This window comes from Osmerus mordax, chromosome 20, assembly GCF_038355195.1.
Source record: "Osmerus mordax isolate fOsmMor3 chromosome 20, fOsmMor3.pri, whole genome shotgun sequence".
In the NCBI taxonomy this organism is placed as follows: domain Eukaryota; kingdom Metazoa; phylum Chordata; class Actinopteri; order Osmeriformes; family Osmeridae; genus Osmerus; species Osmerus mordax.
The window spans coordinates 5,888,483-5,947,160 of record NC_090069.1 but is presented as its reverse complement, the minus strand read 5'-3'; the positions used below and the strand labels follow the sequence as shown (position 1 = coordinate 5,947,160).

Sequence of the window (58,678 nt, the reverse complement as noted above, 5' to 3'; positions counted from 1 at the left end):
GATGTCGCCATTTTTGTTACCTCAGTCCCACTGTTTAAAACGTACGATCATGTTTATCATCAGGTGACACTTTCACAGTGGTTCATCTGATGAGCGGGATGTTTGTACAGTTACACTTGTCGAAAAGAGACCAAAGCTGTGTATTAACAATCAGCTGAGTGGTACAGAGAGAGGGAGGAGACTATGGCATGTGTGTGTGCATGCATGTGTCCAGACGTGTGTGTTTTTAGAGGCAGACGTGTGTGCAATAGGATGAATGACGGGCGTCCCTGATTGACTGACTGACTGGCTGGTTGGTGTTCGCTAGTACAGTGTGTGTTTGTCAGTGCCATGCAGATATACTGTATGGCCCCCTCGGTGACAGCAAAGGGTCATTGCTGGACTTGGCTTTGAAAATTGCTACCCCAGCCTCTCTCTTTCTCTCTGTCTCTCTCTCTTTCTCTCTGTCTCTCTCTCTTTCTCTGGCTAGCGGCTGCTGAGCCCACAGAACCATTGGTGAGAAACACTCTGGGGTGCTGTGTGTTGGCACACCATAAACCATGGCCTCTCCCCTGTGTACTCGACAGTGTATGAAAACACACACACACACACACACACACACACACACACACACACACACACTGAAACTGTGCTGTGGGGACTTGGAGTGTTGCATGAAAAGGTGAAGTGTGGCCATGCATTTGTTCTTTTTTTTTTTTTTTTCATCACACATCAAACATGGTCAAATTGTACCTTATGCTTTTGTTCTTAATAGTCTTACAGAGCAGTCTTCTCACAAAGGCTCCCTACCTTTTGCGACGGCACCACCGTGACATAAAAAATTGGTAATCAGCGTGGAACAAAACTCATCAGTATTGACTCCTCTCTCCTCCCTCCCCACTTTCATTAAGCCCTAGTCTGTCTTGGTGCCATTACAGTGCTGTGGACAGAGCTCATGATGGTAAAGCAGGGAGAGAAGGTTAATTGATGAGACCACCATCCCCCCCTCATCCCCCTTAGCACACACAAAGCACCAAGACACACATGCACACACACAAGCACACATACTGTACACGCGCCATTTATGTAGATGGGAGTCACAATAGATGATACTGATTCATTGGTGGTAGATGTGAAAATGAAAGTGTAGGCTTAAGAGTTAAACCCAGTACCCACCAAGGCAGTGGAAGTAAATCAAATCCTTGAGTGTCAGCCAGCCCATATAGTCACAATGATGGTTAATGTATTCGCAAGATCTCTGGCTCCCTGGATATGATGAGTATAGATTAGATTACATTAGAGATGAGAGAACAGAAGGTGCATGCAGATTGGCTGTTCCGCTTCAATTATGAAGAAGCATGTGTCTCAAGCAATAAGATATCACTTACTTACATGGCCGTAACCAATGGCAATCTTGTTTTCTATTGTTGTGGAAAGACACAGTGCTGAGTGTCCGTGTCATGCTTATATACAGAGAAAGGAGGGTCTGCAAGGCAAACATTATAACACAACAACAGTTCTCCTTGAATTTGTTATTTCTTTAAATAGTATGCTACAATGGAACAATATACAGTAATTCCAGAGTGCAATGTTTACCAGAGAAGCTATTTCCAAGATTGTGTTTTGTTTGTTTCAGTGAATTTGATTTGTCTGGCACCATTTCACTTCTGTTTGAGGAAATGTATGAAGTTTGTATTGATAAACTTGGCTTTGCTATTGATTAAACATCAGTCCAGTACTGGACATTCCTTGGTCCATTATACTACTGAGGTGCCCCCTCCCTTTTCCAGTCGTAAAGCAGAAATATAGACATACTGACTTGGGCAATAATTACGTTTCCCTAATGACCTATACTAAACGACTTTAGAGACCCACCCCATTGTGGATGATTAGAAATATATAGTATCTTCTATTGAAATACGATCCAATAATATCATTTTGAATTTCGGTCTTTAAAATATACATTTAGCAAATGAAAGTATGAGAAATACAGGATTATAACCAAAACTAAAGGGAAACCAATGTGGCATAAGCATTTGTGAGTTTTTGGAGCTTATAAGCTAAATAATAACAAGTAGAAAATCCCACACTGGACAGTGAGAGAGAGAGACGCTACCAAAGAATAGATTGAATGAAGGGGGGATGGGAGAGACTGAATAATTGATTATTGTAGACCTGTTCACCTCACTCTGAACAATGAATGACATTTAGATTACTGGGGTTCCCTTCTGTCTTAACTGCCAATACCCCTCATTCTCTCTCACACACACACAAATGTGCACATGGTCCCCACTGAACTCATCTCATGCTCAGTAAGAACAATCCGAATGCTCCATCCCATTTCTATTTAACTAACAACTGATATGCGATACACAACACCACATTGTACGAAATATCATTTATACTGGATGAAACGTCTTGTCATAGTCTTTGTGCATAGGATTTACTAAACACACGTAACATTAAATCCATTATCATACACAATCATTCCCTTTGTATATTACTAGGCCCTCTGACTGGTATATGGTGATTTTCACCCAAAAAATATCATAAATGGTTTAGACTAAAATTAGAAGGGTAGAGACCACTTTGCAGTCAGCTGATTGACATTTATGTTTTAAATGTCATTAGCTCCCTGATTACTCGTAGTTATAATGTCATGTGTGACTAAAGGTTGTGTTATAGAGTTAAAAAGGTCAATATAGGTTAAAGGCAATCACTGAGCATTGATTCAGTTGTATAATATCATGCATATGTGTAAAGATGGTCACTATTTAAATAGCACATTTGTTGTTCACTCCATCCTGTCCATGTTAAGGGATGGAATCAGAATGGGAAGGAAACGGTCGTAAGGATAAATAAGAACACAGTACGAAACACTACGAGGGCTTCAGTGGAAGCATTAGTTGTTGGGCACCGTTTGTTGATTGTGAAAGCTCTTTGATGTATATTTACTTTTCTTGGACCAGCCTTTTGGTTCCATGGACAATTGTTCAACAGCAGCGATATCAATAATAATAATAATATACTAATAGATATACGTAATGGAATAAAAAATGATAATACTAAGTAATTGGAAGGTACTGCTTCTGTGGATCTGTCTACAAACCCGAAGCCATTTCCTTTATGTTTATGTTGCGAGAGCATTGCATGTCTATGGATATATGCATTCGTTCACTCTGAAAGTCCCCTTAAAGTTTTGTGAAAAAAAGGTCTGTACATATCAAAGTTGGCACTTTGAAATGTAAAGTAATTCTCCATTCACCTGTGACAGAAAATAAAGGTTAATGTAATGTATTGAAATTCTGAGCCAGAAAAAAGGAGACAGGAGTTCAATCTCTGATTAGGCCTTCAAATGTGGAAGACATTTCGTCAATACACAATTTTCCCCTTTTCGTCGAGAGCTTTGGATGAGTGGACTTTACCGTACGTGCGCCTATGAATAGAAAGTCTCCTATTGATATGTGAGACACGCAAAAAAATTCATGTTGGCTTCTTTTTCAGCTTTTCAGATGGTGGAAAAAAGGTAAATGAAAAATTAAAAGCCTATTGCTGGCTATTAGAAAGATTGCATATTGCACCGTTGACATTTTGAAAACGTATAACTGATTCACAGCCTATCACTTTGAGGGATCGACAAAAACCATCAGTTAGCCTGACAATTTTGACACAGGATTTTGAAATATTCCCCACTAATCTCTCTGATTTATGGAGGCATATCCAGGTCCATTGAGAGCAATCTGAGATTTATCACCTCCTTGCAGGAATTATTAATGATGCTCAATTTGTCGAACCTGATGATAGTGCATTCGTGAACATGTGGCAAAGTCAGCGAGTGCTGCTAGAGAACGGTATATGTGTGTGCATGGGTATGTGTGTATGCTGTTTACTTCAAATTGTGATTTACATTTCTACCCTCCTTTCAAGTCTTCAAACTGACTTCAATGTGAGGGCATTGCAACCTTCCAAACCAAGAACCAAAACATTTGGGACATGTTTCAACGTATGTAAGGTTAGCAGAAACATTGTGTGGCTCTCATTGCTTCTACGTTCACTTCTTGTGCCAAAACAAATGACCAAAAAACTGTAGGACATGATTGTAGAATTCAAAAAGTCCCTCATACAGTAGCATGTTTCTAATTAATCTTTCCCAAGGTGACAGATGTTACATTCAGTATTATCAGAGGTGTCTTGAGTGCAACTTGCCTGGTCAGACATTACAGCGCTAATAAATGAGATTCAGAGCCAGCACACCACACACACAAACATACTGTATAGACAAACACCCACACACACTCTCTACTTTCCCTATCATGCCAAGCATCTTAACTTCAGTCTACACTAGGTTTGCCCAAGGACACTTGCGGATGTTGTAGTTGACAACTCTCCGGGATCTGACGGGATCACATGGCAAAGTAAAAGTCTCATCTGTTTTTTCCCCTGGGTCAGAGCACCCAAAAGCCCCGAGGACGTATTAGGGACCGGGGACACTGCTGCCTCTGCATCAACGTGACCTAAGGCAGACCCGAGGTTTGTGACAGGTCACACTCCAATCCACCCATTTCCCCTTCAACTCCCTCTGCTTCCAGGGATGACTCACTGGAGTATTTACGCGATGCGAAAGATCTTCGGCAAACTGTTTACTTCTGGGCCTAGACGGACGTGAACAAGGATGGCACTTTGCCAGTTTGCGGCACTGTCTCTTTGGGACCCAACATTGTTTTGACGCCGCAACAGAGATGTGCTTCCGCCAAGGCCGATGCCATTTTCTGCCAAAGGCAAAGTTGGTGGTTCTGGGGGGAGGGGCATTTCTAAAATGTGGTTTGGAGTTTGTAATTGGAGAAGCTACTTGCCTTGTCTACTTCTTGACTTCTCAAATAAGCTTCTTCAAGATGCCTTGTGGAATTCCTGAGACTATGGTGATCCCAGAAAATTCTACCTCTCACTCTTTGTGAGAGCACACTCTACTTCCCTGCATCCTCCTATTTTTTCATCTTTCCATCCCTTTGTGGAACCCACGTGAGAACAAATGTGTTGACAGTACAACAAACAATAGTCACTGTGGCTAGCACAAAATGTTAAGTATTTTTCACTTATTATTTCGATGAACACTGTAGGTATTTTACAGTACAGGAACAATGTGTGTCAGCCATTTCAATAATCAAATGCAAATTTGTCTGCAACTGGTGTGGCTTCAAGCATCAAATACCAAAATATACCTTATCTGAGTCCCTATTTCTTTGAGGGCAATGTGAATTTGAAACCCAGCCTAGTCTTCTTGCCTTTTATTCAAGAGTTTGCTCCACTCTGACCGCCGACAGAAAAATCAATACAAACGCCACCGGCGAATAGCAGGGCTGGGGCAAATTGAGAAGTGACATCTCCAAGATGAGGGGGCTTTGAGAGGGCGAAGGCCTGGCTGATTTCTCTAGAGAGAGACAGAAGGGGAGAGGCAGGGAGTGAGAGAGAGAGAGAGACAAACCAAGATAGAGAGACAGAAGGAGATAGAGAGAGGAGAATGGAATAGTCAGGAGAAAGAGAGCCTGAAAGACGTGTCAGTATTCTAAGGTTGAGCTTCTGGAGATGGAAGCAGGGAAGATAGGCCTCCACCTCACATCACCCACAGTCCTCTTTTTCTGTCCGTCTTCAGCTTTTGATGATAGGATGAAGGAAGAATGAAAAGCCCAGTGAGGTAATTTGACGACTTCACCGAACAGAACTCGGACAAAGATGAAGTGTGAGGAGAACAAAGACAAGCGGTTTGTAGTGGACGCTGAAACGTTGTCACGCTCGCTCAGGCATTTCACCAGCTCTGACAAGCTGGAGAAAAGAGACGTAAACAAAATGCGTCATATTTTCTGTTTCTGGGGAAATGTAGTTCCAGAGATCATTTAATAAACTAATTTCTTCAGTGATAGAAACCAAATGAAGGCATTCAAATATCAAACAAGTTGTAAATATCCTCTTTTGGGAGTCAGGCTAGGTGTGCACCCTCAAATGGAACCCATCAGAACCCACATACCGTAAAAATAAGAAAGCCATCTGTCCACTATTCCACTGTCCCATGCTTTCATCCCCTTAACAACACTTGCCCCCCCCCCCCCACACACACACACCTCTTCCTCTCTTTCTCCAAGTCCAGCTATAACAGACCAATGGAACTGAATGGCTCTTAACTGACTATCCATGACATAAAAACCAGAGGCCCGTGTAGCCCATTGACCCTAATGGTCCCAAGCTCTCAGAGGGAAGCGTTTTTCATGTGATGCCATCGCTGCCCAGCCGTCAATGGGAAAATGTGTTCGGAATCGGCGGAAGGTCTCCCCCGTGGGGATTGCAGTCTGCGTGCCTGATTAGGCCGCCGGACAGGCCTTGCTGAGCTGTTGGCTCGATTTCCAGGTTTGTCTGATTGCTCGTGACCTCCCTGGGCAAAATGAGGTCTAGAGGCCCCCAGTCCCCACTCAGGGGCAAACAGACATACTCCCATTTTACCTCTCAACTTCTAATCTTCTCTATTCCACTCTTGCTTTCTATCTCTCTGTTTAGTTTAATAAGGGTTTTCATGGCCAAAAAGAGTAAATAAAACATTTCATCTGGTCTGATACATTTTATGAATTAGTTGAGTAGTTGGGTTTCAATGTTACATTAAGCTATATCCCTAAATAAATCATCTATGTTTGAGGTAGTTCACAGAGAATATTTAAGTGTCCTAACTATATCAATCTTTACAATTTCCTGGGTAGCATACTTTGGCATCCATATATGACTTACCACACATGCAATTAAGACAACCAAAGTTAAGTATAAGCAGGAGCAATCTATACAAGGTTATCAAATTACGATAGCAATGCTAACTGGAGCTGCTATTAGCATGACTGATTTGCACAGTCTATTCAAGTGACAATGTCCACATAGGAAAATGGATCCAAATTCAGCTCAGGAGGCCTGAGAGGAAGCAGACCAGGAAGCAGACATTGGGTCATGTGTGTCCTCTGGGACAGTCAAAAATTCAATGCTAACACACAGATACACAAATACTAACAGGGGCACATACATGCACACTTGCATTCATACACACACACACACATACACACTAAATTTAAAAAGTGGAATCGATATCGTACCCAAAACATTTGATAGCCTGCAGGTATATTAGGTATTATAATTAAGTTGTGGTACATTTGTAAACTGATGCACCCTGTGTACAGTATTACCCTAGATTAATGTGTTAATATAAAATAATGTCCCTATCAATGCATACATCACTGCGAGCAATAGGATACATTCTTAACAATCATTAAAAAAAAAGTTTTTTAAGCATTACATTTGGGGCAGGTAATTTTGGAGGAACAAATATGACCTCAGCGAGGCAGAGAAATCCAAAGTATGGTACCCCAATACGAGATGTCTCTGGCCAAGTTTCCCAGATTCGTTAAGAAGCTCTTAACGCTAAGAGCTTCTTAGGAGCGCTCTAAGAGCGTTCTCCTGGCCTCTGTCTGTCTGGCTTATGTTGCTGTTTGTGCTGGTCTGAATCACAGGGACTGGGAGTGGGCAGGAGGGGAGGCTGTGCTGGTAAGTAGCTGCTCCTAGCAGGCAGGGGGCTACGCTCCCTGACACACAAGGTCATAGGAACACGGTTGGTGGGACTGAGCCTAATGCTGGATGAAGTGCCAGAGTTTCTGTTAGGCCTTTGAGAGTTTGCAGCACATGCAAGCCCAAGATGGTGTGTGTGTGTGTGTGGTGGAGGGGATGTACTAAACTAGTCTACTAGACTGATCTTAGTCCTATTCTGCGTGGAAAAAATGCGAACTGTGGACGAGTGTGTATGCTGATATCAAAATACTGGCAAATTATTAGTAGGGAGAGTAGAAAGAAAGGGAGAGAAAGAATGAGAGAGAGAGGGAGAGAGAGGGGAAGGGAGAGAGAGAGATAGAGGAGGAAGAGACATTTGACTGATGATTATCTTTGCTCTGACTGTTGCATAGGTCTAGTGTCATCACAATCTATCAGAGGCTGATTCATATTAGAGGCCTTGATAGTGTCAAGTTGTGTTTGTGAGTGTATGTTTGTGTGTGAATGTGTGTATGTATTTGTGTGTCTTTATTTACGTGTGTATTCACGTTATTTCTCGTCAAAATGAGTGTGCCAGTGTGGATGTGTTTGTATGTATTGTATAAGTCTGTATGAGTGTGTGTACATATGTGAGTGTGTGGATTCTTGAGTCTGCATTCTGCACAATAGGGGTTTCTCCCCTTGGAGGTGAGAGTTGGTTATGGAGAGTGAGGTATACACACACAGAGGGAAAACAGATGATTGTTACACTGCCAAATTAGACACTAAGTAATTGCTCGCAGATGGCAGAGACAAACGGCAGCTGTTAATATGGAGCAAAACATGAAATATGAAACAACACAACAGTGAGGAAATCTGCAGTAGGGAAGACTTTCCTATCTTCTTCCCAATACATAACTCCTCAATCTGGTTGCTCTTCCAAATGTGTTTGTTTGTGTTATTACTCACTTCGGCTTGCCCTTTCATAGATCATCAAGAAGTAAAAGACCGGAAGACAAAGTTTATGAATTATTCATGTTCATTAATGTTATGTTTACGAGTTTTAAAGTAGATTTTGTACTTGGGTCTACTCCATTTTCACTATGCCACTGAAACTTTGGATACAAGCTGAAAGACACACCTGTTGACGGTGATCGAATTTTTTAAATCTAAATTAATAACCTTGTATACATTTGTAATAAATGTAGTAAAGAAGTGACTTGTATTGTATGTTTATTTCACCTTCATATGGTATACTGTATGGACTCATTCTGCTTTCCAAAGATATGAACCTCACACATCTTCATGTTTCAAACTCCTAAGGTAATTTTCCATTTGTAAAAAAAAAACTTCATGATTAGATCTTGTTATAAGACACTATGGATTTAAATTAGAAGTGCATTCATTACAGAAATATTAGAATGAAGCTGTGGTATATGACATATATGAAATAATTCCATCACTAAGCCTATAACAATGAGTAGTATTGAAAGCCATTAATCAAACCTGATACAAAATAACGCATGTTCTGTATTTTGTGTTCAACTTCTTAATCAAGGAACCAGTCCGTTTTATCTCCTTTTAATTGGTTACTGCTCAGATGTTTCGATTACTGGTAAAAAAAATCTTTAATGATGCATGTGGAACACTTTTAATTTTGTGAAAAAGATATTGCGTTAATGAACCTTGAACATGACTAATTAGCCTGTTTTCACACCGGTTTTCCATTCACTATGCCTCATTTCCATTGTCTTTATTGTAGAAAATGTTGTTTATTTTAATAATGCTACACTTTTTGTTTTTCATTTGCTATTTACAGATGGTCTAGTTAAAATTTGAATTAGAAAAAGGGCTTAGGTGGTGGTGGCTGTGTATGGTCTCACACAATGAGCAGAGTCCCAATGAAATGTATAACAAGCACAAATTCTCTGCTCCTCCCTTCCCCCCAACCCCCACTCTCCTTTCAAACCATTGAATCCTGCCAAAAACAACAATAGCTACAGGAGAGGTAGCTACATGATGAAGTTCCCTTCATATTCCTGGCTAGCTTCCTAGCATAGCTGAACGGCATGAGTTTTTATTGTAAAGCTGGCAGTTGGTGAGGGCATTGCATTGTGTGATCAGAGCTAGGTAGTTTATTGTTGTGTCCTGGCCGTGGTGCCATCCTTTGCTTTGTAATATACCATAGACCTGCTGTTTATTGGGTTCTGTGGTTCCACTAATTGTTCCACTATTTTAATAACCCATATATTAGTGAAAGTGAGGGGAAAGAGAAACTGAAGAACAAATGGAGAATGGGGTCTCTGAATGTTTTGAGTGCCATGAGTGCATGAGTACCAGCAAAATTCCCTGCTCACAACACAGCATGGTGCAATGAATATATTGATCAACCCCATCAGATTGCATGTGTATTTCTCTGGCAATTAATCTCAAGGATGTTTCCTTTTGGCAGCAAGATTTTACGTTGCTGTTGCTTGTTTACAGCTGGGGGAAAAGTATTGTGTTTCAATCAAGTGAATATCTTTGACTGTGCTATCAAAGCAGGAAGGTTTCAATCCACCCTCTCCATAGATCACCTTTCAACCCTCCCCACACCCACTCATTTAGTTTATTGTGTTTCTGGAGAAAAACATTTATAAATTGTCTCAAATTACATTTGACTCGCTCTTTCTTGGTGCTGTATGGGTGCCACCACTCAACTCTGATTATTCAAAGATCTCAATGAGGACCGTAATAGCTTTCAACTATTGCCAGCAGGCTCCAACCACAATTAGTGCTATTAATTTAATCTTGTCACCTGCCACCCACAGTCAGTGTGCTGCTGGCTTTGTTCCAAGGTTCCTCTGGGTTAGTTAGCAACCAAACATTTTTACAGTACTTGTATACCCATGATACTGGAAATGCCTGAGCACTGTTTGGTAGTAACTGTCAATAGGGGACTACGACATGATGTCAGGAGTTTTTCCATAAATATGCTGACAATGACTGAACGGCTCTGAGCAGGTCACTTGAAGGTTTGTGACAGAACATTAGCCTGCCAGTTTGCATCTGTCTCATGGCTGTCTTCTCGGGTCGTTCTATCCAATCAAAACAGAACATTTGTTTGAGGTGGAATTATATATTTTGCATTTGATGAGCACACCTTGGGATGTGGGCTTAGAGACTAAACCTAGTAGAGGATTTCCTAGGTAATCCACAGTCCAATCTACATATTGGTAATGCAAGTACAGTGTGTCACAGACAGATGAAGATAAGAGATCATCTTTTCCTTTGTATCTTGGGGAGACAAGACAAGTCTATATGCTTCCGTCCAGAAAAAGGCAACTTACTCAAAGCATTAAAGCAAAAGTTTATTTTTGTGTTTAAACTACACATAAACTACCACAGAGGACTCTTCTTGTTAAAAAAAATCCTCCACTTAGTGTGGTTAGAAATTAACACAAAACATATTTATTACATTAGGACCACAGCCACAAATATTCTTCTTATGACTATCAGTTTTCAAAATGGCATACAATACAAAAAATTAGAAGTGAAAAAAGAAAAATGTAGTTGTACTGTACCCTGTCAAACAAGGTCTGAAATATACAGGTCTGGAGACTGAAACCTTTAGATTTGTAATTCATATTAACAAGAAGTAAGGGGGAGGCTGGGAAATTGGTAACATTCAAAATGTTCTTCGGTATTTACAACAGTTTTACTGTTAAGTTGCGATATCATGGTCCGTTAGGTCATAACAGCCACCACTCCAGAGACCAACAGACAAAAGTATTTAAAAGCTAGTTCTGGATTTCAGAAACCTTTCGACCAAGATGAGCTACTCAAAAGTAGAGTGGTAAAATAATATAGCGTTTATGTTATGGGAAGCTTCTTCTTTCCACAACGGGACATACTTTTGGACCTTAGATGGTTCTGTTACCTGATATGTTGTTTCGAAGGCAGGTGCTGCAGTGTCCATTCAGTAGAATTTGGCCTTCAAGGAAAAATTAACCCTTGCCCCCACCAATTACTACTGCCATACTTTAGTTAGGCTATACTGTTTTGTAAAGTTACAATAATTTTCAACAATATCAGAATACACAAGAGATTACGTGAATGAACACAAGAGCTAATTACAAGAAATCTTCAAACTAAATTTGAAAAAGTAAGACTTGAAGTTATGGTAGTGATAAAGTTAAAGAGGTAGTATGCAAGTATTCTACGTGACAAATGTGATGTAGTCAATGTCTAAGGGGTTTGAAGTAGGTCATTCAATTCTTTTAGTTTGATCAGCCATTGGGCAAAATAGTATTTAAAATACTTTCATTTTGCAAAGATGATTCTTACCATCAGCAAACTGGAACCAATGAAATCATCTCAGAAGTGCTCCACAATAAAGCCCAAACCACTTCCTGGATCTAATTTATTACCTGGCCTATTTCAACATACAAACAAATCCTGGATGTAAAATAACTTTCACTGGATCTTCTCAATCGTATTACCATGATGAGGGCTATCTTAAGATACAGTAGCCTTTCACTTCATTGTAGAAATGTGAATGATTCATGACAGCATTTGATGTTCCGTAACCCCCATCCAACATGATTGATTATATCCATCCAAACATTGAAGAGAGCAGTGTTGGCAAGAGACTTCTGACTTAGAAGATTAAAAGTAGTATATGTTAAGAGCATGAAAGCTGCCATCAAACTGTCTAATGCCATTCAGTGAAAGCTGTCAGATCCTGCAACTGTTTATCAGTATTGCTGCAAGTCCACTAGAGGAGAGTTAAGTCCATCCAAAAAGGGTTGAGGCATTCTGTGACCCCAATCAGCACAGAGTTGGATATTTCACACCTATCCCAATAGATGTACAATACACGTAAATCTTAATCCATTGGGTCAGAAAAGTCTTCAGTCTTTGCTGGGAAGTGAAGAAATGATGATGAATGAGCAGGTCTGGAGGGCTGAGAAAAGTCTTGCTTTTCAGAGTCTACTTGGGATCAATATTAGCTTCTCTCATATGTCCCTTTCATAAGCCAATTCCCTGTTCTAAAAAACCAACATTTAGTTAGTTGATCCAGTCTTGTACTGTATATGTATATTCATACTCACAAAAAAGCTGTATCCAATCATGGTATTCTTGGTGGTGGAGAATATTTGAGGACCAAGAAACCAAAAATCCAAAATGGCCAACACGGAGAAGAAAAGGGGAGGAGTTATACCGAATAGAGGTGCCAGTTGGTTTGTTTTGCCTTCTGGTTCAGTTCCATTGGTCTAAAGCTTGGGATTGTGATGCGGTCTTGTGTAGCGTTGGTGAGGTCAGTTTGAGGTATCAGAGTGTACACTTCCCGGCCCTTCTGTTGGGGATATCACTGATGAAGGAGTAGGCGCATCATGCCAACCTCCATTACCCTAGAGACATAGACAAAGAAAAGTCTAATTGAAATTTTGAATCAAGGTTACATTACAGTCAACTAAAATGAAATGTTATTTGTAAATTCCTTTTTTACAGGCAATATAATAGAGGGCTTTGTGAGGCCCATAGAACAGCACCTACATTAAACCAACTTAAAACCCCCAAGGAAGAGAAGGAAAAATGGAAGAAACCTTTGGTGGAGCAATTCAGTGAGGTCTCCCCTCCTACATAGTAGCATGTAGTAAAACTGCCCACTGCCTCGGTTTTTGTTTGTCAATTACACGTGAAAACAAAGCTCTTTGTGCCTTTACGACAGTCCATTTCAATATGATGCATGTTTAGTATTGCCAGGCAACCTTTCTGTTCTCCCTTGGCAGTTAAAGCGCGTAGCATGCCTGGGATAACAAACGAACACGGAAGGGAGATCCGATATCTCATTCCCATTGAGTCTCTTCTTTCTATCTCTCTCTTTCTTGCTAGAGGGGGTGAACCCCATTACATTTAAAGTGACATGAGCAGCCCAAGTCTCTCTTCTTCTCTTCCTCTCTCACTGACAAATTTGCCCTGCATCCTGGTCGTGGAAGGCGAGTGGCAAAATCAATGTCTGATCAGATTTTTGTAGAGGCTTGTCGCTGCATATTCTAGTGTCAGTCAAGAAAACAGGACAGAGGCCGCGGGAAACCACTTCACGGAGAGAACAGTGAGCGGAAGTGATGGAGGGAGGGTTTTCCTCTGTAGCGAGGCTGAAAGGGTCTTGTTTTGGACTACATTTAGGTTGTCACCACTTGAGAAACAAACTGAATTCAGAAACATAAACATTTTTACAATAGGTTAAAAAATGTTTGTCCTAACTGATTTTTACTATTACATTTGATTTGTGTATAACAAGAATACAATTATTTTTATTTTTTTACTATACTCGGACAGCTATGTACATCTCATGGCTAATCTGTACAAACATTTTAGCTTGTTTAATTATAGTTCAATTACTTTCATCAAATATCATGTAGTGGAAAACTGCAGTCAGCTTTTGTGAAGTCTTCACTGGTAGGTTTCCAACAGTAATGCAATAACTATGTTATTAGGTTTAATTAGGTGTTAGTGTGCATCCTGTCAGTGTGTGTGTGTCATTTGACATAATATTCACTTCTGTTCCTCTCAGTTCCATGCCGATGGACTGATCCATGACCTAAATACAGTGGGCAGTGGTGAGGGCAAAAGGGGGATAAAGTGCAAAACGTTGTATTTTGAAGCTGCTGGAAGTTGGCACATTGCTTCTAATGCCTAAGGCAAGAGAGGGTGCTCTGCAAAACCAAAATGACACCTTGCTGAATGAGCGCTCCTAATGAAAAACCTTTTTCTGTCATGTCTAGCTGTTTATAAGTGTCACTTTTCACCGCGGTGGATGGTAATACCAATTCAAGCGAATGGAGAGATGCTCTTATTGAGTGGCGAAATCAGGACTTGTCATATTACCAATTTTTTTACATAATGGAATTGTATGGAATTGGAAATTAATAATTATCCTTTTATGTCAATTCTTTTATACTTTTTGAATTGAAAATAATGCTAGATTTTACATGCTATTTAGTCTTAAAGTATCCATGTAAACACGAACCAGAAAACAAATAACAACAATAAATCCTTAATTCGTAGGGAATACTCTAGTCTCCATTTTATCCTGAGGGATTAGAGTAATGGACAACAAACTCTACAGACTCCTTTTCTTTTCCTGCTGAACAGAACTAAATTCATTGACTGAAATTCGAATATTTTTCCACGTTGGTATTGAGGGAGAACCGTCAGAATGCCCTTACCCCAACCCCACCCCACCCTCTCTCTATCTCCCTCACTCTCTTTTCCTCGTCGCAGCTCATACTCAGCCAATAAATTAATCTTCACCACGGTAGCTTCGGATTGTCTGCAGTATTATAAAGAAGCGTCTTATCAGACCTCATCAGCAAAGACGATAGTCACATCTGTACATGGCTGCGAGGCAATTCCAGTTTCATATTTCATTACTGTGATAAGAAGATGGACTGCAAATGCGCTCTCAGAAGCATTTCAAAGTAGTTAAATGAAAACATAGATATGCCACACACCCCCCAAAAAAAAGAAACTCCCTCCCTAGCCACCTCCACCCCTTTTCCTTTCATATGGCTTTCGCTACGGGGGTATTATGAAATGCATTTCATAAATAGAATGAAGCGTGCACACTTTTTCTTATTTAAATGGCTACGGAGGATTCGTATGGGTCGGGACGGGTGTATGTGTGTGTATGTGTGTGTAGTGCGTGGATGTGCATTAATATGAAGACATACATTTATCTAGGCCTTTTTTTAGAGTCTGCCATCACGCGGCATGTCCTTAATCTCGGCTGTCGTATATTTGCTCGGCGGTTTGATCACACTGCCGTCTTGCTGAAAGGGGTTCAGAAGCCCTGGTGAACAGAGATTACCCCAAGACTTATTTTACAGTCTTACCTCCACCCCCACCCCTCAAATAACTGCATTATGTGATTCTGTCTGTGTACTGGGTGTGTGCATGCTTGCAGGTGTGTGCATGTGTGCTTCCCGATGTGTGTGTGTGTGTATGTGTGTTTGCGTATGTGTATGAGTAGAACTATGCTGGGAGAAAAGCATGCAACTGTGGAAACATCATTTGAATCCGACAACTGTGTAACCAGGTCAAATGGTTATAGAGAGAAATGAAAATGGTTTTTCAAACTCATCATTGCCATCATTGGCACTGTAATCATTGTCATCATCATCGTTTTCGGAGTCATTATCACGACGATCGGGGGCCAAGTCATTCATCGTCATGGTTACCACGAGGGCGTGCTTACGTTTAGTCCGTGTGGGCTGTACAGGGGATGTCGAAGACCATCACTGTATCCTACTGTCTGACTGATAGCATGGCGTATGGTATCCCCCTGTGGAGAGAGACAGACAGAGAGAGAGAGAGAGAGAGAGAGAGAGAGAGATAGAGAGAACAGATTGGGTGCAAGGAAAATGAGGGAGCGGGAAGAGAGGATGTGAAAATGGGAGGTACAGAAACAGAAGTAGAATCAAGGAGGTAGGGGACAACAGAGAGGAAGGAAAGAGAAAGACAGAGAGGAAGGAGGAGAAAGAGAAACTGTGTCAATGTCACGCCATATTCCACTCCATCATTTTCATCATTTTGAACTCCATCATATTGAGCGAGACAAAAGACAATAACAATCGCCATAACAAAAAGACACAGTGGGACAACATGTACAAAGGGAATATGACCTTGTCGTGTCTGTGGAGAGAGACCTGATAATGGATGTTTTGTTAAATGAAATGAGCAAAGCACATGGTGTTCTGGCCCCTGTAGTTAGAAAACATGGTACTATCAAGAAAAGCTATCCTTCTGTTGATATCTTGACAATGTATATAAGTAGGTAAGGAACATTGAATAACTGACACAAATAAAGAAATCAAAATACACATTTAAGATCTAATGACAAACTGACTTGTAACACTTTCCACCACACAGAACTAATAGAGGACAATAGAAGAACTGAAGGAGTAAGATACTAGCACTAACATATTAGCATGTTAGTAATGCTTAAAACAGTCGTTCAATTTTGACACCAAGAAGACCACAACAAACAAAGGAAAGCAAAACATACAGAGCTAAGTAAGGAGATTCCACTAGTGCTACCAAAGTACCACTATAGTCGAATTAATGCAGAGCTGTGTAAAGTAAAATGATGACACAGACGATGGCATCAAATAAGTGAAACGAGACAACTGAGACAACACAGAGGTGTAAACTGAGACACGGATACCGGATCCGAATGTCAACTCTTAAAAAAAGGGATGGAGGTCAGTTACATAAAGCTTTGACCCAAGTGGGAATCCCATCCCAAGAGCTCAAGTCAGAGCCAAATGTGATAAATACGAAGATGACCTCTTATCTACAGTATGACTACACTAAAATTCAGTAAGGCCACATAGATGACATGCTATACTGTGTATTAAACAGTTACAATGGGGGGGGGGGGTGTAGAATGTGTAAGGTATTAATAAGTAATTAATTGATATTACTAACATACACATTCTACACGGTACAGTTCTAAGATTCTTACAAAGGTTAGACACCATTTTTAGAATCATACAGGTCTCAGTAAAGGTCTAAAGCCTTTACTGTGACCTTTGCCCCCTAACCTAACTTCCTGGCCTGGCTGTTGGCTCCTACCTGTGACTGCAAATTGGCTCCGACTTGAGCCCCCTGGTAAGAGGCCCCATTCAGACTCTGCATGCTCATGAACATGTCCCCAGAGTTTGGGAGGCTAAAAGAGGCAGAGGAACCTGGAGAGGAAGAGATGGAAGCAGCTGAATAGAGTGTCATGCTGAGAGGAAAACACACACACACACACATGCAAGTATGAACAGTGTCTTAGGACCCCTTAGTAAAAAGTTTGAAGACTTTGCTTCATGTCCTTACCTTACCAATAGAATTGAAAAACAAATATAGGCCTATTTTGTAATATATACATATATTGGGGGTGTAACGGTACTGCAAATTCACGGTGCAGACATCACAGTTTGGTGCATGCAGTCAGATGAAGAATACATCTTCACAGACGTTTCTACCGGATGGAAACGGATTATGAGGTTGATCAGATGAAATGAGACAATGCACAATTTTCCCTCATCTGTCCGTACTTTAGTGCTGGGTTTGAGAAATGCTCGCAGCAAGCTAGCTGGATATAAAGCTAAAACATATGGTCCCCCATTAAATATTTGAAGCTTGTTAGCTATCTCTTTTCTCACTGTAGGCTACAAACAGCTTTTAAACAGCCTGGTCCTGAAACATAGTGCTGTTGTATCGGACCACCTGGACAGCGACGTTTGTCGTTCGTTGTCAAGAGATTGAATGTAAGCTTGTTGATTCATTAACACGTATATCAAATTCACTGCATCTCTACTGAAACTAAAGTGCTCACTTTATATTGTCTTTCTGCTCGTTAGCTAGCCAGCATTTCATCCACAATGAAATACCATTGAAACAAGTTCATTCAACTACTGTGTCAGAGTTATCATTTAACAATGCTCAATTTGGCCATTATCTGCTCTGGAATAGTGATACGTAAATTAGCTAAGTGAAAGTAGGCTATGTAAAACAAAATGCAAAACAGGGGCACTCAACAGGGGCAATATCTCCATATCTCCAATAAGTCCCAAATGGAAAATGTTAGCTGTTTTCAATGTCGTTTAGACAATAATTTTGTGAAAAGATTGATATAAAATGAGAGATTGACTGTGGAATTGAAGTAATATGAAAGGAAACCTAGCATTTGGGATTTTATGCCTTTTCCTGTTGTACTGAACTCGAACCATGACCCCAAAATCACGGTACTTACCGAACTGTAACATGTGTACCGTTACACCCCTAATATATGTTGATGAATAAAAAATACATTTCAGACACTCTCTGCCATCCATCCATCCATCCATCCAAAGAAGACTGAGAGAAAAGGGGTACAGTAGACCAGGAGAAAAATATGCCAAGAATGAGAGATTCTAATAAAATACATGAAACAACAGAACAAGAAACAAACGACCGTCTTGATGAAATAAACAGAAGACTCTTCAATGGAGACGGGGTCAGGCTTTTACTGTGGCATGGGTATGGGGGATAAACCAATGGGAGGACTGCTTTTGACATGAGTGTGATTTCACAACATTTAGGAGTGTTACTAAAATAGTAGTACCAGTGAACATGTTGGATAAAAGGGAGTTTTTGCTCTCGGCAGTGTCCAGCTGAAACTCCTCATCTTTCATCTGGAATCCTGGGTAGGAGAGAAGGGAGCCACTTCAGAACCATGGTCTCTGAATCATCCCCATTGAGTGCTAGAGTTTCATTGTGGCCATGTAATCCAACAGCTGAAGTATTCAATACGTTTTTGATAACTGACATCCCAAATCCTTTTAAAGACTTAAAATTGCTTCCTTGGATAAGGATAAGGCTAAGAGCTACCTACATTTTGGATGAATACACTAGTTTTCATCACGCTAGACAAACATAGCAGAATTAACCACATGACCAAAAGCACGTCGGTTGTTTTTGGAATCAAACTTCTACCTCAGTTGTCTCTCATACCCATCATTGCACTGTACACAGAGTACATACTGTATACCCCACTCTATACAGATACAAAGAGCCAACATTGATGATTCCAATCCCAAAGTACACAAGTGGTAGGTTCCTACCAGAGTTGGGCGTGGTGGGCGAGTTGGCCTGGCTGTTCTGGACAGCAGCCGCTACGGCATGGGCAGCAGTAACAGCGGTCTTGGCAGCATACAGGTTTGCCTCCTCCTGGAACTTTCCAATGTTCTTCTTGTACCGGATCCTCTTGTTGCCAAACCAATTGGATACCTGAGGATACAGGGAAAGAAGAGATTGAGTATCTCGACATCATTTTATACACTATTTTTTATTTAGATTTTGCCACATTGGGGTCCGCCCCCATATCTGGAAAGTCATCAGAATTCCTGTGGACAGAGTCATATGATGGACACAGCCAATTGGTTGATGTAATTTCCAAATTTAAAAACATTAGAAACACCAACATTGTCAAAAAAATTGCAAAAATTGGCACAAATAAAGAAATTACATTAAAATCAAGTAATTAAAGATCATTCATTCAAAATAATTTCTACTTTTCAAGTAACACATTTCAACTAAGAGCTTATCATTTCCATGAAGTAAAATCCCCTTGATGTCTGTGAGGAATCTGTTTCTTATATTTTATCTTATATGTGATCTCAAACTTATGAATTGTAAAGTGTCAAAATATGGTCAGCCATGCTCTACCCAAAAGGATGGCGGTGTGTGGGTGTGTGCTTGTGTGTTTCAGTACATAAAGTGTGAGTGTGTGTGTGTGCATGTGGGGTAGCAACTGTCTCTAAAGGTCTTTCCTTTTATAAGGTCACAGGACACTAAACCTGGGTGACTGAAGTCTATAAACCTACTGAATACAAAGGAAAACAAGCTCAAATTAAAGCATTTATAGAACAGCTGTACCAGAATTTGTGTTGTTTTATAACTACAGAAAGTGAGGATGATGTTGTACATTTTTTATTTGAATTGTCAATTTAAGTGCCGGTTAGCTTTTAGCAACATTAGCAAAAAATGCGTTGCCATAATCAAATTACACTATAACTTTCTATCATTGACAAAATCTGTATATACAGTAGAACTTATCGAAGACATTGGCGAGAAAAGTACCAGTTACAAAGGGATTCAAAAATACATGCAATTGTTTGTTTTCAAATGCATGTATACTAGTGGTGTTCATGAAAGAAATGAATGCGGGTCATGCACGTTAGACACATAAAGATCAAAGAAGGGTAGACAATAATGTCACATGATAGCTCAAAGGTCATTGACCACTATGAGTGTGTGTGCATCTGAGTTTATGCATGTGTGTGTGTGTGTGAGTTTTCGTGTATGTGTGCAGTGACATTTAAATAAAATTGGCGCTATTTTATTTTCTAAAACGCCCCCCTTTCCAGTCACAACATTTTTGGGTCATGGGAAGTCTAGCAGAGCAGTAGAAAATATTTTTACATGTGATTGCCATAACCCATAACCACTGCATAATGTGGAAAGACTTTAGTTGCTTTGTGGTAAACAACTCAGTGTTTATATTCCATTTGTGGAACTGGTGTTCTAGCGGGGGCTCGGTGAGTAGAATGTTGTGTAACAGAATCTGATCCTGATTCAGAAACAGAGACAATTTCCTGTACTTCCTGCAGAGCACAGAGAGGAGACACAAAGAGAGAAAAGAGATACCAGAAGCAGACCAGATAAGGGAATAAGAGAGAGAGAGGAGCAAAGAGAGAAAAAGACCAAAGAGAGAGACGACTGAAAAATACCGGAGATGTATTGCAACAGAATGGGACCTGACAACTGCAGATTCTCTCCCAAACTCACCAGAGAGAAACCAAACAGTTGCACTTAATAATTCACTAACATCTCCTCTCCTCCCCCTCCCCACCTTCCTCATCCCAAGCCAATAGAGTCATCTTGTCATCTCCAAAGCCATCGTTGGATTGATGTTCACCCCAGTATCTTCACGCAAACTAATGAAGAACCCCTACCTTGGAGGCCCAGACTAAGGAAATTCCACCTTAATTGTACTTGAAAAATTGTTGTGACACTGGGACAACTAATACTGTTCAAGCTAACCTTGATTATATCAAACATTGACACAGATGACTACTACAGTGTGTGTGTGTGTGTGTGTGAGTGTGTGTGTGTGTGCGTGCCAGGGAGTCTGTGTAGTGTCTGACTTGTGTACCTCCAGACACCATGCATGCATTCATTGTCCAAATGAGTATCAAGTTAACACCAGTCAACATAAAAACCTTACTAACCTTACTTTAAGCTAACGCAAGTATGCAGGACATGTTGCGTACCCACGCACAGCATGATCCTGTCCTAAGTCACTGTAAAGAGTGACAGTCCAACCAAATCAACCAAATCAACAAAACAGCAGATGAGGAGAGAGTCGTGACATACCTGTGACACTGTGATGGTGGTTCCCCCGCCCTGAGGGCAAAAAAGAATGGGCTTTTTACAGTATTTGACTCTGCAGGCCGCAGACACCACCCCCCTCCCCCAACACAACAAACACAACATTTTCACATCAGATTCGGAGGATCGACAAAAATGGAGGATAAAAAAATAAAATAATGATGGGTTCCCTCAAGAGCTGAACAACAAATTTTGAGAGAAACGTTTACGATTATTTTGGAGTAAAATTGAAAACCAAACCAGATAATATGTTGCTATCCAACCACAGGACAATAGGTATTAAGGGGAAATGGGGACATGCTCATTGGGGCAAAATACGGGAAGTCAATAAAATTCTAGATTGAAATGCAACTTCTAGTTGTGTTGGAGAAGGGAGTTCTAAAATAGCGACCACCTATGCGCTGCCTATACAGGTCACTCGCACGTTTTGTCTGAATGCAAGCATTAAGCGCTTAGCTTTAGTGCAGTGACCATCCGGCATCATACGCCCCAGTTGCGTCTCCCCGTTGTCACAGTGTCACAGTGTGCACGAGGCAGAACAGACAGGTTGGGAGGACAGACACACACACACACATAGCAGGTGGGAATAATGGGGACAAACATGCAAATTGGGACGGAAACTACATTCCATAATCAAATAGGGAAGCATTACTAAAGGTTAATTGAAGTCACTTCCTGGCCACAAAAAAAAAAAACAGCAAATCAACTTACTGCTTATTTGCATAACCAATTAGGTAATGCTTTTAACCAGAAATTATTGCTAGAGATGCACTGCCAATATAATCAATCAGTCAATACAACTAAGTACCTCAAAGATTCCTTCCTACTAGCTACAGTGTGTTTTTAGAGAAATGGAGAGAGAAGGAGAGGGAGAAATGGCATTTACCCACCTGGGAAACAGTAATGCTACACTTTTTAGCCAGCTCCTCCTTGGCCTCCTCGCTGGGGTAGGGGTTGCTGAGGTGCGAGTAGAAGTATTCGTTCAAGATCTCTGTGGCCTGCTTGCTGAAATTCCGCCTTTTCCGTCTGCGAGGGACATGGACGAAAGAAAAAAGGGATGACCGATTCTGCGGCGCATACAGAATAACGAACAGAATATAACATTTCAGCATTCTTCATCTTCATCAAGGAAGGGACACTTCCAAACAATTCAAGCATTCAGAAAAGTGGTGCCTGTAAAAAAAAGGAAATAAAAGAGTCCAGAAAGCCTCCAATTGTTGCTCAATATCCCCCACATCTTCCTCTGTTTCACCCACGGTCCCTTTCTCTCTACGTGTCCCTGGACACATTGCCAGTCGTATTGCAGCACGTCCAATGATCGCTCTCCCTCCATTAAACTTCCCTCATGCGGATGATCCAACGACAAGTGTGCATCTGCTCAATTTAACTCCGTCCAAAGTTACCCAAGTCTTCCACCTCTGTGGTTCCTCGATCGCTGTTGCTGTTGTGCTTGAATGATATCAATACTCAATAAACTCACTGCACACTGGGTGAGTTGCCTTTAAGCTTATTCACTCATTTTGTTATTAACATGTCTGGGGAAATATACATAATATGGAAGCCAAGATATGTAAAAGATCAACACATGCCAGTTCTACATGAACATAACAATAATAATAATGACAATAGTATTTTAAATGTTTTAACATAAACATTCAACGTTCAGATCTGCATATACCCAAACCCAAGCCTACACACACACACAAACACACTCACCTGGCGTCGAGAAATCTGGAGCGCAGAATCATGACGGCCTCGCAGGTGCTCTGCTTCAGCTGCATCTGGATGGAGGAGAACTTGCGGTGGATGATGCCGACCATGCGCTCGATCTCCTTGGGCGAGATGGGCCGTGTGCGCGACTGCTCCCTCAACAGGTTCATCACGTGAGTGGTGAACTCATTACATGCCTGTCATGGGGAAGGGTCACATGGTGAAACAAGGAGAAACAGGCCGGTCCGTTTCGAATGGTTCAATTGCTCTGAAGGAAAGAATGCACTGTTCCCAAGAAACAGTGGTGCTGATTGATCAGGTGTAGTGTTGCATTTCTATGCTTTCACCGCTCCATAAGAAAAACCACCCGCAAATGCTAGTGTTGGTTTAGCACCAATATTACAGTCTAGCTAATTGTATCTCTTTCTCACTAAACCTTTGGGCTTATTCGAAATTTGTTTGGACATCCTATTTATTTGGGAAGCACTTGAGCTCATTACGTCGCCAGTGAAGTGTTTACACTTGTGTCATTAAAAATCTGGCTGAGCCGGAAAGTGGCTTGTGTTTACTTTAAACAGAGGCTGGCGCTCCATTGGACTAAATGTGCAGGTGAAGTGCAAAAAAGTGTTTGAGATTTAAACACACTAAGCACAGATGGATTGTTTTCCTCTGATTGTTTGTATTTAGTATTTCAACCTGAATGGTTTACTAAGTCAAACTGAGTCTTACTGAAGAGGGGAGATTTGCTCTTTTGAGGTCCTCTGTAGTCTACTTAGCCTTTCATTTATCAGACTCCCAGCATTTAGCAAATGAGAAAACTAACTAATGAGGGACAAACTGGCGAATGAATATAGCATGTTTTAAAGTCTCCTCTACTAGCCTGCACCCTAACCGTAATCCAACGACCGTCCTGCAATCAACGGCTGCCGTTAATGGACAGCTCGCACCTCACCTGTTCGTACTTCTCCAGCTCGGTGTGGTAGATCTGTCTGATCTGCGTGAGCTTGGCCCTGTAGTCCGAGTGCTCGATGGAGTTGTCGGCTCCGCCCCCTGCCGCGGCTGCCGCAGCCGCAGCCGCTGCCGATCCGCCTCCTTTCTCCGGTCCGGACACGCCCTCTGCCAGCAGCATGTTGTCCAGCCTCATGAGCTGGGGGTCCGGAGGGTCCTCTTCCTGGGCGCCGCGGATACTCAGGCCTATCAGAGAGAAGACAGGCATCACATGATCAACACAAAAAGCCTACTAGAGTAAAGCCATATTTGGTCCAAAAGGTTTGTTGAACTCAAACATTTATTATAGTACCATAATGTACCATTCTGGGATAGACTGTATAAATGACACACAATGATGGTGATTCAATGTGGTTAAAAAACGAACGTAATAATAATATATACTAAGTCTTTGGACAATACACAGTATGGTTTATTAAGGCAGCCTTGCTGTCTTTGCTGTCAACACCTTTCACCACCACAGTGAATATTATTTGGGGAATGGCCCCACGCATTCTAATTAGTCCAGAGATTCAGTGAGTTGTCCTGCCTTGTGGACAAGTGAGAATACAAAGCTGGAAATTACAAGCTGGCTGAGCATCGATGTCTGAGATGGACTCACACACACACACACAGACACACACACACACAATCATCTACACCAACACACACTTTCCCAGACACAAGCATACAAACACACAGTAAAAAGACAGTGTTTATGATAGGGCCTGGAGGCAGACTGTAAAACATTTGAACGTCATTACCAAGGTCATTTGTCATGTCTTTCAGACAGTGGGAGAAAAGCTTTGTGGATGCCAGCTCAAACAAAGCTCCATTCACTTTGGAACATTTCAACCATGTTGACTCAAGGGTAACACACTCTTGCAAACACACACACACACTGTCTCAGTGCCCCTCGCAATCAGTCTGCTTAGTGTGCCTTGCACTTTAACCCATTCACACACACACATGTGGGTGTTTGTGAGAGACGGTGCCACTGATCCGAGTAGGCTCGACAGCAGCGGGTCGCCACGGTGAGCAGCGACAGTGCCACGGAGAGCAGCGACATCGCCACGGTGAGCAATATTGCAGCGCTCCATTGGCTGCGGTCCCATCCGAGGCGAAATAAGCATCGGGCACCGCCAAATCTTGTGTCCTGTTTTCACATGAGCAGAGTTCCCCACTTCGCCCGCCACACGCCAAGACAGCTGGACCAAGCCCAGTGTTGTTCTTTGGATTTCATCTCAATTAAGAGGAAGATGGGTTGTCAAAGGAGGAGGTTTCACAAAGTGTTAGGTTTGGTTCGGAAGTCAAAACTGTATCTGAGGACAGTATCCTCAAGGGCCGAAAATACTGCAACAGCCGAGAGAAGTCTCATGCGTTTGGGCCTCAAATAAGAATGAAACTGAAAATTAGCTGAAAAGAAGGTAAATTCCGATAAACGGTGAATGCCCCTTTCTAACTTTTTGGCATATTTCAGTAAGTATATTGAATCTGAGGTTTGAACAAAAATTATTAAATGTAACAGTATCCCCAGGGTACAGTGTTACAGTATATTGTCTTGGGGCCAAATTTGACCAATTTTAAGTTAAAATAATTCATAAATATAATTTATTTGGACAGGGCTCCCAAACAGATATATAAACACAACAACACCAATGGTTATTGTTTTATGTGTTTTTGAAGATCTCCCCCCCCAAAAAAGTCTGACTCTAACCCTGACCCATAAGATACTGAGAACATAGGACCCCGGGAACATACGAATGATTCCCCTAAAAGCACTCATTGTTAACATATTAGCTTGTGTTAGCCCTTCTTCACCTCCCTCTCTCCCATTGTCCTTTCTGCCTACTTTCCCCAGGTAACTCAGGCTGCAGACAGTGCTACCCGGGGGCTGAATTTCATGTCAGGTATATTAACTGTAACATGGGAGGCCCTGCTGTGCCATTCCAACCCAGATCCAGCTGTCACTTTAAGTCCCTTTGCTGGCTGTTTGAGCCTTAGCTGGCGGGGGCAGTGGGTGGAGGTATGGGGTGGGGGGTTCTGTTTGACTCCTCCATCCTTGGTGGCTCTCTCTCCAGCCTTGTGAAAGGTGGCTCTCTCTCCAGCCTCTCTCTCTCTCTCTCCAGCCTCTCTCTCTCTCTTTCTCCCACCAGGAAGGCGGGAGGTGGGGGTGCGACTGGTAGCCTTGTGTGACAATGGACGGTCATCCAAGCGTTGGAAACGGAGCGCTGTCATGTACATAAAATTGTGCAGGCGTGGGCCCAGGTGATGTGATCGTGAATGGCAGGTCACAGGGGTGACATTAAAGGAAGAAGCCAGTTCAGGGTTGATAATTGGTCCTCTGTTACAGCTTTGTCTGTATTTTAAGTGGATGATTGTTGCATTTGTTATACAACTTAAGTAAATCACAATGCATCTTTCTCCACTGAGGAATATTTATGGAAAAACAACCCCACCATAATTCAGGAATAATTCTCTCATGACATCCAACCTATACATTTTCTTCCTTTCTAATTGCTTAATGTTGTTCACTCCTGAGATAGAACATTATCATTCCTTGGTGGCACCATGGCCAAATGATGCAAATTCAGCACAAGGAAAATCTTCCTGGAATACCCACGGGCTACTGTTCTCCTCAGTTCCCCTATTCTGTCCCCCTCCCCCCCCCCTCCTCTCCTCCTCGCTCCTCTCCTTTCCTCTGCACTACCTCCTTACACTTACTGGCACCCTAATTAGTAGGCAAGAGATTGAATAAAACCAGGTCACACACTACAAAGCAGGTCTCGGAGATGCCGGGAGATGAATGCATATACACATACATACATACATAAAGAATGCAATCTAGCACTACACGCATGGGTGTGCTGGTGTGGCTGTATAAATAATTCCCTGCCTGGAGAACCCAGTGCTGATTTTGTGTTAGTAATCATAATTTTACTATATTGAAGGGGCGAGAGACAAGGGCTGGGAGGGTAAAATTGTGTTTGCGTTACTGTGTGTGAAATTAATGTGTGTATGTGAATAGAATTTAGGAGATGGGCTTGGCAGGCTCTGCGCTTGTGTCCTGTGTGTGTGTGTTTGTTTCTGTGTGTGTGTGTGCGCGCCATCATAAAAGACATCAGCAGCAGTCTGCAGTACATATACCGCATTGCAATTGGATGAACCCTCCTCCACAGACAGGATGACAGACCATCGCTGAGATTTGGTATGAGCGCATTCACAGAAAGGAGCCAAGACACCCGCACACACACTGACACAAAAACAGTACACATTCTGCCTTCTTCTCTGTCACACACACACACACTTACACACACACACACGCGCAGTGCCTGAAGGAGAGCGAAGAAGGAGCCCATTCTCTCCCTGTAATAAAGGAGAATCCAGCTCCAATTCCGAACTTCCCCGTCGCCCTGGGCCCGTGAAACAAACCCGGCAAAAACCCAGAGAGCACCAATTACCAGACTGCAGTCTACAGCTGATCTAAGGGGAATGAGCTGCCTTTGAGACACAAAGGCCTGTCTACATATTGCGTACCTATTCTCTCTCTCTCTCTTTTTCTCCAAATGGAAAATGATCTATGTCATCCTTTGGGAGCCCGGTGCCTTACTGTTGCCTCCAGTGCATACAGTCGGCGTAGCACCTTTGTGTGTCTGTGCATGCATGAGTGTGTGTGTGTGTGTGCATGCGTATGTGTGTTTACTGTGGGTTTGTGAATGACAGAGAGAGAGAGAGAGAGAGAGAGAGAGAGAGAGAGAGAGAGAGAGAGAGAGAGAGGAGGAAGTCACGGAAAGAGCCAACAACCACAGCCATAAATTTGACCATATCTATCGGATAATCAACGTTTTTCATCTGTTTTCGGCATAATGCATGACTTCTACATGTCGCTCGTTATGCCAAAGCTGGAGTTCTTTAGTATGGGATCATAGGGGAGAGCGAGAGGGTTTCCTTCTGTGCAAGTCTGGCTAAGATCAACCCTGGTAAACATGGGCCCGAAACAAGCCAGCCCAGGAGTGAGGTGGGGGTCCATGTATGTGGTGGGTGTTTTTGTGTGTCTTTAGATCGAGCCTGTGCTAAGTATGGAGACTGGAGAGAGGAAGAAGAGGGATGGGTTTTGAGAGGGTCAGAGGGAATGAAGTGGGAGAGAGAAAAAAAGGTTGTCTGTGCATGTATATCTTCATGTTGGTTCCTGTATTAGCAAGCCAGATTGGGTTGCTGGGTGTGTGTGTGTGTGTGTGTATGTGTGTGTGTATGTGTGTGTGTGTGCTCCCCTGAGTGTTGGGGGAATAGAAAATGAGAGCTGACCTTGTTGAACCATGTTTAATTACTTCCTCCATACTACTCAACCGTAAGAAGATTTAAACTCCCCAGTTCTTTTATACCCCCCCCCCCCTCACACAAACACACACACACACAAACACACCACCACTACCACAAATACACACCACCACTCCCTACTCACTAGCACACAACGTCCCTAGCCTTCAACCCAGCTTTTCTCAGTTTCTCAATGACGGGTAAATATGCATGGTTTATAGAGTGGAGGCAGTATAGTGCTCCTCTAGCACACACACATGCACAGACTAGAAGGGCTCCAGTGCGACACACACAAAATGGAAGGGTTTGAATATAAAGCTCTGTCTGTGATGACATGGGTGCACAGCGTGTGTGTGTGTGGCTATTAGCTATTGGCGTCAGAAAACAGAAAACAAAAAGTACAGTTTAGATAAAGCAGCTCTGTGCAATAGGACCCTGCCTTGTGGAACAACACTAACCAATGTTATTTAATCTAGGCTTTTTTTTATATGAAGATGAATGAAGCAAAAACAATATATTACTCTTCCAGGGGATCTGCTGTTTCAAGCATAATACTCACCTGGATCAATGCAAGCATTTAGTAACAGCAACAGATATATATTTCAATTCATTCTCCCATAGACCAGCTAGTTGACCTTCAATGAAATATCATCGCTAAGTGCAAAATCCTGTATCTGCATGACGTCTCTGAATAGAGAAAAAAAAGAGCAAATGGTTGATGCCCTCATGGGTCAAAAGCTGCATGTCAAGCGCAAATAACCACCATTTTATCCTCTTTAAGAAGCGAAAGACGTTTATTTCTCAAGAGTGCCGCTTCATTGCAAGGTATCATCTTTCCAAACACTTAAGTGAAATTTTAAACCTCTCAGCTAAGCCTCTTGAAAAGAAAATCTTTTCTCTGCCGCAAGCTACGATGAATGCTTGAGAACTGAAGAGGGGGGGTGGGGGGGGGGAAGCTGTTTGTTTCATACTTCAAAATCTTCAAATTCACACACAACGCGGCGCACAATAACAGCCTAGGTCAAACCTTGCTGTTCATGACTGAAAAATGTAAGTCTGACATTGTATAAATCTCGGCAGTCTAATTCCATTTACTGTGTAGAAGCCACCTTAATAATATACTGTCACTTTTACAGGTAAGCAAACATCTTATCTACTAATAGTCCTCTTTTAGTCATATGCAGCTGGATATAGCAATACTGCAAACATGTATGTCTTTACGTACAGGTGAAGCTTGTACAGTAACAACATCAATTGACGAATTCAATCACACATACATTCAAACCACCAACTTCCCCACTTTGGCCCAACTTTCTTTTGCTTTCTCACACCGTTAACTCTCTCACGCAGTCCATGGTTCCCTTTCTCTCAGATTTGATAATGGTTAGGTGATGACACAGTTCAAAAGTCAGAATGGAAACACCATTAGATAGACAAACATTGGGACAGCTGTTGACTGAGTGGCGCTCTCTCAAGGGTTATGGCTTTATAATAGCAACACTTTGTCTTTTGTGTCCCTTGAGAAAAAAGTCAACGTGTGCGTGAAAGGGAACACCATTTTGGTTTGTTTAGGGATTAGCAAGTGGAAGTGATGGAGCTTTGATACATTGCGAGAGGCTTCAAAAAGGATGTAAAGCATCAAATATTTGTCCCACATGTCATGTATATTGTTCATATATCTTTCATTCAGTTGAGATTTTCTAATGACATTCGTGTTTTCAGAACTCACAATCCCACAGTGTCGTACAAGCTTGTCGTTCAAACTCACTTGTCAGAATGGTCAGAATCCTGTGCCACCACAGGCTTAGTACCTCTGTGTGTTTTAGGGTGTATGTGTCACATACACCTGCAAGAAGGTTAAGGCCAGTCAGTCTAGATCCCAATACTCCACCATCACCATGGCCACAGTACCCTGAACCTCTCATCAAGAGCATAATCGTATTCATTCCATTGTGTGCTCAATCTGACTACATCAGCGCTCAAGTAGTCCATTTGCTAACTTCATTCACCTCATTATTAGCTTTACCCTTGGGCCAAACTGATATTCGAGCACTTCATTTCAGGGACTAACGCATACAGGCTACGTCCTTTGCTAAATGTGGATCGATAGAAATTAATCACAAGGCCTCAACCACATTGTTATTTCACACTTTTGTGTGCTCGGTGGGGACACATGCTCCTTGATTGAATTCCTTGTTAACCTCCACCAGAGAATAGGAGGACAGGGCTCTCTGACACAGACACACACACACACGCACCCACCCACCCACCCACCCACCCAACCAATCAATACACCTTCACAGACCTTCAGTCTGGGGCAACACACAAACACATTCGCACACATGCATGTGCAGACACACACACACACACACACACACAAAACGCACAGATGGATGCACATCACACACCCCACACACTGAGCACCAGGTGGCCGATGCGGGGTCCCATTGAATAAATATTGGGTCCTGGGCAGAAAGGGCAGGCGTCTGTCTCGGAGCCTGGCTGCTCTGTTAAAGAGCTCATTGAAATGGACAAGATCAGTTCACAGAGCTTTTGGGAAATGACCGGAATATAGAAACCTGTAAATGTTTCTCCAAAACAAAAAACACAATCAATCTTCATTCAGGCTCTTTCTGTCGGACAGACCGAAAAAAAAAAAAACGCTAAATTTTTCAACGCTACGAGCGTACAGTCGAAAAGGAAGTTATTGCGTTAGCGTATGATTGAAAAACTTCAATTCATCAAAGAGCAATAAGCATGATGACCTCCTCTCCAACACACACACAGCGAGCTGGGATGACTGTGTTCCGTGTACGCCTCATCCCGCATTAGAAGCAGACTGTTGCGGTAGGGGGGCTGGCCATAAACCTTCTGAGAGCCCAAGTAGGGGGGCCATGTTAGAGGATCAGTCAGGGGCAGTCATCCTAGGAGACCTCCCCACTGTGTGTGTGTGCGTGTAGCTTTGTGTGTTTCCAATTTGCAGTGTTTATTAATTGACATGTACACAATTATGTGACAGCTGTGTTTTGTACTGTCTCCATAGATATGTCAGGATTTCCAGATGCACATCTTATACTGTCTGCGTATCTACAGTATGCTGTATTTTCTACAGTCTGTATCTCTACAGAATACTGTACATATGCTGCCTACTGCATCTCCTATAGGAACCAATTATCTCAAAGGAGCCACGGGCCATCCAAACATTTACACACACAGATGGAACACATGTCATACGATAGGATGTTCAAGCTATACCTTGTTAGGATAAGTGCTGACCCAAAGAAGTTGTAAACGAGTTTATCCTTCTTGTTATTAATCTGGATTATTCGGGACTAGGGATTCCTGTGTGTGACTGCCAATTCTAATCTGGAATCACTGGGGGGTCTGGCTGTCAGGCATATGTGACGCTTCTCGACCTAGTACTGAGCTCAGAGAGGCAATGTGAGCTTGGCATGGGCCACACAACTTCTTAGTGAATGCTTAATGTTCCACTTTCCATAACTGTTTCTGTTGCAGGTTTAACCCAAAATTCCATTCTTTATTTTTTTAAACCAGTAGCAGCACCATAGAAACATAACCGGCACTTTTCTGTTAACTATTTAGCACAGGCAGAGGCAACAAGAGAAGTGATATGCTGAGAATTGTGTCATAAAGTAATTGTACAGTGCATAATGCCATCCAGTGGCACCCAAAAGGTGATATGCATATTGTAGAGGCATTGTAAAATAAGAAAATATTGCTTTCAAAAAATAGAAAAAAGGTCATTGTGAGACTCAAAGCCTTGAACAGTAAATCGTGCATGATGCTTAAAATACGCCTCAATGCCTCAGTTAGTGAGAAGCAGAAGCCCACTCTCCACAGTCAAGAACCTTTGCTGACCAGCCAGCTTTGTATACTGGTCTCCATGCAGTCTGGCTGGATGTTACGGGGTCCCCTGAGGATTATTGCATTAGGCCCTTGTATGCTAAAACTAGCAATGTTAGATTAATGATTTGTAGTGGGCTGTTGGGGTAATTCATGTATTGGATCAACAGCTTGAGAGTACCATTAATAAAGATTTCCAACTCCCCTTTACTTATATTGTAGACCCCCCCCCCCCCCACACACACACACACACACACCTCCCTTCTTCTTGATGAACTGGGCGCCTAGGCTCCAGTGTGTGTATATTCAACCCAGTCACTGGGGACCAGAGGTGTATCCTGTGTTTGGTGAGACAAAACAGATTGAGGGAGAGCGGGAGAAAAAGAAGGGAGGAGGGGAAGGGATGGAGGGAGGAGGGGGGTAAAGGCAAAGAAACATGAATAAATATAGAAAGAATGAACAGGGGATTGAAACGAAGCGCCTTTTTGGCACGAGAGCCCATTATCGGCGCGGCAAAAACAAATATACAGCCCTCCACCCTTTAAATCACTCGCACCCATTTCCAAGTATAATTTAATCTGTTCGCCGCGACACTTGATGCCGACTATGCCGCCATGTAATGACAGGTTTGAGGAGGAGGGGGGAGGGGGAGAGGGAGAATTGTGGAATTAAATATTGAAGGGGAAACCATGGGAGGTGGTGGATTTCGTTGCCAAGCGGCACCAATTGGAGTTGAAATGAGGAACCTAAATGCATATTTTATGCCATAAAGCAACGGCGTACACGCGTTTTATCTCTCCAAGGCACCCCCGGTGTGCAGTGTGTGATTTCTTTTCATGGCCCCCAATATGCAACGATGGTGGGCTACCGCGATCAAATTAGTAATATAATTTTGCTTTACACACATGCTGGGTAATATCTTATGACACCCGAACTACAGGTCAAAGTTGCGTTTCGTTGTTTTACGTAAATGAACTCGACAACAATCATATCTCTTTACTGAAAAGGCAATATACTACATTTGTACTAATTTGCTATTCACATTCATGACCAGATTGGTAAAATAAGGGTTATGAATTATGATCAGTTCACAAATAGGCAATGGATTAAGATTTTTCCTCATTGGGTGCGACTAATCGTTGACTGATTGGTAATTTGCTATAATGAACATAATAAATTGAAGGTATGTGTGATTAGTATGTCATCTTCCCTTTCTGAGTGGCTGCTAACATGCTTTCTTGACAGTCAACTGATCGATACATAGCCTATCAAGTCCTTTTGTTAGAACTGCCATTTGTCACACCGAATGACAGCCAGATAAAGACACACAAGGCCAACCAATTTACCTATTGAGGAGCCACACTAGCTGTACAAACTGTGACAAGTACAGTAGAAAATACATGCCGATGACAGATGGAAAATTATGGCTGGCTTGAATGAAAAAATTACAACATAGGCCATGTCATGATAGGCCTATCTCTTTGCTTACTGTTGATTTACGCCATGTTTGATTTACCTGGGCAATAAAAGGCTGTTACCTCCTCTCTTTTCATTCCTCCCTCCTTTTCTTTCTTCCTGTCCATCTCCACCTCCCCACCTCAATGGAAGTGAGTAGGTGACTTGATACAGAAAACATGTGAGGAATTTGGCTCCACTTATGGGGTCATGGGAAGGCCGAGGGGTAATCATTCTGACATCAATTGCTAACACTATAAGCTTCACTATAAGCCAAATAACTTCCTAGCAGCTAACTATAGCAGCTAACATCATTGCCTAAGCGACGGAAACAAACGCAATATTTTACATTTCACATAGTACTGGAGGCTTTTTTATAGCCAGTTGGGTAACTGGTGTTCACTCTATGCTATTATGTATGCTCATATGTGAACACTTGTACATACTTGTAAGAATCACTTACACATACACTGTATATGAAACACTCCATATAGCCTGCATATTAATGTTTCATATACATACATCTGAAAAAATGGCATATTGGCTATAGAGTTGAAAAATGTAATTACTGAATCTGTTGCATATGATTACAAGAATTTTAAAGTTTAGATAATATTCAAATGTATGTTTTTTTGTATGTGTTTTGCGTTTCAATACTATTGTTCATTTCATTTTTAATTCAACCAGAAGAATGAAGCAAATTGCTCATAGTTTTTGAATTATCCGTGATGATTATCAATGGAAAAGACAAAAGACAACTTTTGAATATGGCAGGATGACAGGTCTACTTTTCCTCTCTCCCCTGTTTCAGAGAAGTTCCTCCACTAACTGTACAGAACATTAGACTGCTAAGGGATAGTCTATTAAGAAGTGATGAGCCATTGGCTGTTTAAGAATTTGAATGGACACTTTGCCCAAAACTGCACTACACAAATGTGTAATAGCTGGTCTTTTAAACCGTCAGCAGACCAGCAATAATGCCTGGTTTTTCACAGGAATTAACTCATTTGTTTTACAAAATGCCGCATTACAACAAGACAACCGAGAGCAGGCTCCTGCTGTTTAGGAAATCCAATTTGCCAAACTGGCGCTGCCTTTTTACGAGATACAGTAAATAAATAAGTAGTTTTTTTTTCTCGTCCACAGTTCATAAGACACCAATACATGGAACACTGGTTTTGAGCAGGAAAAGCTACTTTTACAGTAATGAGGAGCCATACTGTGTGTCTGTGTGTGACTATGAGTGTGTTGCATGTGTGTGTCAGAGAGGCGACTTTTGAAGCGCCTTGTGAACCATCCGTTCACACAGAGTCAGAGTTACCTCCAGGCTGACATGTCTCGTCTCTCTGCCAAGACCATCACAGTTAGCGAGTTAATATTTAATAGCTTTACAGAGTAAACACTGGCACAGCACACACACACACACACACTGCGGCTTCTCCTCGACTGTAAATGTGAATGCTTCAGGATTTCAGATTCAAGGGAAGACTTCACATGAAGCATTCCACATGAGAAGGCAGAGTAGTATACAAGAGGTTGTACTCTAAGGGACACATTTGAATAAAACCACCAACAAAAATACTTATTGAGCCCTAAGAGAAGAATGTTACATGATATGCACCACTTTATGATATCCCTTAATGTTCAACACAGATCTGTATTGTATGTACAGTGTGCTATAAATCAACTGTGGATCAATGAATGCAAGTCTAACTCTCCTACTGGGAACAACTACATCACAGGCCGATCAGACCCAAGACAAATATGATTAAAAACATTCCGGGGTTCTTCTCCTCCCTTGCTCTGTGATGTTTGTGGTGAGGTCTTCTGAGCGGAGAAGGCAGAGAGTGCTGACCGCGTCCCTCTGGCTTTGTCTCGTTCACTGCAGGGGGGGCAAAGCCCTGTTGATACTGAGAAATCGAATAGGATGCTGACGCATCATTTGGGCACATACGCACACAGACACACCGCGTGCATGCGCGCTGTACACGTACACGCACATTTCTCTTCTATTTGTTTTGCAGCTATGCCTATTTTAAGGTACGACTTTCAAATTAAACGTGAAATTACATCTGTGTTAGCCGGAGGACTTAAACAACCGAGTGTAACCGATCCTATGTAATTCGATGGGCAATACACCACCAAGTGGACTATCCCCACACGAAAACACACAGAAACCTCTCTTCCCTGTCCCCGCACACGACCGCCGCCGGAAAACAACACCTCGCCCCATCCCAGCATGCACTTTTCCCACTCCCACCCACTCTGGCCCCACTCCTATTAAACAACAAAAGCCTCGTTCACCCAAACAGCCTGTCACATAATCACAGATATTACTGGAGTCCTCGACCTCTCCCCACGCAATTCCTTTTATGTCCATTTAATTTCAGCGGGAGAGACTCCAACTCCCAACCCCTCTGCAACATTAGGCTGTGTTACGGCGCCAGTGGGATGTTAAACTAGGTGTTAATGGAGGTTTGGCAGTCCAACGATTCCAGTTTTGTTGGCTCAGTTGCCTATGAGAGCTATTAATGGCTAAGAGTGTTTTTCTTTGGGAGTCCTGGTGCACGTTTGGATGGAGCAAGAAATACCATACAGCAGAACATGTTATTTTACTGGGTTAAGTTTTAAATGGTTAAGTGTAATAAATACAGAAACAGGTACGGTATAATGTTGTTTCGTTGTTTCATATTACTTTATAACAGTGGTCAAATGATACAGTACTTGTTGCATATCTGGGGTACAGACGCATTGGAACAACCCATCGTAATACCACCTTCATAAGTCTTATTGATGGATAGGGAGAGATTATATTTTGATGTGTGTGCCACTGTCATTAACCCACTGCCGTCTTTAACCTGCCGGCAAGCCTGTCGTCACACGCGACTCGCACACTGGCACAGAACCTTGGCACGCTCCTCCTCTGCCCCATCTCGTAAGGCGGTGAGGTGGTGGGGGAATTGGGGAAGGGGGAGGGGGCGAGCTAGGAACGACAGAATGTGTGGGGGGGGGGCTACTTCCCCAGCTGTAGCTTAATTTCCTGTGACTTGCCTAATCACCGTAATTAAGGATTAATTGGCATTAATTATTCACACATAAGCTCGTCGCAAATCAGGGGGTAAATGTGGGTTGAAAGCTGCCATGCAAGGCGTGTATAAACACACCGGAAAGCTCCGGGGCTACAGGGATCCATCACCTTCAACTAACTTCTCCTGTCTTTTATTCTCCGAAATGAGAGAAGAAGCAGGTACAAAGCGAGCGCTGGAAACAGCTTTGAAGAGGCCGCCTCTGTCCACCTGAAGTAAACTATACAACATGTTTCAATGCAGACAGTATCATTCAAGTGCGGCACTGTATCAATTCAAACTGAGGTCCCACTTTTTCTATCCTGACTGTGACCGACCTGGGAGAAACTCTGGTTGCGCAAGTAGATTTAACATTTGCTCCATAATTGTAAAGTTTTCAGTGAACATGATGACAGGGTATACCACTGTAATCTTTTCTCTGGAAAAGATTGGAAAGGTTGTACTTTTTCAACAGCCCCTTGGAATGGAGGACCATTCCCAGAAGGGCTGAGTATAAACACTGTGACAACGGTATGTGCTGCTACATTTCTGTACAATGGTAGCCTTTCTTCCTCACTGTGTAAAGTACATCTATCGCTGCCTCGCTTGCCACAAACCATGCTGAAAACACCGTCCAGACTTCCAAAGGAAAGCAGCACTCTTCTCAAGCCTTTGAAAGTGGATACATAAGAGACTATCATTTTTATGGTTTGTTGCAGTCATAGCCGTGGCCGTACTGTTGACATTGCACAAGCAAAGGTATGCGTCAACTGGTGGTAGAAAAAATGCTAACTGTATTTCAAACTAGACTGTTTTACTGCACTCTAAATCTAAGATTTTCTGGGTCTTCCCATGATGTTTTAGTACGGTATGAGCTTGAGCTCCAATAGTCAGCAAGGATCAGTCACCGTATTCGATGAGCTGGATGCTAGGTCGGTCACTCAGTTGGGGAGAGGGTAAAAAAAGAAAGCGGATGCCAGTGGATGAGAGCCGGATTCAGAGAGGGAGAAAAACACAAATAAAATTGCAGTACACACCCACATACATGGCAGTAACAACCATTTTGGCAATTACGGTACTAATATAACCATTTCTATTCAGTGCTTCACCCTCCATCCCCACCTGTGTGTGTGTGTGTGTGTTAGCAAGGCCCTACACAAATTCCACCACAAGCTTTTTATGGACTACACTCCCCATGATCTGGGCAATTAGGCTTTATATGTTAATTGGTGTAAATGGGAGTTGCCGGCATGTATTTCACAAGCTGGTCATAAAGTAACAAGAGGGGAGTAGGATGTTGGAGGAGGAGGGGATGGTTATTGGTTGCCTGTGGCGGGAGATGAGTTTGTTTAAATGGGAAGACATTCAAAGATGTGTATACTGTAACAAGGAAGTTATCATGCCTTCACTGGAAGCCTTGAGAAATGTACAAATGCCAGCCTACAGTATGATTGTGAATACAAATGAAATAACATCCATCTTCTCCTTTTCACCAATCCATACCTACCCAAATCTCAACATTATGGTGACCCCATGGAGACATAGACATTTCTCCCTTGCATCCTTTGGCTTTAACACATGTCTACAAGGAGTGCATAAAGTAGAGACAGAAAGAAAGAGAGAGAGAGAGAGAGAGAGAGAGAGAGAGAGGGAGAGAGAAAACCTGTTCTGTGCCACCTTGTGATCAAAGGAGAATTGAGATGTGCCAGAGTAAAATCTCCTGTTGTCTCCTCTGACTGCCAGACTGTGATGCATCTCTTTTACCCAGTTAAGGAGAGACATAGAGAGAAAGAGGGGGCGAAGCAGAAAGAGAAACAGAGAGAGAGAGAGAGAGAGAGGGAGAGAGAGAGAGAGAGAGAGAGAGAGAGAGAGAGAGAGAGAGAGAGAGAGAGAGAGAGAGAGAGAGAGAGAGAGAGAGAGAGAGAGAGAGAGAGAGAGAGAGAAAGAGAGCAGGAGAAGAGTCAATTGAGAGCTGGAGAGAGCGGTGCAGAACTGGTGCTTAGATTGGCAGCGTGCTGCTTTAACGGTCTTTGAGTCAGTCGGCTGATCTGGGCTCAACATTTTTATTGCTATGTTGTCGTTGGGGATATAGAAAGGAGTGAGGAAGGAATTGTCAGATGGCAATGAATTTGAATGACATTGCAAAAAAAATCTACGTATTATTAGCTTGCTGTCAGTGTGTTTTCATTTTATTTGTATCAATCTGGTATTGGTCAAAAAGGTATGTTGTTTGCTAAGGTTTTTTTTTTCACATCTTGTGTCTGGCTTGCTTAAAATGTTAATGGTATATGAAGGCACCTTTTCACACAATAAAGGAGCGTCTCTAGACCAATGATTGACCTTGTTATCAAAGACTGGAGACAATATGTGACTGTAGCCGGTCAATACCCAATACATTGTGTTCTTCCTCATCTTTGAGGAACAATCACGTCATAATCACATGTTCTACATCACTGCCAGCTTGATTTCAAAGTAGCTTTTCTAGTATAGTAGAATAGCAAAATATATCTATAACCCTCAAAAACTCAAGGAGACTCAAGACATGAAGAGAAGCTGTCATGACTGTAGATATGTTAGCAAATTAACCTAACATTTTCCTCTAAATGGAAATGAAAATAGTCTTTCGGGAGTTTACCTTTTTACCTCGCTTTACTGAACAGGGGGGAAATTTTGCCTTGGATTCCTTGGTTTAGAAACATTTATGACACACATGAATGTTCAAAAGTTCCAATGCGATACCGGGGACCCATTTGAAACGAAGAAGTGGACTAACAGCACCCTGGAGAATTAGAAGACTATCTTAAAGCCTGAAAACATTCATTGGCAGTTCCATTAGGTCCTCAAGGAACTCCTCAGAGCTCAAGGATCAGCCAAAGCCAGTATGACTGAACGACAGGTTTCTGAGCAACAAACAAGTCAACAGACCCGTTCAAAACACAAGTGTAGGCGTGGGAACCCTCAGAAGTAGGGCCGGTGGGGTATCTGCCTGGTCTAATTTACAGGCCTGACTATGATAAATACCACACGTCTGCTGCTGTCACGTGAAAACGATAAACCGGCTTGTAAAATGTTCCGGAAAAAACCCCTCGACACCATTGATTTACAGTGAGGACGTTGCGCCAATATCACTGACAGGAGACAATACCAAAGGGGAGTGTTGGGGTTTGAGGAACAGTTTGTCAACTATTAAGGGCTGTCAGGTTAGTAGTTACGCCCTGGGAAGAGAAAGAGGAGGGGAAGAAAGGAGGGCCAAACCGGAAAGGGAGGGAAGGCTTCCTGATGTAGCTGTCAACTGTGGAACACCCTCGCACACCTGCAATGGAGCCCCTCTTCCACCCGTACCATCTCGTTCACCCTCATTAAACCTGTCTCGTTAACATGGCATCAAGGCCAGCCCCTCTTTAAAACGCATGGTAATTATGCAAATGAGATATTACGCTTGGCGCTAGTGGACCTGTGTTTATGTCCAAATTAAAAGGGCTGTAATTGTGTCAAGGCTGACACGTCAGAAGCAAGGTGTCTGAGATGTTTAACACGCAGGTTTAAATTCTCTTTTAGCTACCGTCTTTCATGCCGCACAGCATTGTATGTGAGTGTGTTTGAATGCTCAGGTTCATGCATGTGTGATTTTTAGGCCAATTAGGGCTTGGCTGCCAAACTAATAAGTAACACCTGTGAGAAGGGGGGATTGCACATCCGCAATCTTCACATGGTCCTGTTACATAATCAGCACACCTGCAGTAATTAGTAATTAGCTGCTGATGCACAACAACTTTTTGGGGTTTCAGCGTTTGAGTGCCCAAGCTCTATATATTATCGTTCATTTCCTCATTCCTACATACTGAGAGTTGGCGGAGTTCAACTTATGACATAAAAGCATATTACACGAAAGTCCTTAAGGAGAAGAGTGGTTTTATCGACTGACCTTTTAGGCTAATTGTTGGCCCATTTTGATCTTGAGCACTGACTTCAAAATATCCGCCCAAATGCTTTGATTTATGAGAGATCGGATGAACTCCTGTAAGGACAGGGCCAAAGGCAGGAAGTGATCTATCAAGGAGGGGTCGATCTGAACAAATCACCTCCATCGGCCGTACTTCACAGACCAATCGCATGCTTAGCCATGCGGATCTAAGTTATGGCTTGATTGGAGACTAAATGAAGGCCACTGCGAATTCTGTTACCCTTGAATAGGGCCTTTGATCGACCTCAAAGAGAAACTATTGATCGTACTGATTTCCCAGGACACATGAGAAGGTGAGTTAGCTAGAGGAGTGGAAGAAGAAATGAGAAAAAAAACAGATGGAAGGAGCAAGGATTGAAGGAAGAGAAAAAGTTTACGGCTGAGGTGATGATAGTTTTCCATCCAAAAACCCTCCAAATCAGACCTCAGACAAGCCCTGACGATTTTGGATGAAACGTCATAACTTACTGTATTCACAGCTTGTGAACCTGGCAGTTACTCCTTTTGACGTCGTCTCACCGCCTCCTAAACAAGAGTGGAAGGGTACTTGCCATGGTGGGGTGTTTATTTATTTATTTAACCCTGCCTGGTCTCTTTGTACTGTGTTCTTGGCATTTGGTGCTGGTAGAACAATCTTGCCTTCAGTCCCTGGGATCAAAGAAAAGCCCACTGTGGGAGACGGCACATGCACCAGCTCACCTTGAAGCTCTGAGCTTTTCTTGGCGTGACCTGAAAGGACTTATTGTTCTCCCAGAGGAGATGAAAGACCATAGCTTTGACAGGTAGAGCACCCAGGTGAAACAACAAGCTTTCTCGCCGCGCTCTTTGAGAACCAAGCGTTCTTTGGCTAAAGGGGTAGTTCTCTCGCTGTTAATCATGCATCATGTGATGTGCAAAGCGCTTCCTTAGTCTGATATGCAATCCTGAGAGTCCTGAAACACAGGGCTAGAATGCAAATATGAAATACTTTGGTAGAAGGGTCGAATTAGGGCATTCGTTGGTTAATTACATCTCTTGCTTTACGGTCCTTAACATTTTTATTTTAAACACAGCAAGTGTAAACCAGATTTTCTATGTGATTTTGCATATATTGAAATATGTATTACTCAAAATGTATTTTATTCAGTGCTGCATCACTTCACGAAAGCATTGTGGCAACAGATGCAAAAACAGTATGTAAAAGCTATGTCTCATACTCGGCATATACATTGCATAAGGACTTCCAATGCGCCATCCGACTGGTACCTTTTGTAATTTACAATACCCTCGACACACTACTCCGACATGGCTTATTGCATAACCCTGCTGGAGAGAGAAAAAAAAACTGAAATCCCTCTCTCACTCACTTTACTCTCCACTCTCATCTCTCCCCCTCCCTGAGCCATCCCGTTACAAGCGTCCCGATGAACTCCCCAAGAGCCATAAATCCTACAACTTATCCATCATTCGGAAAAGGTCAAAAAAAAAAGGGAAGTGTTTTCGTTATTTATTTAATTTTCTGATTTACAGGGAATGCTCGGCGAAGGGGTGGTGTGTGGTGGGATGGGGGAGGCCCTGGGTTTTGCACTGGGTTTGCAATTAGACTTGTCGCTCTGATTGTGCGTGAATCAGCATGAGAAAACAAACAGACACACTTCAAGAAGATTTAGTGCCACTCTGCCCAACCCAAATCAAAGCCGTCCACCTCCTGGTGCCCCTGTGGTCATCAATCATCAGAGTGGTTTCTACATGACCCCCTTTAATGATCTTAATAAATTTTCATGAACGTGACAATTCAGGAGCCCTAAATCACAGTGGGCTTGAAAGACAAAGAGAGGCTTGATTGTCAGTGTGTACGTACGTAATGTATGTGTGTGTGGGTGCATATGTGTGTGTGTGTGTATGTGCATGTGCATTTGTGTATGTGTGCAAAACTTAACACTGTACCCGTTGGCGTGCACATTTTTTAAGTTTAAATTCCTTTGAGATTCTTTACATACTAATTTATCATTCTGTCACAAAATCTCAAATGAGCCTTTTTCATCCTTATGATCATCTGCAAAGACTAGATCGCCAACTTTTTAAATGAACCCACCGCACCCAGCCGCCCCGCCCCCTTCAAAAACAAGAGATATCCTTTCTTTCTTTTTGCCCCTTTCAGCAAAACCACAGACAACAGTACCTAAGTAGTAGTGCTAAGTGTTAGCTAGGACTAGTCTTAGTCCTAGTCCGAGTCCTATTCACTCGCTGTCTCCGCAATTCACACCGTGGGAACGCAAAACGTATGGGCGAAAACCTCACCGATTACACATCATCCCTTCCCTGTTCCGGCATGTTGGGCCTTCAAAGAAGTGGAGGGAACCGAATCTGTAAAACTGTCAGTCAACGTGTGCGACAACCTAGTGAGGAATTAGACCGGGGGTATGTTTTCGCTGCTGATATGGACAGCTAATCCTTTTCCTATCGCTTAACAGGAATCAGGATCTCCGAGGCAGGGAGGGAAATGGGGTGGATATAGGTGACTGAGGCACAGTGTGTTGCTTAGAGATTGGGTGGTGTATGCTATGTATGTGTACGCGGTTTAGGGATCATGATAGGTTTGATTATAGCCATTAGACCAGATCAACGTTTTTCTTTTGTTTTTTGATTGGATCAGACATTGCTGGAATGCCTTCGCGTATACACACAGAACTGCTGTTTATTTACTGCTAGTATTTACTAGCATGATTATACACCAAAATATTTCGATTCCCACACAATCTCAGCGAAACCTTCTTGTCCCCAAAAAGCATCCCTGCGTCACACAAACGGAGGCCCTCACTCGGAAGCAATCCCGTCCGCTCACACAGACACGCCCGCTCACACTGCCGTGTGGAGAAAAACATCTCCTTAGGAAAGAGCCTCCGTTTGAAATGTGAGGGCCCAACCGTCGGGGCTGTCCTCTGTTGCTACATGCTGGTCACTCTCAGTTGTCAGGTCTGATTTATTAGAGCCTTGCTGTTCAATTTCACATTTTGTCCTCGTCATATCCCCGCCTCGTGATCATGGCGTGCTGACCCTTGTAGGGCGGGCAAGGGAATATTGATAAAACAATTATCTGCTCGCCGTTCATTTGATTTTCCATTTCAATTACCGTGCACGGAGGCAAGGGAAGAAGATTGCACCATTGATTTTTTTGTACTTCATCCTGCTCTCTCTCTCTCTCTCTCTCTCTCTCTCTTTCTCTCTCTCTCTCTCTCTCTCTCTCTCTCTCTCTCTCTCTCTCTCTCTCTCTCTCTCTCTCTCTCTCATTGTTTCTGTCTCCCTTTCTCTCTGTCTTTCCGTCCAACCTTTTGACAGGAAAGAAACCCTGACTTTTCTACCTCCCACCCTCCTTTAATGATACACCGCGACAGGAGTGAGAGAGGCTAGCAGGCTATATGTCCAAATGGTTCTCTCTTTACAATCTTAAATAGTATCCTCGGTCACAGTACAACATTATTGTGTTTGTAAAGGTGTGTGTGCGTATGTGTTTGTATGTGTGCATGTATGTGATTTAGGCCTATGACACGCTTGTGTACCGTATCCAAAATGTATGCTTTTTCTTGAATCTGAAGATGAACACTTTCCAGTTCTTTCATCACATACTGAACCCACAATGCTACACTTGCTAGTTTTTTAATCTAAAACACTTCCAGGGTCCAAATTTCCCTTCACTCTCACCTCTCCTCTCCATTAAACCCTGCCAATTGCCTTCTAAATGACCCCATTAAGATGTAATTGCTTTCGCAGGTCTGCGCCCCCACTCTTTCTCTCTTCTCATTCTTTCTCTCTCCCTCCCACTCTCTCTATTTCTCTCTATCTCTCCCTTTCATCGCAGTACAGTATTTTGCCAGAGGAACTAATATGCATTCACATAGCAATGGAGATCAATTTAGACTTGAAAATACATTTTTGAGTCTCACATGTCTACCACTGGCAACGTGTGTGTCTAGACCTGAAACACTGAAATATTAACTACTACTATATAATGACACTCCGTAGACATGATCCATATCAACAACCTACAGTAAGCTCAAATATGACGTACATGCTAGCCAAATAGAGAGCAACCCCAAACACCTAAAGAAGAAGAACAATCCTTTCTCAATCTCACAATGTGGTCACACACACACAAGTGTGTAGATACTCCCACGCACATGCCAGTCTGTCCACAGAAATCCATCTCTGCAGTCTTTCCCACCTATCGTGCCTTCCTCCCACGGCGGCCGGGAGCAGTGGGCAGCCACATCCACGGCACCCAGGGACCCAAGTCCAAGTGCTCGACCCAACTTCTGGCCAGAGACATGAGCAGGAGAGTGATCATGTTTTTATGGGTGGGTTCTTTTACGGAGGGAACCCATGGGATCCAGCCGAGAACATACAAACTACCCAAAGAAAGACCCGGGAGATATCCCACCTAAGCACCGACAGGCCCCCCTTCGGGGATTGAACTCAGGACCTTCTTGCTGCACGGCAGCACACTAAACGACCGTACCTTTACACAATGTGGCTAGGAGCTGTAAAAAGACTCATTCCTCCCCACTGTAGCAGTAACCATGTGTCCAGGGCTCTCTTCGATGTAGGGATAACTAACCCAGATAGGCAGGAGCTCAGGGAGTTAGCGTGGGGGGCTAGCTCTGTTAGGCCCCTGACAGTGATGTATTGCCACTGACTGGGCGCGTCAGGGAGAGTGCACAACTCTGACTAGACCCAGTGGGTGGGAGAGACTAACAGACGGGTACCCCCTCCACACACACACACACACCCCAACCCCACAAACCCCTCCAACCTTTTCCCAGTTTTTAACACCGGGGCCCTTTCAAAATCCCTCCCTCCACTTCCCCTGATGCACTGAGGCCTTCCTGTTTTGTTACTTTGTCTCTGTCTCTTTAATTGCGTCAACATACATCTACAGTCATCTACACTTCAAAGTTAACTTGTCTTATGGGAGACATGTGGGAGATGCCTGTGTGTGTCTTTGTATGTGTGTGTATGTGTGTGTGCGTGCATCCAACTGTCTATCACTGCTACAGTAGACTATAGCTAATGTTTTTACATCATGTCAAAGAGTGCATTTGGCTCCAGCATGAGGCGCTAGCTAGCCCACACTGTCCACCAACTGACAACTGTTCACTGTTTTTTCTTCTGTCATGACAGAAGTGTGCAACAAAGACAAACAATCTTAGACAGCAATTATGTTCTGAGGAGCAAGATTCTTTACAACCCCAGTTTAGAAGAGTCTGTAAGTGTAAGCTTCCCTTTATGGCAGTCCACTAACTTTCCAACATATCCCTTTTCACAGCCCAGCCAAAACATGAGGCAGAAACAAAACTGTTTTCTGTTGTTGTTTTTGGTCTATAAAGTATTCCTATCCGAGAAGAGAATGCTCTGTATTTTTCCACTTTCCTGGATATATTTTACACAACATCCTATTTTGGCCGTAATCACATTTTCACAGATTTAGAGTAGTTAGATTTAACACCTTTATGTGACGGTCGTAAAAAAGGGTGATGAACATAAAATGGCTACACGGAGATTAGAAAAGAAGAAGCGGGGTGTGAAAATCCTCACTGATTGCACCAAGTGTTCTTTGAGCTGTGGGCTCTCCAAGCGCAGGCTTCCCACACATACACAAGAATAATTTCACGGCATTGGAATTAAGACAGAATGGCAGTAATTCATTACATGTTTATCTTCTTTGTTCTTTGTGACAAAAAATCGTAAACTCTACATTAAAACACCGAAATCTTCTTCTAAATGAGTCCTAAATTCGTTTGCATGAGTTTCAGAAATACAGACAACTATTGAAACTAGTTCAAACCTGTTTGAAAATAGAAAGGGGAAAAGTTACTTAAACGAACGATGAAGCATAGCGTAAACTGTTTGCTACAAAACTATTACCTGACTTACAAACACATTTTGTCCCCAACTTTAAAGAAAATTCTCGTCTGAAAGTCTGAAAAACACAATGTGCTTCCAGCATGGTGTGAATATATCAATCATTACGACAGATACTAGTTATCTGAGAGCCAGAGAGTTCTCCTAAGATGCCTTCACTGTCTCCACTCATACCTGCTAGGAAAGGGAGAAATGGTGTGTGTAATTTAAAACATGACACCACAGCATTCTCTCAAAGTCAAGTTCAATTTCTCCCTGAGTTGTTGTCAACCAAACCTTCTATACAGGCAACAATCCGAAAGCATACAAAAACAATATGCTTTTGGAATGCGTATAGTGTTATAACATGAGATGCCAGTACCAAGTGTTACATTTTTTTACCCCACTTTGTTTTAGCTGAATATAACAATAAAGAAATATCAACATTTTACACACATTAGTTTTTTTAGTTGTTTTGGATGATACTGAGGTCACCATAACAGGCAATGTTATAAAGAATGTGTACAGGACAGTCTTTTATATTGTTTTATATTCAGGTTTATATTGCTGGGGTCAAAGTGACCCCAGGGGTAAAAGATGTTTGAAGATAACAGGAGCGTTAAAATGACACTATCCAGCACCTAGGATTCTTCGATGATATGTGAGCACATCTTTTCATTGCTGTGCAGAATAAAAACATCACGGATTTGGCAAAGGAGGGGTGGTGTCGGGAATGAAACACTAAAGTTTTGAATATGAGGTTGATAACCCATGGGAACCCTCCCAATCACAAGAAGTTAGATACAGGAACAGAATGCTCTTGCTCAGTGCCCACTAATGCAAACTGTTTGGGCTGTGCTTGCCGGGGAATGCATAAATAGCATTCCATAAACATCTTCAAATAAAATAATCCCCTCCAGCAGTTTTTTGAAAAAGCCCCTGCAGCAGCTCCTCTTTCACATAGGGCTTTAGATCAGCTTTGGACGGCTTTTACATGGCCCTTTTAAGTTTTTACGCTCCCCTTTTGGCAGACAGCAAAGTGAAGTGTACCAAGGCCTGCACTCTAAGAGCACGGTGGTTATAATGAATTAAATATACCAAATCCTCAACCCGGGCCTCCAATGAGAATTATTTGTCTTATTAAAGCGGCATAAAACACTGATAAAAGTTTCATGCAGCTGTTTTTTTCTTCTGATTTCTCCCTCCAACTTAGAAGGGAAATGCAGTGGCATCTTGTACAAAGATCATGCAGGGATGAAGCTGCTGTAAGTGATAAAGGAAGGCATTCCAGCTCTGTCTTATTGTGAAAATAATTCATGGTCTTTGGAAGAGTTGAGCGTCTTTGGGACCAGCCACTTTGTTTTTTACATATCCAAGCCTCCACTAAAATTAAGTGACTTCATACTGGAAACAAACAACATTTATTTATATATCTACAAATACATAATGAAATGTTTAAATATTCATGTTGAGCAATTAGCGCTGAACGAGATAGAATTATGTAATTACGTTTTAAGCAACTCTTAAACATGTTTATTTGAAATGTAATTCAGTTTTAAGACAACTAAGGCAACACATTATAAATGCAATTATGTATGAACAGAATCTGTATGTGTTATGATATTCTATTTCTGTTCAGACCTGATATCAGAATCATGTATGCTGCAAAATAAGGCTTTCGCTTTGAAGTAGTATTTAAGGTCACTATAACTGTGGTTACTGTATGACATTATCACGTTGTTTTCAACACCAACAAATACATGTAAATAGCTAAATACAGCTGCATTTGGTAAACTATCTCTACCTCTATTTGCAAAACTATTTGGATTTTGAATCTTGTGGATTTCGAGTATTCAAAACAATAAAAATCTCCATTCTTTAGACTTGAGCAATTTTCTTATTTGCTGTTGAGCTATTGCAACTTGACACAGACAAATGCACTAACAAAATGATCTTTCCACAACATTGTACGAAAACACATTTCATCATCATTGCAACACTTCAGTCAAAATGGTATCTGTGAAAGAACAGACTGTGAAAGAACAGTTGTCTGTTCTTTCACAGTAATACAAGTAAGCTAAATATTCCACTTTCACAGTAATACTAGATGCAGTGCACGTTTGAACGTCAATGCTTAAAAGGGAATGTCTGAGCTCAAATGTATCTATTCTCATCAAACGAATTGCTAGGCTCTTAAATGAGAACTAAAGACATAGTATGATAAAAGTAGCCTATAAATAGGACTGTCTTGCACAGTACTGTTGTTATTGGATCTGCTTTTGTAGCAATATTCTCATCTCACTCTATGACATTCAACAATTAACTTGTAACTTGGCATTTGCCCTCAAATTGAAGCACCCTTCACACATCATAGAATAGTCAATCCGATATTAAGTAAACAAAAGCAAACTGGTGTGTCCTTCGACAAACAGTTTAGCCATCAATAAAGCAGAGACGGTGTCTGTGTCTGAAAACAGAGCCAATCGTTATTCCATTTCATTTGAATGAATCTGCAAGACCGAGGCCTACACATAACACAAATAAATGGTATGAAACCAGGATATCTGGATACAAATGGATGTAATATGCTGAGTGAGGAAAGAATGAGTTATGTATGTATTTGTTAGGAAGACGGGAGATAGGGACGAATATCAAATAATTCCTTAATCCATCATAAAAGGGGGAAATGGCCCCGCGTGCACATTGCAGATTCGAGAAAAGTTCAACAGCCTTGCTAATGTCATATTTCCCCCCCCCTTCCATAAAATATATGGGCTTAGGCCGGTGGCGGGTGGGTGCACTCGAAAGCTTTTATCCCCGGTGACAAAATTATGGATGACAACGCATCACAAACGGCACTTATTTCATATACACGTGTCGTGGGAGGGGGGGATGTAAAATATTGAAAGCGGCGCCAACGCCAGGCGGAACATTTACTTTTCGGAAATGAAAATTTAATGCTGCAATACTTGAGCACAATTTGGTTAACCTGGAGGAGGGGAGGGGCATGGAGGCATCAGAGGCAACGTTGAATTCATCAGCTGGGTCTTTTTTTACTGGGGCCAGTGTGCTACAAGCCCTCCGCTGAGGAAATACATCAGGCCTCCGTGCCCCCATGCTTTAAGAGGCTGTGACGGTGATGGAGCATTATTGGTTCTCATCTCACTTCTGCGCCAGGGACATGTCTTAAAAGCATCTGGGGTTGAACAATGGGGCAGTACACAGGGCGTTCAGTCAACAACACCAGCAAACTCAAAGTTGACCAACACATTGTCATGTGCTGACGGTCAGGGTTATGGAGCTAGGATTCTGAAGATTCATTGGAGGGGTTTGACAAGGGTTTAAAACTAGTCAGATTTTTGGAAACTTGACAACACTGATCTACTGACGAACTGAAATCTTCACCTCAGTGAGAAGATGCACCATCTGCATGCTGTCTTTAAAAAAAAACACTATTGGTTCAGTCACAGTCAAGAAAGCCAGAAGTGAAATATGTGATGATGTGGTAGTTAGCAGCAGTTTGCAACTTACAACAACAACAACATGGTTGGCCTTGGGCTGGTGCATTATCTCAGGGAACATATCATTTCTTCAGCGTTCTGGCAACCGTGTACCGTTAATCAATTGTTCTTTCACTTGATGGACAGTCATTCCTAGACGCCATCACCACCCCCAGATCGCAATTTTACCATCCCTGTCAAGCCTAATTAACAAGCCAGACGTGCAGTAGGGAACATTTTTGCAATTAACCTGCTAAGAAATAGTTGCAGGATGCTAATTGCCATGCTAGTTGCCATAGAGGCTCATTACCATATCTTATATGTGTGAAAGAAACAATCATGGGATGGGTTTTCACCTATACCGCAGAAATCCCACCCGTTCCATACACCAGGGATGAGGGGAGGCGAGGTATTTTATCATCAACACTAAATTATACTTTTTTTTGTAACTTTCCCTAGCCTTACTGGTGAATATTTGAGTAAGCCAAAAGAAAGAGGGCTGAACCAGACTAATAAATAATTTAGAAACCAGCATAGTTTTTAGTACCAGTAATCATTTGCAACAGAAATAAACAAGTCCACACTGAAAGCACAGTGAAAACCCTGTGTACTGCTATAACTAATGAAACACATAGACCCAACAAGCCAATATGAACCAGGAAAACCACAGCTCATAACATGCCTTTAGGAGCATCAAAAATCATATCAGGGATTTCACCCGATAATGTTCACACTCTAGTCAATTTTCCAAACCACTGGTTCATAATGTCCATCTTAACATTTGTCAAAGAGACGCAAAATAGGTGGAAGCTCACCAGTATGGTACAGTACTTGTTGTTAAGAACCAGTGACTGACTTAAGGAGTATAGTAGAGTAGTTTAACAAATCCCAAATGTCTTGTCATTTCTCAGAAATGTCATCCAGATATTGCATCTGTAATGGTTTGTGGTATCTGCCCTCATACAGTATGCACACAAAGGTGTGTGTAGCTATATGGCTAGACCAGTTATACAAGCAGCTCTCTCTACAAGTCTTCCTCCTGTTGCATTTGACACCACTCACATTAAGTGACTATGACTGACACCGAACTTCAAGGTTTTGACAGTTGAAACCATGAAACATGCAGTACCAGACTGACATTTTGAACTAGATTACTCCAAAATAATTATTGTATACAGAAACTGCAGCAATATACTATGTTAAAATAGTTGTATTGTACAAGAGATGAAAATATGTGACTAATCTTCTCCCCTAGACTATTATTCTTGATATTATGAATATAGATATAACTGTAAGTAGTAGTAGCAGTAGTACTCTAGTTATTATTATCAGCATATTATTATTATTATTATTTTGGTGGAGGTTGCACACACTTTATCTAATGAACATGCAGACAGATTTATTCATCTCATTAGCTCTCTATTTGATTGCCCTGAGAGGGAATGTCCCCCACAGGCTTAAGAAATGCTTACCTCCTGAATCTGAGTTGGCTGGTAAATCAAGTTAATGATTTCAATTGCCCTCACTTCGCTTTATTACAATCTAAGCTCACAATTGATTCAGCCAAGCGTGAATGTACTCTATACAGAATGTCATTAAGAATATGTATTTGGTAGAATGCAAACACATCATTTGAGCCTGTGGATTGAGGAAACAATACAGCAGTTATACTGCGTACTGTACCTGTGGTGTGTGCCAGGAGAGCTATGGTCTACTTAACTTCGCCTTTCCCAAAAATAGAACTACAGTGAAGACTAAAAGCTTATTCTATGTGCTTCATGATATCAGATTCTGGACATATTTCTTTGCTCAAAATATTAACCTCTTGCTGCATTGACTGGAGAAGACTGGTTCTACTTCAGCAACACCACTGTAATTAGCACATCAAAGTGAAAGTATCTAGGACAACGGCAAATATGCCCTAGGCTTGTAATTGTATAAAACTGCCCAGATTTTGTTCTAAAGCATTCAGGGAATCACCTCAATCCTCTTCCCTCCTCCAACCAAATGTTTCCCTCTTTTCCCTTCTAGGCGAGTCAAGAAAGGTATCAGGGAACTTAACAGAACATATATTTAAATCTCTATCCATTAATAATAAAACATTAATAGTAACATACTATTGTGTATAGAGTTCATGAGGAAATCTGAAATACTCTGATTTCAAAAGTTGTTTCTCCCAAAAGAGAAATTACTGTCTTGTCATTAAACCAGAAAATCACAATGGAATTAACGTACACCCAGTTCTACCTCTGCCTCCCAAGAAAGTGAAGCCCATTTTATAGGAACAAAAACACTGTTTTGTCAAATTGCTTCTCATTTGAAATGGTACGGTAAAGGAACCGTATATAAAAATACGATAAAATGAGTTAGAACACTTAGAAAGTGTTTGAACTTGTCTTTTCGTTTTCTCAGCCAATTAACAGTTCCCTCCAAATCTGGAAAATAGACATTTAGGGTCCACTGTAAATTTAACAATAACCTATTTGTGTGACTAACAGGTAAAACAACAGAATTATACATTCACTCGATCTATTCTGCTACATGTTTTTCAGACGAATCTTCCTCATACGAGTCATGGGCACACAGACACACACAACCTTACACACCACACACACACAGGCTTACACACACACACACAAACACACACACACACACAGCGTCACACATAAATGCCTCTTCTGTTTTTCTCCTGTTGCAGTCCCAATAAACTTTCTTACATTGGTTTACATGGTTACCAAGCACACACTTCCCACTAAATGTATCTCCTCAAACTAAAAAGACCCCCCATTTTAAGATTACAATTACAGTTGATCAATTTGTTAACATTTCTCATAAAAGTATAGTTTACTACCAAGCACATTGCATACTGACAGTTTTTTTTTATATACTGCTTATTATATTCCATACATCACAAACACAAGTGATGTTTGCACACTAGTATGAACTACATACGTGAATATTCAGGATGAATCTATAAAAAAATCTTAAAGAATGTCTAGTCATGTGTAGGTGAATTTTATATTACACCAACCAGCTTCTTCTGCCTATGGCACCCCTTTAACACACAAGACAGCATTTCACGGACTATGGGAGTATTCCGATCACGGATATTTTCCATATCAACAGATTTATAGTATTCACCAATGCCTTCCTCCATGATGAGTAACCAGCCAATCCTAGTGGGCTTAAAAAAATTACGACTAATCAGAGTTAACAATCCAAGCCCTCCTGAAACCCCTAAAAAGCAGAACTTGTGCATGTCCTGCACTAAATGTGATTTAGAACAAATAAAAGGAATACAAGAAAATAAACGTTCAATAAAAACTATGACAGGAGTCTCCAGACTCTACAGTAGGCAATATGATGACAAGACTGTAACCGTACTGGGATACTGTACAAAGCATATAATCGTCTTTGACTTCAAGCTGCCAAACACCACTTGAAAAAATGGTTTACTAATGCTTTGTCTAAGTGGAATATAATAAGGCAATATTGTCAACAAGACTTACGCGAGTGAACAATAATTTCAATCATTTGCTACATGGGACTTTGTAAAACTCTGATTCAACCAATTGAATTAGTAATACACAGAAATGAAAGGAATTAGTTAAAAAAAATTATGAGCATGTTTTTTTTTTATATTAATGGATAATGTGTGTGTGTGTTACTGTGTGTGTGTGTGTGTGTGTGTGTGTTGTGTGTGTGTGCTGAGATTTCAGCATAATTCCATGTCCGCATTCTGTACAAGTTCAGTAACTCAACAATCCTCAAACAATTGCTACAAATGTATGCTGTATAAAATTACAAATGTCTCTTTTAGTTGACTGTCTCTCTCTGTCTCTCTCATAATGTTAGTTGTCTCTTCATTTAAAGTTATGGCGTTCCACCAGTCACTTCATAACCACATTTCCCTATGCCCTGCTAATGTTTTAACTTGTTGGTCACCAGTTTATCACTGATGCCTCAGTGTCATGTTTTCTGAAACCCCATAGTCTCCTTTTAATGGTGACCCTATAGCGCATATCTCATTCAGGTATGGTCAAACTGCTCTTCAACTGTGGTCTATGTGTTTCCTCTTTTTCTTTTCTCAAATCATTGATTCAAATAAGTAAACACTGGTTATATTACTCCTAAATAATTCATCTATAGGCTACTGGGCCTATATGAACATATACAGCCTGTATTAACTCAAATGGTATATGCTCAATGACATAGCCTACTGCAGCCTATGCAGTTTGCTCTTAATGAGGCGCAATGCTTTTGTCGCGTAGCCTAATCACTAATGGTTTAAAACATGTTTAGTGGTCAATGATTTGTGTGTTTTTTTGTTGTTGTTTTTACATTAACATGAATTCCACCATAGCAGTATCGATGTTATCTTCGTATGATAGTAGAATCCTATTCTGCGTGCATGTCTACTGCTCGGACACGGATCATCAGTTAGCTCGAGTCAAAAGAGAGATAGGTGTTGAGGCACACTGGTCGCCCGCTAGTCGAGTGCATGCTGTGTTCGGCTCCCCCCGACTCATCGACGAATTGTGTGGATAGAAATGTGTGTTGTTGGTTACCACATCTGTACGTTGTATAGCCTAGGCAACTGTACATAAAAATATAAATTGGAGCGCAAACATTGCGGTAGATGATGGGCTAACCTAGAGAAAATCTCGTTGAAATAAACGATGCAGTTGCCGCTCAATTCAATGACTTGACAACAAACTATAAAATATTGCTTTTTTGACTCACCCGTTTTCTCTTTGATTTCGCAGAGAACGCTGAAGAGCGCTGGTTTCATTCTGTGACAGTTCAATCCATGTTTCCTATGTCAATAAGGACAATAAAAAAAATCTTAGTTAGTAACAATAGTTATACCATTTCTTGTTGAATAATTGGAGACCCTCAGCAATTCAATTGTTTTACTTTGTATTTTTTAGGCGGGAATTATGGTTTGCCCTATTCTAACACAACACAAGTCAATACATATTGCTTTTTTAAGTTTTAAATTTCATCAGATCAGTTACAATGGTGCAATTGAGGCTGAACACTTTAACCAATTGCATGATCAATTAAATGTAATAATTATTGAACATCACCAGGTTATCATACCATGACAATAAAGCATTTCCATTAATGACTCATTAATTTAAAAAAATAACTAGACTAATTGTTTATGTTTTTGAAATCTCTATCCGGCCAATTTTTATCTATGATTAAAAGAGACCAACTTTGCTTGCGCTTCATCCAGACTTTGGTCAGTAATTGTCATAATTTGATGAAGAATGTCCCCAATGTCTTGCTTTCTTCCATCCCCATCGGTACCCTCGTGTCCGTGAGGCGGCGGTAGTCCCATGCCTCCTTGTACCGGATGACCAGCTAGTGTCACGCCGCTGAGTGCCTGCATTATCCGGGCTTGTTCCTCCATATCTACCGCAACTCAATCAATGCGCTTCTTTTCTGACCACGCACAGGAAAAAAAGCGAATATACCGTGGATAGTCTCAATCACAGGGGTAATGTAGTCCAGTCGAGAACAGACACGAGATCAATACACTGGAATAGGAGGCTATTTTAGCTGTAACCTGTACAATTATTATCTGATTATTTTCCGCTTGCACTTTTCAACTCACAGGGTATGCATGCGACTCAACAATAATCTGCAATGATATATAAAGTAGCAGAGAAAAGCGAAGAAAAAAGGTGGGTATAAGTCATTCGCTGGTGTCCGAATCAATGTCTTCCAGATTACTGTAATTTCCACCGTGCGTTCTGTTTTGACTTCATCCTCGTTCAGCTCTTCAAACTTCAAACGTCAAACTTCCAAGATTCCAATGAACCAACAATCCAAGCGCAACTCCAGAGCAAACCAAAAATGAAGGCTACGCGAGGACGTCAATGAAAGGAAAGTTGTAAACTGCAGTTTCTTTCTCCGATTGCTATGCAATACCTGCAGCAATAGTGAAGATACGGATGCTGATGAGGAGAATAGCCAACTGTTTGGCCACTTTTCAAAGTTCAACGTTTACACAAAAAAAATGAGATAAGATGTAGGCTATTCTTAGGCTACGCATCAAAAACGGTGCGTAATATGTATACTGTAAAACTGATAGCATTCAGTTGCATGACGGCTTTCGATGGTTAGCTAGCGATTGACAAGGTGCCACTCGACTAGCAAGGACGTGATAGACTGAAAGCTGGAGTGAGGAGCACAAAAAATAGAAGATCTCTGTGGACATTTATGCTCCACCCCTTTCGGGGTTGCACGCTTTTGCCACTACATGCCTTCAACTAAAATACATAATTATTACGATGAGAGATGCCACCAATAAGATCACTTATTTTTGTGTAAGCATATGACATTAACTAGCCTGTACTTTTCTAATTGCAAAGGAGTTATGCACAAAAGGTATAGTCACTGGTGCCGTAAAATATATTTGGAGATGGACGCACATTAGAAAAAGATCTGGACGGACAATGAATAATAGGATAGCCTATGTGCTTGGAAAGGTGCGCCGAATACTGAATTCTCTGCTCCCAGGACCACAGTGCCTATTCTTGGTGAGTGTGGAGAACGGGTGCGTGTGGTATAGAATCCTCAAACCACAGACGATCAAATATGCTAATGATAGATTTAAGAAATAGTGTCCCACCCGTGATATAGGCTACATGTATAGCTATATAGACATAGGTACTTTCCATGGTGATTGTGGATATTTGCGGATTATTTGCATGGTCCTCCTTTTGGGTTGCTATCACACCACCATGAAGGTATTGGATGCCTAAGCAGAAACAAATACATTTATTTTGTCCTGCAATTAAATATGGTACCGGCTTAGATATATTTACGTTAAATAGCCTACAAGATCAAATTCTTATTGGGCTTTTGGAAAATCAAACATAAGGGCTAGTTGACTTGAAATCATATTTTTAGTCAAATCTAATCAATGGGTTAGGATTTTTTTTTTTTTTTTTTACAGATATTGCCCATAAACTGTAAACTCTGTCAATGGTGTTTTGTTCAGCATTTTAGTTTGACAGTGGGGTGTACGACAGTTGTTTTAGTAGGCTATGAAACTAACACCTCATCCCCCAAATTATCCCATGTAGCCAACACAACCACTAGATCTGGGAGACTAGAATAGTTTAAAGTGAGTTAAACATTTATAGTGCAGTATGAAACTATACTGTGTGGAGTAGGGATTATTTTCTGTCACTTTGCAGATATTACAAAGAAAACCTTCTTATTTCTATTAATAATTATTTTACAGTTCTGCAATGCAGATTTACAGTTGTGTTTTACTAGTTGTTTGAAAGATGCTGCATCACATCAAGATGGTACCAGTGATGAAGAAGGCCATATTTTGTATCAGTTGGTCACATTATTTTGTGTTCACGCTGAACACAATGGTAAGATATCTTCTTTTAAGAACAATGGCTGATAAGTTAGCCACACATAAAGTAAGACTGTTGTAACAACAACATAATTGGGAATTTATTTTCAGTAAATGTTTATATAGCAGAAATAAAAAACAGTTTCTCATGGGCTTGTCTTAACCTTATAGTATTAAATCCTCCTGTGATTTTGTGTAAGTATTCATTGTTCTTCATTGCCATAGTTTTAAACTAGACATTTCCTGAAAAACAATATAAACTAACCCTTTGTCAAGAAACCCTGTACAAGAACGCTTTAACTGTTGTAGAGGTGGGGCAGGACATCAAATGTTTTTCTTTCATGTTTTCCTTATTTTCTTGTTATTTTCCCCCTGAGTTATATGATGACACTTGCTTTTTGCTTGACCTTGAAGTACCAGCACATCACCACTCCCTGGAGTTGAGGAGCAAGAGGAGCTCCTGAAATGGATGTAGCATTTATCACTGAAATATGCTCCTGTCAAAGCATACTAGTCTACACAAACCCAATGTGAGATCACAGGTATCGAGTACCAGTTAGGGGACTGTGTTAGAGTCTGTGTATGATTAACACATGACAGTTAGTGACTTTGTCTACTGTTCTCTCCATTCCAACTTTTCAGGAACCCAACATCCACTGCCTGCAAATTTAACAAATGTGTTGTTAATTTTACAGACTGAGAGACAAGACACATACTCACGCCTACGCCTGTTCTCCCTCTGTCTCCCTCTGTCTCCTCTCTCTCTCTCTCTCTCTCTCTCTCTCTCTCTCTCTCTCTCTCTCTCTCTCTCTCGGACATAGAGAAAATGTCAGTTATTTTACTTGTCAGTATTGTCCTGTTAAACCCAACTACACACAAGTTGATAAATAGCCCACAAACTGAGCATGTGATTGTAATTCATGTTTCAAATCAAATAAAGGCTGTTACAAATTATGAATGAAAATATAGTATGTGCAATACATTACATAGCTGTTCATTGGTTCAGGTTATATCAGTTCACACACTTGAATGTAATAGGTTCGGCAGAACGTCTGTC

At 41.6% G+C, this 58,678-nt stretch overlaps 1 protein-coding gene across 5 annotated transcripts; it reads right to left on the bottom strand.

The window, feature by feature from the left end:
* Positions 1-12,682: 12,682 nt before the first annotated feature.
* On the bottom strand, positions 12,683-55,659 carry LOC136964505 (pre-B-cell leukemia transcription factor 3-like). 5 transcript variants are annotated; one of them, XM_067258658.1, is made up of 10 exons: positions 55,460-55,656; positions 54,981-55,054; positions 24,161-24,402; positions 23,215-23,405; positions 22,389-22,524; positions 21,484-21,513; positions 19,170-19,335; positions 17,152-17,264; positions 15,773-15,859; positions 12,683-12,923 (listed from the first exon to the last, which is right to left on the bottom strand). In XM_067258658.1, the coding sequence occupies exons 1-10, from the start codon at positions 55,654-55,656 to the stop codon at positions 12,831-12,833; spliced, it is 1,329 nt and encodes a 442-aa protein (XP_067114759.1). In that variant the 3' UTR covers positions 12,683-12,830. The 5 variants fall into 5 exon arrangements, with proteins under 5 accessions (XP_067114759.1, XP_067114763.1, XP_067114760.1 ...); XM_067258662.1 differs by lacking the exon at positions 21,484-21,513 and having other exon boundaries at positions 55,460-55,659; XM_067258659.1 differs by lacking the exons at positions 12,683-12,923; positions 17,152-17,264 and adding an exon at positions 18,671-18,748 and having other exon boundaries at positions 15,813-15,859.
* Positions 55,660-58,678: the final 3,019 nt, after the last annotated feature.

What these genes read in the sequence shown, in the direction of transcription:
- LOC136964505 (XM_067258658.1), bottom strand. Translation starts at nt 55,656, where the DNA reads ATGGAGGAACAAGCCCGGATAATGCAGGCACTCAGCGGCGTGACACTA. An exon ending in CTGGATGAAGCGCAAGCAAA is followed by an intron (nt 55,055 to 55,459) that starts GTTGGTCTCTTT and finishes TTATTGACATAG; the next exon opens with GAAACATGGATTGAACTGTC. An exon ending in CGAAATCAAAGAGAAAACGG is followed by an intron (nt 24,403 to 54,980) that starts GTGAGTCAAAAA and finishes TCTCTCTGATAG; the next exon opens with GCCTGAGTATCCGCGGCGCC.